Genomic DNA, 72089 nt, shown 5'->3' with positions numbered 1-72089 from the left:
TGCGATGGTGTACGATGTTACATCGCACCCGACGTTTGCCATGGCCTATACCCCTAAATGGCACCAGAGATGACATTTAGGGTGTCCCCCCCCCACTCTCTACGCCCACCCCCACTATCCACGCCATCCCGAAGCGTGGCGAGCGGCGGCGGAACGCGTCCTCCGACTTTTTTCATACCCCCACTATCCACGTCGGCGTGGAGTTGAGAATAGAATAGTGTGGCGAGCGCAGCGAGCCACCGAGCCCGAAGCGTGGCGAGCGGACGCGGATACCTTCACAGGTCTCTGCGTCCCCTCGCGGTCTTCACAGGTATCCGCGTCCCCTCGCGGGGCTCGCTGCGCTCGCCACGCTTCGGGCTCGGTGGCTCGCTGCGCTCGCCACACTATTCTATTCTCAACTCCACGCCGACGTGGATAGTGGGGGTATGAAAAAAGTCGGAGGACGCGTTCCGCCGCCCCTCGCGGGGCTCGCTGCGCTCGCCACGCTTCGGGATGGCGTGGATAGTGGGGGTGGGCGTAGAGAGTGGGGGGGGGACACCCTAAATGTCATCTCTGGTGCCAATTAGGGGTATAGGCCATGGCAAACGTCGGGTGCGATGTAACATCGTACACCATCGCATCTTGTGGCATACAATGCCATGAGACGCGACGAGACGATTGTATGTAATGTATTACATGGGAACACCCATTTAATACATTACAAACATAGCATACGATCATCTCGTCGCGTCTCATGGCATTGTATGCCACAAGATGCGATGGTGTACGATGTCACATCGCACCCGACGTTTGCCATGGCCTATACCCCTAATTGGCACCAGAGATGACATTTAGGGTATCCCCCCCCCCACTCTCTACGCCCACCCCCACTATCCACGCCATCCCGAAGCGTGGCGAGCGCAGCGAGCCCCGCGAGGGGCGGCGGAACGCGTCCTCCGACTTTTTTCATACCCCCACTATCCACGTCGGCGTGGAGTTGAGAATAGAATAGTGTGGCGAGCGCAGCGAGCCACCGAGCCCGAAGCGTGGCGAGCGCAGCGAGCCCCGCGAGGGGACGCGGATACCTGTGAAGCCCGCGCGCAGAGACCTGTGAAGGTATCCGCGTCCCCTCGCGGGGCTCGCTGCGCTCGCCACGCTTCGGGCTCGGTGGCTCGCTGCGCTCGCCACACTATTCTATTCTCAACTCCACGCCGACGTGGATAGTGGGGGTATGAAAAAAGTCGGAGGACGCGTTCCGCTGCGCTCGCCACGCTTAGGGATGGCGTGGATAGTGGGGGTGGGCGTAGAGAGTGGGGGGGACACCCTAAATGTCATCTCTGGTGCCAATTAGGGGTATAGGCCATGGCAAACGTCGGGTGCGATGTGACATCGTACACCATCGCATCTTGTGGCATACAATGCCATGAGACGCGACGAGATGATTGTATGTAATGTATTACATGGGAACACCCATTTAGTACATTACAAACATAGCATACGATCATCTCGTCTCGTATGGCACGCGACGCGACGCGACGTCCGGCCCCCCAGCATGCAAAGGCGCCAAATGAAATCAACAGCAGCCATTTTCTGGACATAACGCACGCTGGTCACTGGGCTCCCTGCACCTGCTAAAAAAAGTAAGTGGAGCCCAGTCCACAATATGAAGGGGAGGGGGGGCAAGGGGGGGGCGCGAGAGGGGGGGCGAGGGGGGGCCGCGAGGGGGGGGGGCGAGGGGGGGGGGGGCGCGAGGGGGGGGGGTGAGAGGGGATCATGTGCAGGTGGGGTGGGGGGATCAAGTGCAGGGTGGTGGTTTTGTAACCAGGTGTTTCATGTGCAGTGTGTGCTTAATGATGATTGTGTGCAGTGTATGCTTAATGATGATTGTGTGCAGTGTGTGCTTAATGATGATTGTGTGCAGTGTGTGCTTAATGATGATTGTGTGCAGTGTGTGCTTAATGATGATTGTGTGCAGTGTGTGCTTAATGATGATTGTGTGCAGTGTGTGCTTAATGATGATTGTGTGCAGTGTGTGCTTAATGATGATTGTGTGCAGAGTGTGTTTAATGGTGAGGAAGTGCAGGGGAGCTGTTTATGTCAAGGGAGATATGTGCAGAGTGTGTATAATGGTCAGAATGTGTAGGGGTGCTATTGATGTGCTGTGATGTGTTGTTATTAAGGTACAATGTGAAATGCACCCCCACACTATAAACGTGAACCCAAAGCGTGGCGAGGGGCGGCGTTACACGTCCTCCGGCCTTTTCATACCCCCACTATCCACGTCTGCGTGGAGTTGAGAATAGAAAGTTTGGCGAGCCACCGACCCCGAAGCGTGGAGAGCGCAGCAGATACCTGTGAAGCCTGCGAGGGGACTCCGATACCTGTGAAGGTATCCGCGTCCCCTCGCGGGGCTCGCTACGCTCGCCACGCTTCGAACTCGGTGGCTCGCTGCGCTCGCCACACTATTCTATTCTCAACTCCACGCCGACGTGGATAGTAGGGGTATAAAAAAGTCGGAGGATGCGTAACGCCGCCCCTCGCGGGCTCACTGCGCTCGCCACGCTTCGGGCTCACATTTATAGTGGGGGGGTGGTGTGGGGTATTGTATGCCATATACAATGTCATACAATTGTAAAATTGTATGATATTGTACAGTATCGCGCGATATCACATCGCATGCCTTAGGGTATGCGATGCGATGGGCGCCGCCAAAATACACAAGTACCGACTTTAATGTCTACTTTATATTGTGTTTGCTGTGTTATGTTATTTATAAGGTGTGTACACACGGTGGCAGTTAACAATTTGTGCACATTGGTGGAACATTTGGGTCGCAAGGCCTAAAAATAAAATGTGAAGTGCATGTGACAAGGCTTCCGATGTTGACTATATTGCCAACATCGGAAGCCATATCTCACCGTCTGGGCACACCATTATTGTACTGTTGTAGCAGACTGCAGTTTTATGCTACGGTCAGTAATGTGGTATTTTACTTTTAAATTAGGCGAGTTGTAAGATTTTCATTGCAGTTTAAAAGTGAAGGTTGCTGTTTTATGATCTTATTATTTTACTGCTGTAGCATACTGTGTTGTCATGGTGTTATTGCGGATTGCTGTGCATGTTTTTAATAGGATAGTACCTACAAGTACATAATTTTATTTTACTGGTGGAGTAGCATGTGGTTCAATGTAATTAACATCTGCGGTAGATTTTCAAAAATGTACTAACATATTAATATGAATTTTTTTGTTTTTCACTTTTGTTTTGTAGACGCTGTTATCAGGTTGAAAATCCCCATTTTCTGCTAATTTTCCCCTTTCCAGAGATTTGGTAATTTTTATTAAATTCTGTTTACACTTGTATTTGGAATATTAACCATTGCAGTTCATGGTATTTGACATAATACATAGCCTTCAATGATGTTGTTTTCTTTCTATTTTTTAGCCATGTCACGGGCGCTGGACAACCGCTTCTGGGGTCAATTTATTGACATGTACAAGGAGAACCGCTGCTTGTGGAAGAGAAATCACAAGGAATACCGTAACCCAGAGAAACGTAATCAGGCATACCAGAAAATGGCTGATTTCAGTAGGAAGTTTCACCGTGCTGCAGACTCTACCTGGGTTCGGAAGAAGATTGCAAATCTGTGAACCGTGCTGGTAAAGGAGCACAAACGGGTCTTGGGTTCAGGATGTTCAGGAGCCGAGACTGATGACCAATACAGACCGAAATTGTGGTACTACGAGCGAATGAAATTTATCGTCGAGCAAGAATCAGGGAGAAGAACAGAGGGAAGTTCAACGGAGGAAGGCTCTCAGCACTCACAATCTGAGAGTGCTGACGTTGTAAGTTTTGGATATGAAATGTATTGTATGTAACCAAGTCTAACATTGATAGACATTATAATTAATTTTTTTTTTTTTTTTTTTTTAGGGATTTTCCCCTGAGCCGGAAGAAGAAGCTTGTCAACAGGCGGAAGCAGTGCCCTGTCCTGAGGCACCGGCACCGACAACATCTGGTGCTCCGCCAAGGAGGCTGAGGAGGAGACCTGTCTCCCAGCCGACCAGATCTCTTCAGATGAGCCAGGGGTATTGCTGTCCGTACGCGGCGGAGGCACTCAGGAATCCTCCTGATTATTTCTCTCAATTTGGAACCCACATTGGCGGGAAGATGCGGAACATGGCTCCCGACCAGTTCTGCTTCTTCAAGCGTGTGGTGCATCTTGGTATGTTACGCGCATCACAAGGAAACTTGACTGCTGCGAGTACCATACTGGAAGCACCATCATCCCCCACACAATTACCCCCACTGCCCAACTACCCACAACACCCCCATATGCACTCTGCGCCGGTTAACCCGCCGCCTCACCCTACTTTTTATGCGCCGGGCCCCCCTGCAGGACCCCCTGCAGCCACCACCTCTCATGATCCCTCGTCGTTACCTGGTGTCATGTACACATCTTTGATGTGTACACAGTCCCCGGCACCAGATAACAATAGTTCCTGGTAAATTGACACTGAATTTGTTATCATTATTGTTAAGTACTGACAGCAATGCCCTTGTTCTTCTCCCTGAATTGTTCGACGATAAAGTTTGATGCTCGTTGGTATCACAATTTCGGTTTGTTATGGTCACAGTCTGGGACTTCTGAACATTCTGATGCCCGGACTTGTTGTGCTCCTTTGACCACCACTGTTTAGCAGATTTGCAACTTCTTCCGAAACCAGGTGAAGTTTGCAGCACGTTGACGCCCTACTATATCAGCCAATCCTGGTATGCCTGATTGAGATGCCGCTGGTTACGGTATTCCCTTCCACAAAGGCAGCTGTTCTCCTTGTACATTTCAATGATTGATCCCAGGTCCCCCCCTAAAGTTTAAAACATCCCCTTTTCCCAAAAAAAAAAGAAAAAAAAAACTTAAATAAAAAAATTAAGTTATATTTTAAAAAAAACGAGTCGTGTGTACTTATTGTAGAATTGTAGTGTTATTAATTGTTGGTTGTAAGAATTGATGTCTCTAATTTTATTATTTATTCCCTCAGGTACTATGGGTAAGAGAGGGGTGGAAGAACAGATCCTCCAATGTACAAGCACCCATCACGACCAGATGCTGCGGTGTCATTGTAGAAGCACCCATCACAGCATATGTGATGGGTGCTTCCACAAGTTGTAATCACAGCATATGTAATGGATGCTTCCACAAGTTTTCAGCTGTTTGCACATCTGTTTGGGTGCAGCACTCGCCACACTTTGGGTGCTGCACACAAAACTGAAATGATAGGGTGTCATTGTGCAAGCACCCATCACAGTAATTGCAATGTGTGCTTGTACAATTCCACACTTTGGGTGCTGCACACAAAACTGAAATGATAGGGTGTCATTGTGCAAGCACCCATCACAGTAATTGCAATGTGTGCTTGTACAATTCATTAGTTTGCACATCTGTTTGCGTAGCCACTGTTTGCGTACAGCACTCGGCACACTTTGGCCGCTGCACGCAAAAACACCCCACACTTTCAGGCACAGTTTGGGCCATACTCACACTTTTCAAAAGAAATGGGTACTTGTGTATTTTGGCGACACCCATCGCATCGCATACCATAACGCATGCGATGATATGCGATGCGATTTTGTTGCATAGTGTGCAATGGCATACAATGCGATGCGATTAAACATTGTATAAGCACCCTAATGGGTGCTTATACAATGTTAAGCACCCTAATGGGTGCTTACAATGTTAAATGCACCACCACTATAAACGTGAACCCGAAGCGCAGCGAGGCCGCGAGGGGCGGCGGTACGCGTCCTACGACCTTTTCATACCCCTACTATCCACGTCGGCGTGGAGTTGAGAATAGATTAGTGTGGCGAGCCCGAAGCGTGACGAGCGGACGTGGATACCTTCACAGGTATCCGAGTCCCCTGGCGGGCTTCACAGGTGTCCGCATGGCGAGGGGACGCGGGCACCTGTCAGGCCCACCAGAGGACGCGGATACCTGTGAAGGTATCCGCGTCCCCTCGCGGGGCTCGCTGCGCTCGCCACGCTTCGGGCGCGGTGGCTCGCTGCGCTCGCCACACTAATCTATTCTCAACTCCACGCCGACGTGGATAGTAGGGGTATGAAAAGGTCGTAGGACGCGTACCGCCGCCCCTCGCGGGCTCGCTGCGCTCGCCACGATTCGGGTTCACGTTTATAGTGGGGGGGTGGCGTGGGGGTGCATTTAACATTCGGGTTCACGTTTATAGTGGGGGGGTGGCGTGGGGGTGCATTCATCGCATACCATAACGCATGCGATGATATGCAATGCGATTTTGTTGCATAGTGTGCAATGGCATACAATGCGATGCGATTAAACATTGTATAAGCACCCTAATGGGTGCTTATACAATGTTAAGCACCCTAATGGGTGCTTACAATGTTAAATGCACCACCACTATAAACGTGAACCCGAAGCGCAGCGAGGCCGCAAAGGGCGGCGGTACGCAACCTACGACCTTTTCATACCCCTACTATCCACGTCGGCATGGAGTTGAGAATAGATTAGTGTGGCGAGCCCAAAGCGTGACGAGCGGACGCGGATACCTTCACAGGTATCCAAGTCCCCTGGCGGGCTTCACAGGTGTCCGCATGGCGAGGGGACGCGGGCACCTGTCAGGCCCACCAGAGGACGCGGATACCTGTGAAGGTATCCGCGTCCCCTCGCGGGGCTCGCTGCGCTCGCCACGCTTCGGGCTCGGTGGCTCGCTGCGCTCGCCACACTAATCTATTCTCAACTCCACGCCGACGTGGATAGTAGGGGTATGAAAAGGTCGTAGGACGCGTACCGCCGCCCCTCGCGGGCTCGCTGCGCTCGCCACGCTTCGGGTTCACGTTTATAGTGGGGGGGTGGCATGGGGGTGCATTTAACATTCGGGTTCACGTTTATAGTGGGGGGGTGGCGTGGGGGTGCATTTAACATTGTAAGCACCCATTAGGGTGCTCAAAAAGCACAAATTTGATGGGTGCTTGTACAATTTTTGCTCGCATCGCATACCGTATACAATGCTGTACAATGCGACGCGATTTGTAATATGCGACGCGATGTTTCGTCGCGTCGCATTGTACACATCGTACACCATTGTATACGGTATGCGATGCGATGTGATTTTCGTACGCAGAATAGCCCTGTACTCAAATAGCGTACTGGGCGCCGCCAAAATACACAAGTACCAATTATTGTAACATTGATCATGCTGTGGGGCAACAGGTCCCAGCAGGCCCTTTAATGTCCCGCATGCTGGGACTTGGGGTTCTCAATATCACTGCATTCAGGGGAGGCTTGCTGGGACTTTTTGTTCCACAGCACAACCCACTGTTAAATTTTAATTTATTTTTTACCACAAAATTATCAGCCTGGTGTCCACAGCCACGGGGTGCCAGACACAGCCCCCGAAGGTTTAAGCCTGTGGCGGCCCCTTTATTGGGAGGGACCCCACTCCCCCAGGTACCTTGTCCAGGCTAATTTTTTTGCTGTCTAAAAAAATTGCACCCTTTTACAATTCACCCTAAATGTACAGTATAACACCCCCATAATCTCTCCCACTGCTTTTCGTGGTTCTCAACCTCGGTCCTCAAGGACCCCCAACAGTGCACGTTTTCCAGGTCATCTGGCAGGTGAACAGGTGCACTCATTAGTCACTGACACTGTGACACATTTAAAAAAAATCACAGGTAGAGCTAATTATTTCACCTTGATTGTGTGTGGAGACCTGGAAAACGTGCAGTGTTGGGGATCCTTGAGGACTGAGGTTGAGAACCACTGCTTTACACAACTGTTCACAACTGTTGATTTCTTGAATTTGCTATTTGCAACAGTTCCCACGCCAATGTTTTTATTTTTTATCTTTTCATTAGATACTAGTTACCGACCCGTCAAAATGCTGAAAAAATTAACTGAAAAACAGTAAGGCCAGTAAAAAAAATGAATCCCGCCTTTTATTATATTGCATGGTCTTGGAATAGTTCGCCCCCAGCCACTAGAGTTCACAATTGTATCTAGAATCTAAAAGACACTTCTAGCATTTCTCTGGTGTCTCAGTCACATTGATTATTAAATTCACTTTTGTTGTTTTTCAACTCTATATCTAAATAGTTTATTTTCCTCTAGTTCTTTTGCATGCACTATTACAACTCACTTGAGAGACTTACAATACCAAACAGGATTATTGGACAACTCCCAAGGCGCTGGGTGTGGTTGGATTCACTTTCTTTCTGGAATAATGGCCCCAAAAAAGAAAGAAAGAACGAATAATAGTGCAATACTGTGAACACTCGGGATCATTCTATTATATTCTGGGTAAAGATATAATTCGTACCAAAATTGAATGTCTACTGTGTGAAAGCATAAGTGTTTTAACTGAGGGACATATTCTGTCACCAATGGATTCCACTGTGGAATCCATTGTGATGGAATATGTCCCTCAGTTAAAATGCTCATGTCTGCTTTCACACAGTAGACATTCAATTTTGGTACGAATTATATATTTTCCCAGAATATAATAGAAGGATCCCGAGTTTCACAGTATTGCACTATTATTCTTTCTTTCTGTTTTGGGTGCCAATATTCCGGAAAGAAAAAGAATCCAACCACATCCAATATTAATTTTAACATACATACCACAGTAGTTTACCATTTGATTTTGTTCTGCTAATCTGAATGCTCTGATGCAATGAATAACATTAGTATGTAACAGGCAGAGTTACATAGAAACATATTCATTATAATTGTTTATCCTCTTCTATTGTGAAAACTTTATGAAATTGGCTTTTGGACTGTAGATTAAATGTGTTGATAGAAAAAAACTGTTAACTTAAATACAAATCTGCACATTTTTTATTTTCTTATCATTCATCCGTTCTGTAACAATCAATGTACAGTACATATGTTTCTGAACCAAAAACTAAAGTGAAGCTAAAGGCATGGCTTAGTACAAGGAGCACAGTGTGAATTTTATTGCAGCTGTTCTCAAGAGATTAGGACTAGGTGACTAATGCCAACTTGTTTACAACATTGGCAGGAGAGCAAATTCATGTTCCTATTTGGCTAGAAAATAAAGGCAAGGATCCAATCAGAAATATTTAAATATCAGCCAGAACATTTGCGAACAAGATGCAGTGCTCAGTGGAGACATTTAAATGTGTAAACTAGGCATAAGTAAACAGATTGAGTGATAGAGGGAGGATTGATCTACACAGATGGGTGGCTATTGCCATATATTGTCAAACTGAAGAATGAAAACATAGGAGCACAATCATAAAATGATCTCTCTCTCTCACTCTCTCTCTTTCTATCTCGCTCTCTCTCTTTCTCAATCAGATTATATATACATACCTATAAATACATACACACAGTACAGACATACAAACATACAAACACACAGACACACATAGCACTGTACATACCCTTGTAACCTCAAGCACAGAACAACTATAGACTATTTTTGACACCCCAATTACATTCAAATGCTCAGTCCCAGTGCACTGTTTCCATTTACCTGACCAGACACTCTGCAGTCCTCCTTCAATGAGTTGAACCCTGGGTGAATTATGTGATATCTTAATAAGAAATGCAGCCAGTAATTGATCAATGGATTGCTAAGAAAGCACAGATTCATGCTGTGACTGATTTCTTCCCTTCCGAGTCATTCTGTTGATTGGTTATGGAATGCCAGAACCTGCAAACTGATTGGATTGTGGCCGGTTATATCTGTACTGGTGTATATAAATATATATACACACATTATTAATATATTGACCCATTCCAATTTGGCTTCTGTTACTCTCCACTACTCTGAAACTGCCCTCACAAAAGTATGCAATGACATCCATGCAGCCAAATCTAAGGGCCACTACTCTCTGCTTATTTTTCTTGACCTCTCTGCTGCTTTTAACACTCCTTCTCCAAATCTTTCACTCACTTGGTCTGCGAGATACTGCTCTCTCCTGGCTGTCCTCCTACCTCTCTGATAATTTTTTCTCTGTCTCCTCCAATGACACTTCCTCCCCTCCACGTCCATGATGATCTGCTAACGATCTGCATCCGATCCGATCCCAATCCGATCTGAGTCTGTATCCAGTTGAATAGATCTTTTACAGATCCTACCTGCAGCAGGTAGGATCTGTAAAATGACCAAACGACACTGGGGACGTGCATTGTATTGGAATCGGATTGGAATCGGATCTAAACATGCAAAAACATGCCCAATCTGCATACAATCTACATCCAATTGGTCGGAATTGGATGCAGATTGATGGGATTGAGCCCTAATTGTTCTGGTGTGTACCCTAAATTAAAATGAGCAAAGAGTTAAATTAAGCAGTAGTGGTCCTTGAAGGTCATTGCAGAATTTTGTGAGGGTAATTTCAATGGAGAGGACAGAACCCATACTGAAGTGGGTCAAGCAAGGATTGAGAGCATAGTAAGGCAGTAAGGCAGTTGCAGATAATATGTTCAATGAATTTGTAGAAAATGGAATAGAGTTTGAGATTAACTACAGATAATGTAGGGGAAAAAGCATTAAGGATATATGATGGTCAGCTTTCATTATTAAGCCTATATATACACACATCAATTAGATTAATTCCTGTAAACAGCCAATAAATCGCTAGGACAGATTAAATTTAAACTTAAATTATAATCATCAATTTTTGTCTTTTAGTGTAGACACCCAGCAAATATATAAAAAAATCACAATAAAAAATTCACTAAAGCATAGAATGCATCTTTATTGAGCAACTTTGAGATTGGGGTATTAAGAGTGCACCCCACCCGAGTTTCTTTTCCTTTTTGTTTTCCTTGATAATGTAGGGGATGCAGCTGCTATGGGGCCCTGCTGCTCTGGGGGCCAATCTGCCCAATAAGCAACCTTACTGCACTTTTTAGGGCATGTTTTTAATTGTATTTTATTCACAATCCACCCCATGGATTTCAGCAACTCCTGGTAGTGTGGGTAGGAGGAGGAGGGAGAGCTTCCCTGACAGCATTACTTTCATTGTGCCCAGAGCCCAGTGGGTAGATTCATGAGATGATGATGGTGTCATCATGTTATGAGTTCAGTAAGCTCTGCAGTGCCGTGTGCATGGAAGTGGCACAGTGAGCTTTTTTGTCTGCTGCTCACAGTGCACACCTCTCCCCAGCTCAGCCTGCTGGGGCTAGGTTATTACCAAGGCCATCCTGCTCGTCACTCAAAGGAAGAAAGATGCATGTTTTGGCCTGGTGTGGATACTGCTGACCCAGCACTGCCCCCATGTAATGCAGGGACACAGTACCTGCTGCTCCCAGACCCAGTCAATGAAAAGAAGACCCTTCTTCCTTGGTGGGTGCACTGGCATGGCTAACAAACAGATTGGTAAATGCATACAAAAATACAGTTATAGACAGTGATTCACCTCTTTCCTATCCCCACGATCATGTCCCTGGCCTCTCTTTCCTATCCCCTTTCTCTTATTTCTGACCCTTCTGTCCTGTTTTTGCCCCTGTCCTGTTACTGACCCCTTTGTCCTGTTCATGTCCCTGTCCCCTCTCTCCTGTCCCTGATCCCTACTTTCCTGTAACATCTGTCTTGTCCTTTTGTCCCTCTGTCCAATCAGCACTGTGTGCAGTCTGTGCGTAGCCCTCTCTTGCACATCACATCCCCTTAATTAAAGGCTGTCTCCTATCTTAATCATCCATTTTTTAAATGCTATATACATGCTTTAAAAATGCTTCCAGTGGAAATCAGATGCTCACTTGGACTTTACGATATAAATAAAATCTCCATTATTCATGATAGTCCCTCCACGAGATCTGGAATCTTAGCAGCTGTAATATGAGAAGTGGATAACTGACTATCCTTTTGAAAATAAAGAGAACCTCTCAGTGCAAACAGTCTGCATACTCCAGGGCACAGATTGGGTCTCAGAATGCAATCATGGCTACTTTGGGAGCAGCACTGCCTGATAAGGTGTCCACACAGTAATAGAGCCTCCAAATGCAGTGAAAATCCCGCTTTGAATTATGAAAGTGCCAAATAAATGCAAGTTCCAAGCCTTCTTCGTCCTCTCCATCCAAGGTCCATCCAAGAGGCTTGGGACTCCAGTGGTGGCAGTCATGGGGGATACAATGCACTACTCTTAAAGCACTCAACTGTTTAATGTTCACCCAGATATCACTCAAAATATTTTTTTTGAGGGGAGAAATGTACTTTATATATATACTTTATATTATGAGCTAATATAATAAGCCATAAGTTTGTAAAAATGATGGTCTTTGTTTGACTTTGCTGCTCTATATAACATGGCTATATTAACTCGTTGAGTGCCAAGGGAATTTATCTAGGTGTGAAAATTGGCAAGAAAACCTTTTTATTTACCCTTTGAGTGCCAACGTTGCTGTGAGCGATGCTCAAAATATCCACTGAAAATACCAACAGCACTCACAGCGACTGTTCTTTTTTTGGGTGCAGTATTTAACTAAACTTCAATTAATTAAATTGCCTGTATTTGTATTTATGTATACTAAAAGAATAGTCGTGGGGATATTTTGAGTATTGCTCACAGCAACGTTGCACTGAAAGGGTTAAAAGCAAAACTAATCTGGGATTTCCTTTTAAAATATTGCTAATTTAAATATAGCAGCAAAACTGATGAAAAACTGTCACTTTATCAAAGTTGTAGCCTTTTATGTTTCCCGGAAATGTGTTTTATTGCTGTAAAATAATCTTTTTGTATTAAAGGGCATTACCTGAAATATGTTATGCTTCTCTATCAATATAAATCACTTTCTCTTATGTCAAAGAGTTGTCTATTAACAATAGAACATATTCAAGAAAATTAGCTAGTATGAAAACATCATTATATCATGTTAGTTTTGTTGAGCATAAAATGATTTCTGGCAAACTTATTTTAGGTAAAACACTATGTGCAAATGAAAATGTAATCAACACATTTAATGAATGTTATGCAAGTGTGAACATAGACACGATTCAACTGGTTCAACATCAGGGAAAAAAGACTCATAAAGGAAACAAATGTTTTAAAATGCACCAATTATTCCAGTTATATATTATTTACCAATTAAAACCATGAAATGTATCATTCGAAACAAGAAAGATGTTAAAAAAAATTAAAATATTACTGCAAAAATAATGAAATTCTTTAATTGTTTAAGTTACAATTGTTTAAGTTACAATATACTAATGATTTAGCAGATAATCAATACTAAAAATATTTCAACATGATGATTTATATACATTTATACTGTAGTTATAATATGGTATACTGTTTGAATATTTAAATTTAAAGTATGGACAATTTTATGAAATGTGTAGAAACAATAAGCATAACTTACAGCTATTATCAGTGGCGGCCCCATGCATAATATTCCGTCAAGATCCCAGAGAGGCTGAATTTACCATATGTAACAGAATGTGAGTACGTGCTAACATCCCTGAATCTGGAGTCAACCATTAAAGTGTCTGTTTGTGTTGTAGTGGTGAGGAAGGTCATGGTGATTGAAGGGCTAAAAATGAAAATATATTAGGTGGACTGATTACGATCTGGTAAGTCCATTTAGCCCCATTTCCTGGTGCTGCGCCCCAACTTCAGGGCAAAAAAAAATAAACAATCTATTTCACTGTAACAAAGTTAGAAATGTCACTTTTGTTCCCTTTCATTTTTGCTTTACAACAGTTACAGTTTCCATGTATTTGAGGGATTGTTTGGAAGGCATTACCCAGTGTATGGGTTGAAGGGGAAAATGTATCAAAACTCAAAAGATATAATGTACCAAGTAGGTAACAATGTAATTTTTAAATAATGCTGTTAAAATGCCAATAAGAATCTGATCGATACCATAACTTACCGAAATCCTGTACATGCATCTAAAAAAGTGTCTCCACCCAAGCAATTGGTTATGATAGTAATCTGGGCTTGCTTGGGAATCCCTACTTTTAGTTGTTTACTTATTTCAACTATAGGTATATTGCTTACAAAGTAGTAAGTAAGAGTAATTGTATACCCAATAACAAAGTATTTTATTAGAGATTATCTTTATTATTCAGGTTTCCTTCTCATAAAATTTAGATGAAGATGATCAACTTTTGATAAGGAAAGTACATACATTTTAATAATAATAATAATAATAATAATAATAATAATAATAATAATAATATATGTGTGTCAAATTGTAAGCATTTAACCTTTTGAATTTCTACTTTAACGCAGATTGGGTTTTAATATGTATTACTCTATAATGAATGTGTATCTGCTGCTTTCAACGCTAACTTAAACTCTTTAGCACAAAAAATAATATGTAAATATAACATTTGGTACTTATTTCCTAACACGGCGCCCAAGATCTAGATTGTATGTGTCGGGACAATATCGCAAGCATTGCATGCATCTTATGTGTTTGTGCATGGTCGAGATCGACGAGATATACAATCTATACAATTGAAAAGATTTTTAATTGTATATACAATATCGCATCTTATGGATCTCATCTTATGGATCTCATGGATCATATGTATCCATAAGATGCATAAGATCCATGAGATCCATAAGATAAAAGATCCATCAACACCAACCCGAAGCGTGGCGAGCGCAGTGAGCCCGCGAGGGGCGGTGGTACGCGTCTTCCGACCTTTTCATACCCCCGCTATCCACGTCGGCGTGGAGTTACCTTTACATAGTGTGGTGAGCGCAGCGAGCCACCGAGCCCGAAGCGTAGCGAGCGCAGCGAGCCCTGCGAGGGGCCGCGCATTACTTCACAGGTATTACTCGTCCGCTCGCCATGCTTCGGGTTGGTGTTGATGGATCTCGCCACACTATATAAAATCAACTCCACACCGATGTGGATAGTGGGGGTATGAAAAGGTCGGAGGACGCGTGCCGCCGCCCCTCGCGGGCTCGCTGCGCTCACCACGCTTCGGGTTGGTGTTGATGGATCTTTTATCTTATGGATCTCATGGATCTTATGCATCTTATGGATGCATAAGATCCATGAGATCCATAAGATGCGATATTGTACATACAATTAAAAATCGTTTCAATTGTATAGATTGTATGCCTTAATTAAGGCATACAATCTTATGCGATGGGCGCCGTGCTAGGAAATAAGTACCTAACATTTAAGTCTCTAGCCACTGAAGTACTATTGGTGTATAAATTGAGGCCCTTATACTGTATAAGATCTGGAACATAAATCACTTGTTGTCCTCTAGTGTAAACTATATTTCTTTCTATAACTACTTTAGAAATGACACATTTATATATTAACAAACTGTTTACATGTATTAATTATAAACATCATTGGTCAGTTTGCTTGTCGGTCTGTTTATGCCTTCAGACACCCCTGCACCAATTGGGATTATACCAATACGAGGTGGTCCAGTTAGTACTGGCCCCATTTTTAGGGGTTACGGGTCTCAGTCAAATCCTGTCAGTTTATTATGGGCCTTCCACAGTAGGATTTAGTAAAATCTTCAGAGTGTTTGCATTGGATCCAAGAAGACATGCTAGGAGGATGGCGAGTGCAGCAAGCCATGTGAGAGGACAAGGTGCAATGTTTCAGTGCCCATGTCGACTGTGTCAACATGTTGGCTCTAAAAAACAGTGAAAAACCATATTAACTATTAAAGTGAACTATTAAAATGACTCTCCAGTGTCAAACTGAGGAGAAAAAAAACACTGTTCAGCTGAAGAAGATGCAGCAGGAATGAAGTCAGAGGAGCAGAGCCAGGAGGACTAGGATGGTTTTGAATTCCTTTTGTCAGTTGTTATTTATTACTGACTATATTATTGAATGCTAGTAAAATGGTTTAAACATCTTGTATAAGGTGGCAGAGAGTTTTATTGGCATCTCAGGGGTGGACAAGTTGCAAATATAATCAATTTATAATGTGGTTAACATATTTTAATGATTCGCTAAAGACCAATACATGTCAAATTACAATTTTGGTCCAGCACACACAAGCCAGTCCAACACCATATATTCTGTTTTGTTTATCACAGTTTGGCCAACTACTCTACTATTAGATCATGAAATGACAAAGTAATTCTCAGAAATGAATTTGCCGTAGCTCTCAGTCCATGAGTATTTAAAGAAGTTGCATAAGCTCAAAACTCTACTTGTAGAATTTAAAATTTGAAATGTTTTTACAAAGTACTGTAGCAAATTTTCTGTGAAATACATTGAATTGAGTGTCAAAATGGCTAGATATAGCTGGGGCCTTATCCAGTAATGATGGCTTCTTTTAGAATTCACATTGTATCAAAGTTTAGGTAAAATATTATAGTAAATACATTTACAGTATCTATTAAATAGTGAGATTGTTTGTCTAAAAATAGTTGTTTTAATACATTTAAGTATACAGTACAACACAAATTATAATTGTTTAATCCTAAATAAACATGTTATTGTCCTATCTCTCCCCTTTCGTCCTCCATATCTACTGTATTTCTCTATGTTTTTTTTATAAATCTAAGGAAATCTTATCCAATATTTCCTATTTTTACAAATATGATATGAAGAATTTTGTTTTGTTATTTTGTTGTTCTTATTTTTGCCTCTGACTGCATCTTCTACAGTTTTATTATACATATGGTCATTTTGTTTTAATCATTAACTTGTCTTTATAAATATATTTTTGTTAAAGTTTCAAAATACAGTAACATGTTTCGTATCTAATGAACATCTGGATAATCCCACCACATGCAATTGTTAAAATTAAGTATACATTTAGAAATGTATGATTACTACTACTACTACTACTACTACTACTCTACTTCTACTGCAGAGGAGAGATTGTCAGCAGTCTAATGGGAACAGCGAAACAGGTGTCAAGTGCTTAAGTCATGAAGAAGGAAAATGAGAATGATGTCTAAAGGTGCGTACACACGGGGCAATATGATCGCTGGCAATATATTGCTAGCAATATATTGCTCAGCAATCATATTGCCCCGTGTCCCGTTTTCATCTGCGACCAGAGATGGTCGCAGATGAAAATTTAAGCACTGCTGGGTGAAGAGGCAGGGGATGTCGCTGGTCGGAGAAGCATGTTCCTCCGACCAGCGACCATTCAGGGGCTGAAAACGGGAGCGCGCACCCGGCGATTTATCGCTGGTGCACACTCCAATTACTGGCAATATGGTCGCTCAGCGACCATATTCCCAGCGATTTCAGCCCCTATCGCCCCCGTGTGTACACAGCATTACAAATGCAATTTGTTTAGGCACTTTGCATATAGCAAAGGCGCAGCTCGCAGGTTATGTGGCACATTAATGGGATTTTATAAAATAGCACTATAAAAGCTCTAATAGTTATTACAGACTTCTACTAAATAAACTTAACATTAAACATTGGTCTTACTGAACCCACAGTACAGTTGTATCTGCCAAAACAAAATGATGAAGAAGAACTCATTCAAATACTGCAAACCATATGTCAACTGAACTGCAATTCTTTACTGCTGGAATCTCTACTGAAAAAACACACCATTTCAAATACAACAGATAAAGGGAAGGAGGAAGAGTGATGATTAGAAAATAAGAGGCCCATGTGGAGCAAACACAGATTTAAATAAATGTCCTAAGCTCAACCCAAACATCTCTTCTTTAAGCCTTTATTGACTCTGTAGAACACTGGTTCCTAAATGTGGCACTCAGGGCACCCCAACAGTACAAGGTTTAGGGGTATTCCTTCTTTTGCACAGATGGTATAATCAAACTGGCTGTGGTTCCATTTAAATCACATGGATATCCTTTAAACCTGGACTGTTGGGATGGCTTGAGGACGGCAGGGAACCCTAACAATTTTAACCTCAAAACCTGCATAACAATGACTCAAAAGTTACAACTGGCACAACAACGAACTGCCTTAAAACAACCTTATATTATCACTTTGGAGAAACATGTTAATCAGAGTATGTCACATGCTAGTGAAGAGCCAAATTATATGATCAATGAGAGGACTGCCACTGTAAGGTCATGAGAAAAGATGTGCACTATGATATAAGGAAGGAGCAAGTGTATGAAAATAGAGGTGCTCTTCTTACTTTGGATGAGAGAGACACATTTCTCAGACCAGTGGTACAACAGTCCTAGATCATGCTTGTCTCCTTTTGGGTGACTCTCCAGCCTGGTGTGTATAATATTTTTTACTGCTATAAAAAATTTGTTCTCAGAACCAAACACAGAGTGCAAAAATGTTCCCAATTATCCCAGAGCTCCACACATTAGGGCCCCCACACACAGTCAGCTTGAAATGGACCCCAGCGATGGCACTACCAATTATTTGCCTCATCCTACCTTCTGCTTAGTATGCTCCAGATTTGCCTAGCCGCCTGCACTGTGCAATATCACCATTGTCAGGCACAGGGCAGGGGGTCAACCGGACCAAGTGCCAGGGGAGGAGGATGCTGATGGAGCTCATTCAGCAAGTAAGCAGACAGAAAACTGGCCATAGCCACTGCCAGTCTTCTCCCACTCCTGCCCTCTTCTCGTCCATCTCCAATGTGGTGAAATAGAGCATGGCTGCCCTCAGTGAACAAATGTCCACAGCGGCCAGAGGGGTGTCCGGGGCATCATCCTGGGAGGACATGGTGCTGATGGGGATTGATGAGTTGACTGGGGTGACAGAGCTCTGTATTGCATAATGGGACATTGTGGCATATTTTATTTTATTTATTTATTAACAGTTTCTAATATAGCACAGCATATTCTGCTGTGCTTTGCAATAGGAGACAATGATAAAACAAACAGACAGTCAAAGGTATGAGGGCCTTGCTCGCAAGCTTACAATCTATATAGAGGAAATATGGAGGTGCAGCGAGCCACCGAGCCCGAAGCGTGGCGAGCGTATGCGGATTACTGCGCTCGCCACACTATATAAAATCAACTCCATGCATAGTGGATAGAGGGGTTATGAACAGGTAAAAAAATCGCATTGGATCGCATTGATAAATCCGGCCAATATTGCATCCGATATATCAGCCGATATTGCATCCGATATATCAGGCGCCGTGAAACTACACAAGTACCTATCATATTAGCCAAGCTTTAGTCCAAAGGTTAACCTCACCAGATAAGCAAAATGTATTTACTGTACAAATACAGTGTGAATGGCATTCAATGGAAATAAGATGACTTAGTAAACCCAAACACTGCATTACAAAAAAATTCCAGTAGTTGACCATTTTGACCATATAACTTATTTTTCTAGCAATCTTACTGCATTTTATGGTTATCTGCTTTATTATAAATCCTTACATTACAATAATGCATTATAAAATAGTTCTTGTTGTCCTGCATGCAAATGTATTTGATCCGAATTGTTTCATATTATCTCTTATAATTGTTTATGGACCAAAAATAAAATCTCACTGCATTAGCTCTTTTCATGGATACTTTAATTAATGGTTTATATCACACATTTAATCAACAGTCAGAGATTCTTGTAATACATATTCATCACTCAACTCACAGTAATTAAATCTCACAATTATTGGTATTTTGTAAGACTAAATCATTTTTAATTATAGGCTAATGGGGTACTGAAATGGATCTCAAACTGTATTTGTTAAATTGTAATATGAAAAAAAGACAAAAATAAGAATGGTGGTATTTAGTAGAAATATAAATACATTGTTCATTTTCAGTAGGAAATCATTGCAGAAGCTATGGAATGGCATCTGCATCAAAACAATAGAACATTATTTCTACTTATAGCCAATCGTTCACACATTTTCAAGTGAAAGTATATGCAAATATATAAACCTTTTGACCACAATTTCATAACGACTTTATGTAATCAACTAAAAGTAGATTGAATGCAATGTAATGCATTGTGCATGAGTTTCAGGATATGGGTAGATTCAACATGGTTTATGCCGTGAAATTATAGGCAAACATCAGTTTACCATTCCAAGTTGCAGTCCACATGGATGGTAAAAGAAATAAGAAAAAATATTGCCCAATAAAATGCTGCTGTTCTGCCTCCAAGCAACAGGACATGTCCCCACATCTGCAGAATGGGTCCTGCACATGCACAAAGTACCAGTATCTGAATAAGACAGCTGGTGCAATAGTTAGCATTACTTCCTTGCAGCACTGAGGTCATGAGATTGTTAGCCCCAACTGTGGGGAGTTTGTAAGCTTGTGAAGGGTTTCCTATGGGTACCTTGATTTCCTACCACAATCCAAAAAATGTACTTATAGATTAATTCAGTGGTGTAACAATAGCACCGCAGCCCCCGTGATTGCGGGGAGGCGCTGTGTAAGTGCGGGCACCGGGGGGATGCGGGGCTATTGTAATGCCTCCCCCATCCCCCACAGCTTTACCTGTATTCACTGCAGTGGTCCTGGCTCCCCTCATGGCTTCATTCTGATGCTATGGATACGGACCATCATAAAATGTCCGCTCCCATATAGCAGACAGTTCTCTGAAACTGTCAGCTGTATGGGGGAGGACATTTTGTGATGTCCGTTCTTCATAGCATCAGAATAAAGCCAGGAGGGGAGCTGGGACCACCGCAGCGAATACAGGTAACTCTGCGGGCGATGGGGGGGCAAGGGACATCCCGGAACCTGCCCACAGCACTGATACTACACCCGCATTACTGACAGGAAGCCCAGCTCCCGCCCGCAGCACTGACATCCTGCTCGGCTCCTACCCAAAGTGCTGACAGCCCAGCTCCTGTGAGTATGTAAGTATATATGTGGCAGGAGGCGGGGGGGCACCAGAAACTTTTGGCGGGGGGCAGGCCAGTATTTCAAGTCACGCCACTGGGTTAATTGGCTGCTGATATCTAATTCGATGTTTCTTTGGTAACACACTGGCATACAGGACCAATTGGCACCTCTAGCGAGCGGATGGCAGTAATCACTGCTTTGTAAAAGTAAACTTACCCCAGAATCTCCAGGTCCTCAATTATTTTGTGTAAAGAAAAAAAAGTGTGTCCTTTAGAAAAGCAGTGCAGTGGCACTACTGAAAGCATATTTACAGTGTGGCCATTATAGCTTTCAACATACATTGAAAAATACATCCATTTCCACATACATTGATCAGTGACTTCCTAACTAGTCCCGAATCCATTCCAAGAACAGGGAAGGCTCGCTTCCTTATACAACAGGTGAATGGTAATATTTTTCCTACCACTACAAGATGTATTTATGTACAGACAGGTAAAAAAATTATTTTGCAATATTTATGTTAAATATATACTCATAAGTCTCACTTACAGTAATTTCTTGATCATTTAAGAATACTTCCTACTATCAATAGAAATAATAAGATGTCACACGTGCTGCCTGGTTCTTTCTCTCTCTCTCTCTCTCTCTCTCTCTCTCTCTCTCTCTCTCTCTCTCTCTCTCTCTCTCTCTCTCCCTCTCTCTCCATGCCCTCTCATTTCAATATTTAATTTTTTTATTTTTCCTCCTCTCTTTCTTTAACACTATACCCACTCTTTTCTCCTAATTACATCTTTCTCTTCAACTTTATCTGGCAATTTATTGTCCCAGCACTTGCTGTTATCCTTTTTATTCTACTTAGCATTAAAATTTTATTTTCATGTTTAGTATTGTCCTTATACAGTAGATCTTCCTCACATTTTCTCCTCTTCTTTGTATTCATTATTGTCCACCTTTTTTGCTGTCTAGTTTTCTACTATAAACTTTTGGTTATGTATAATGTTGTGATATTATTTGTTGATTTTCAGGATATTGTCAATGTTATTATTATCAGGTACTACAGTAAGTAAGATAAATATTTGTAGATGCATACATTTATTTATTTATTTATTTACTTGCCGTTTCTTATATAGCGCAGAAGATTCCATTGTTCTGTAGATGAGATCAATGTTATGTCAGAACTCCATCGCAGGAACATAACAGACACAGGTAGGAGGGGTCATTGTTCAGATGAACTTCTAAATCAAATGTAGGCTTAAATTAATGGACTGATGTCTTTTTTCAACCTCATCAACTATGTCAGTGGTAGCCAACAGTTCACATTTTCCAGACCACCTAGCTGCTGCACAGGTGCACTCATTACTCACAAACACATTTTAAAAGATCCACAGGTGGAGCTAATTTACTTCACTTGTGATTCTGTGAGGAGATCTGGAAAACATTAAATGTTGGTAGCTCTTGAGGACTGGAGTTGGCTACCCCAGAACTATGTAAATCAAATGTGATTATATCATTTGTATCACTGTTCAGATTTATATATCAATATCATGTATGATACACATTCTTAACATTTATATCATACTATATTTATAAATCCACATTATATATGCAAGTCTCACCTTTATATACAATATAACATGACTTCTTGTTGCTCGAGGAAACTTATTGTTAAAAAATAATTTAGGTGATAAATGCAGCAAAAAATAAATGTTCTGAATGGTCTACGAATATTCTGATATCCAATTTCCCCATAATAGTCTAACACAATCAATTTTACCACTCATGGTAGTGGCTAAAGTTTATTCTTCTGGCTTACATGTAAAGTTGGTATTAATTCTTACATAAAGAACAGGAAACTTTCTGTTTCAGAGCATGATAAATGGTGCAACAGAACATTACAATACATTTTTGGAGAACTGTGGTGCACTCTTACACAGGAGATATCCAACATATCATCTGCATACTAAATTTACTATAAGAAATTAGTGGAAGTTAATGAGACATTAATATTAGGTAAGTTGGCTGCTACATATGTTAATTTTCTATTGCAGGAGATGACTATAAATTGTTCCCTTAAAGATCCAGAAGTATGTAATGCAAAATCTGCAGTTAAATTTACAGTATAGTAAACATATCCCATTACTATTTTTTCTACTTTAGAAAAACTATATTTTTTTCTATTTGAAAAATAAGTTAAAGCTACTTAAAAAATAAGGTATCAATTATAGAAGGTTACTTTAGCATTTTAAAAATGTTCTTGCCTACATGAGCCTCAAGCAAAAAATACATTATTCTTTGTATGCAAAATGTAAAAAATCTTGTTGGTGAGACTCAGCTTTAAAGAGGGGTTTCTGACTCATAATATTTCAAAAACACATTTCTGGAAACTTTGGTATATTAAATCTTACTATTATTGCAGTCTGGTGCAATCATTATTGAGTTGTCATCGTAGTTTATGTGAAATAAATCTAAACAAATACATGTAGTTCTAGTATAAAGGTCTTTATTAAATCCACTTTAAAATGTATATTACCTAAGCATGTAACAGTCTTTTAACTGTTTTTATTATAACATTACTAAAATGTCTACTGAGTATTCTGAAAGTTACAGTTTATATCATGTCTTTTACACACATTACAAGCTCCTTCATAATTAAAGTAAAAAAACACCGGAGTAGGTTTTAAACATTGTTTTTATTTTTTGGAATAAGATGTAAAATCTCATCGCAAACATTTAACACATTTTTGTTTCAGATCATTTAGATTAGATTGTAGCTAGAATCTATTAGCGGATATATGTATATTGTCTTATTTATTTTCAATTCTTTTTCTTCTATAGACACTATTTACTCTTTGTAAAGATGTCAATATTCACTACATTTGTTTTTTAAACTTCTAGCATGTCTTCTATTAGTGTTTTTGAAATTCAATGGATTTTTTTTGTAACATTTTGTAGATGATTAGAATATTGTTGAGCATTACAATTATAATTGAAAATTGTCTTTATTGAAAAATCTGTACACAATGTTTTATTTTAGTCTCGTATAAAGTGGTTTTCTCTAAACTTTTGTAAAGACAATAATGCAATACTAGTGGCATAGTTACTGTTGCCACTCTGTGAAAAATGTTTGGGTGAAAAAAGTCAAATTGACAAATTGAGTTTACTACGTTATGCTATCATATATACAGTATTTACTATATCCTTCATCAAAGAGTATTTTATAGATATTGTGATATGTACTAGCTAAGTGATAGTTACTGTAGAATCTGATTGTTTGCTATCGCTACCACTATTTTGAATTTTAAAATGTTCGTAAATCTACAACTTATTGTTTATGCAGTGACCACCATGTCAACTAATGCATGATGAATAATTTATCCTCACTTTAATGGTTTAATTGATTGTTACTTACAGTCTAGTCCATCTTGTCAATTATAACTAGAGATGTGCAGGGTCTGATTTACTCTAATTTACTCTGATTTCAAACCAGGATCTTATTGCCTATCCCAAATCACATGACAGTTGATATCCAATAAGATACTGCTTTGAAATCAGAGTAAATCAGAGTAAATCAGAGCCTGCACATCTTTAATTATAACCAGTAAGTTTTTTTCTACTTTCTGAGTATAATCAAGTAGTTGGGCCACTGTGGGTTTAGTCCTTGGGAAGACCATTGTGATAAATTGTCTTGTGTATTCAATATCTTCATATCACTTCAATACAAGCGTTAGCTTTTAAAGAAATTTGAAAGAGAAAAAGGTTTGTGTGAGAAGGTGATCATGTGTGGCAGGGATTTGTGTGAGAGGATAGTTGCATGAAAGTGGTCTTGTTTAGATTACCGATGTTTAAAGAAATAATGTTGATGAGTATTTTTAAATATTAGGATGAATAATTTGCATTAGATTAACTGGTGGATGCATGTGTGAGTGTAGTGACTTTCATAGATCTGGGAATGTTTAATTTAGTGTTAATATAGAAAGAACAGTTAGATTTCTTCAGCATTAGAATACAGTAGTTGTATTAGTGACAGATGTACGCTTGAATCAGGGACAGATGGATAAATGGTGTAGATTAGGTTTGTTATTAAAAGCAAAAAAAAAAAAAACGGATTAAAGGATAAAAGATGTGGTTGCATTTTGGCTATTTCAAAACTGGAGATGACAGATTCACAGCATATAGATGTGAAAAATAAAACCGCTTTATTACATTTTGAAGAATAAACAGGTACAGTATATTACATTAATCATCATGGGAGACAACAGGGCTGAAATAAGAAAGTGTGGGATCTGGACTTGGTAGGATGAACAGAATATGTTCCAGGGTTGGGGGATACTGTATGTAGGGGGACAGGATTATAGCATATGAGGATCTTGTGTGTCACAGTTTTTTCTGGCTTTTTTTTAGTTGGTGAGAGCAACAGCCTGTCTCCTGGGGAGCCAAAAGCTGCTGGGACTAGGTCCCATTGGCTTGCCGGAGAACTGGAATAATCTTCTGCACATGTATGGCACTGCCTCCTTCAAGTAGCAGGAAACCCTAGCCAAGCACCTTGCTGCTGGCACACACAGAGGAAAAGACTCCATGCAGCCAGGAAATCAGCAGTATTTGCTGGACAGGTCTGCAGCTAATGGGGTGAGATGGGGTGGAAGTATAGTAATTTGGTAGCTGAGCTGGAAAACTGGATTAAGGGGGCAGGGGCATCCATAAAGGGGGGTGTACTGTCATACTGTGCATGACCCCCTGTAATACTGTCACCTGTGCATAACTCACTGTCACCCTGAGTACATGACCCACTATCACCCCCATGTATGCTGCTCTGTCACCTTGTCTATGCAACAATGTCATCCTATCTCTGCCACTGTCAACACATTTATGCCTGCCCCTGTTTAAGTCTCCATGTCACCCCATGCATTTCTCTTTGTCACCCCATGTATGCGCCTCTCTTATCCTATGTACAGTATGTCCATATTTCACCTCTATGAAGCCTCTCCCTGTGTAAGCCTCTCTGTCATCCAGTGTATGCCACCCTGTATGTGATCCGATGCCATGCCCTTCAGTGAGACAATGCCTATTTTCTGGGAGCGTGCACATCTGTCATTAAGTACACTTTCTGGCAGTAATACATGGAAAAGTGGTATCAGTGCACATAATGACCCTTATACATCTACATGTGCTGTAGATTTCTTATTACCGTACCTTTAAGTCTAAAATTGTATTTAAACTACTTTATTGAAAACAGTGCCTTTACTAGAAACTCCTTATTAAGCTTCATGTACAGTACATAAAATTTAATTGAAGCATACTCTTTTAAAATTGAAGTAAATGTACAGTATAATGGGGCAGATGTATTAAACCTTAACAAGAGATGAAAGCAAGGATGATAAAGATAGGAAAAACTTCCATCAAATTAGGTCCTTACTGACTTTTTTCAAACACAGCCTGTAACATGACAGTAAGGAGGTGATTGGCTGGATGTTTATCTCTCTTTATCACCCTTGCATTTATCTCTTGTTAAGGCTTAATACATTTGCCCCATTGTATTCATTAGAAAAACAGTAGTTAATTACATAAAAAATAAAAAAATATCTGCTTAGAAATAATATTGCTTTACTATTGATTTATAATGTAGATGTAATATATTTCCCTACTTTTTCCTACGCCAGGCTGGGAAATTCCAAAAATGAAATCCAAGTGGTAAGTGCAGGGGGAGACATGACTAAAATCATAGAGATTCACTAGAAAAGTGGGTGAGATCTGCAAGTGCAAGTTAGTATGACTGAAATCACAGCAATTCACTAGCTTGACTAGAGACTTGATGACAGCCATCAGAATTTACAACAAGTGAAAAAAGCATTTATTGAAATGTTGTCTTCAGTCTGGAGAGTGGCCTCCTTCTGTACCCACGTATACCGTATATACTCGAGTATAAGTCGACCCGAATATAAGCCGAGGCACCTAATTTTACAACAAAAAAACTGGGAAAACTTATTGACTCAAGTGAGACCCTCACTCGAGTATAAGCCGAGGGGGGCTTTTTCAGCATAAAAAATGTTCTGAAAAAGTATGCTAATACTCGAGTATATATGGTATATTGGATATCCCTTTTAAACAAAAGGAAATTTTGAGTGTACACCCCAGCACTAATGGAAATGATTTGCGAATGTCGTCCGTCTCCCTGGATATATATATATATATATATATATATATATATATAGCTTGAAAACGGTTGATTAAAACCGAAACGTCGCTTGCAGACAGTTGTCTGTTGCTTCTCTTGTTGCTAAGACCGACGAGTGCCAGTGATTCCCCTTACCTATACCTATGTACGAAAGTACCACGCATGGCACCGGGGCCCTAATTTTCTGACTACACCACGCAGAGTGCCAGATTGACTTCGCTTTATTTATATATATATATATATATATATATAAATTGAACACGCTATACACGCCATAGCCATAGTATTTTATATCCAAATAAAAATTTTGTTAAGTGTGCTTTCTAGACATTTTCAATAAGATATCAGTGAAAGCAAGACTTCTTTTTACACAGATTACCGTACTTACATACATTTCTACTTTTTCTTTTTAAATTAAAATTTTGCAGAAGTTATTGTCTGTGGAATGACAATAGTAAAATAATCTGTTTTGTGGTATGGTTGAAAAAGAAAAATACCTTTGAGGATACAGTATTTAAAAAAATTGCATTTAAAATGTGAGAAATATTACAAAAAAGTAATGAATGTGATGAATACTTAATTCCAAGGTAAGAAAAATTGCTGTACTGTACTGTTAAACAATGTTAGATTACTTTGGGTTTATAATGTAAAAACAAAAACAGTAAAACTCAAGGTTAATGGATTGATTGCACATTCGCATGCCTTCACTGAAAATATTCAGTAAAGTTACAATGTTTTTTTAAAAAAAAAAACTTAGTGTTCACTTTATGTGTTTATTGTATGCTTTGACTTTCACAGTTCTTTCCTTTTTTATGATTCCTTACAGTGCAACTTCTAAGTAAAATACGAATACATTGAGTATCCTGGGCACGTTGCCATGACATTGAGCCAAGGGACCAATAAAAATCATTACCAATACATAAATTTTATCCATTTTGCTTTCCTGAACATGTGCAAATGCTCAAAAGGTTAAAGTACAGAAGTCTTCCTGTGGCATACCTCACAAAGTGTATTTTTTTTTTATCTGAAGTGGATTAAATGAATATATTATGCATATGTATATTTTTGTACTTTAAATAAATAAAAGCCTAAATATTTTAAAAACTACATTATCCATGTAAACAAAAGACAACATACTAAAGATGATATTTCATATGTGTAAGACTAATAAAGTGTATGTGTATGCACCTGAATTTGTGTGTCTGCACTTTGCTCAAAGCCATCTGCCCCCAGTGACAGCACCAGGCAGGGGGAAAGCTGCTCAGTGTGTATGCAATGAGTGGCTTTTCCCCCAGTGATAACAGCGGTGATCGCTCTACATACACGCTGGTCAAAATCCCCCAGTGTGTATGGACTGTAGGATTGAACATACACAGATAGCAATGCAATCACACACTTGCAAAATTACATATATTAAATTTAAAAAAAGGGAAGATTTTTTATTTTTTTTAAACTCTAGGATACAGACCTTTAGTTGCAGCAATATAGGCTTCGGGCTGGAAGTCCTGACTTTTAAGGAGGTGTAGGGTAGAAGACCAATGCAGAAACATAACCATAGAGATGTCATGAACGGGTGTGGTATATGGCCCTGACGTTGGGATCCCAACTGGCCAGACTCAGACAGTGGGGCGAGCGCAACAAAGGCACCATGCTGCGGGCACAGTGGCTCGCTATGCTCACCACCTATTCTATTCTCCCTCTATGGGGGTCGTGGAGATATTTGATAAAATATTCTAAAACCGGGTAATTCGTCAGAGGAGCGAAAAGTGATTTTCTCACAAGCGCCTTGTGTGGGGTGAGTAGAGCATCAGTCTATCATCCACTGCCAAAGGCATATTTTATCAAATCTGATGCTGCTCATTTGCACATTCTATTAGGATCCATAGAAGATCCCCTATTGTCGCTTCTATCGGAAGCTGGTATACATTGTATGCGTGTCCAGTATATAATCTACATATTGAATTGTTACCCCTGAAGAAGTCATTTTTGATGAAAACGCATTGGGTGTTTTTCTGTCATTTGAAACCAACAAGGGCGATGCTTCTGTCATATGAAATCGACAAATTTCAAGAAAATTTTAAACTATTGTTTTATACGACTATGTACAGTATTAAATTGTCAAACTGTAATATGTGTCTGTAATTATTACAGCAACTTTGGTGGTGAAGATCTATAGCAATGGCGCACTCTGTTTCTATTCTATTCATTCCTACTTTTTCCCCCACTAACAGGGGGGACAAATTGAGTTGCAGCCTAATCTTTTGTAATGACACCCAATGACACCTCCTGTTCTGGTGTGTCCTTTTTGGTAAAGTCTGGCATGGCTTTTCGATCTGGATTGCAAAATAACACCAAAACACACAAAGACATACTATATACAGAAGCTCAAAGTACATATTGATTTAGGAATGACACTTCAACACAGTGGGGCACATTCAACTCAGCCTGTGTGTGATCTGTGCATTCGTTCGGCATAATATACCGTATTTATCGGCGTATAACACGCACTTTTTTCCCCCTGAAAACAGGGGGAAAAGATGGGTGCGTGTTATACGCCGATATGCGTGCTATACGGCGGTAAATACACCCGACGGTACCTGTATTATATAATAGGTGCGCGCCAGTGGTGTCCAGGTGTGCACCACTGGCGCAGCACCTCTACCCCATACCTCCGATCAGCTCCAGCCCAGTCCCCCAGTCCCCCCCTGTCCCTGTGCTCCGGCGATCGGAGCTTCCCCGATCCCCCCGGCCCGCCTGTCACTTTACAGTGACGTCGGCGGCAGGCTCGGGTAATGTCGGCCAGGCTCGGGGGGACTCGGAAGCGCTCAGGCACCCGAGTCCTCCCGAGCCGCGAACATCCCCCAGCCTGCCGCCGACGTCACTGCTAAATGTGACAGGCGGCTAGGAAGGGGGAGAGAGGCAGCAGGTGCTGGTGCTGGCTGAAGACCACCGGGGGGCATATGGCAGTTGGCATCCACCTATGTACTGGTGTTGGGTCTTGTTGAGTTATGTCATCCTGCGATAGTCCTAGGACAGTGCAACTCACTCTGCACAGTCATAAAGCTAAGACCAAGCCAAAAGGAATCTTCAGGCTAGACATACATTATGCTCTTACAGGTAGAGAAAGATAATTGAGCAAGCTCAGTACCATGGGAGCGGAGGCGAGGGGGGGGCGGGCTGCTTCTAACCTTTGAGTTACCCTGAGTTACCCTGAGTTACCCTTAATTTGCTTCAAAGTTTTTATTTAGAAATTTAACTTTTTTTCCTGAGATTTCCCTTTTAAAATGAAGGTGCGTGTTATACGCCTGTGCGTGTTATACGCCGATAAATACGGTATACCATATTTTCGGTAAAAGTTTTAAAAAAAATGTGGGTGGTATGTAGCGTATATATAGGTGACCGCCTAGAAGGAAAGTTTGCTGCAAAAATGTCTGAATGAGATTCAGATGGAGGGACCTCAGACCCTAAGCTGATTCTAGCTAAAATTTTCTCCATGATGGATAACGTCCGCAAGTGGGCAGGCATGTGGAGGAGGAGAAGAGAGGAACAACCCCAAACCTCCCAGTCCGAGCAAGGGGCAAGTTCTCAGCCAGAACAGGGGCCAACCTCCCAGGCAGGACAAGATGTGCCATTACCTGAAACATCGGAGACCCAGCAGTTGCGTTCTGATGTGACTGCCTACCCCAGGACTGGGTTTGCATCATCAAGGTAGCATTGTAGGCAGGATCCAGACAAAAAAAACAAGAACCTTGCATTTCTAGATCATGAACTTAGATTTTGATACCCAGAGCACAGGAATGGATCGAGTTTTCCACTAGGAAGCTAACCCCCTCTGAAAAGTACAAGATTTGGGGAAATTAATAAGGTGGCACCACAACACAGGGAAGAATGTGTGCAAAAGGCAAGTGTGTGCTTTTAACTGATTTGTAGTTGTTTGTGTTACAAAAAAATATTATATACGTCTTTTAGGACAAATATGTGTTTGTTGATATGTCGTTAGTTCATTTAGCACATTTATAGAGAGGAGTGCTGTCCAGGTGGTGTGATTATGACACCTTGCACAATGGACAAGAATTCTATATGTCATAGGTTCCCAAACGTTGTCCTCAAGGCACCCCAATGTTCCAGGTATTAAGTATATCCATGCTTGGCCACAGGTGACTAAATTAGTAACTCAGTCAGTCTCATGTAAACATATGTGCTGAGCAATGGATATTCCTAAAACCTGGACCGTTGGTGTGCCTTGAGGACCACATTTCGGATCCTCTGATATATGTGATGGCTCAACCATAATTGTGTGTTCAAAAAAGATGCAGAAAAACTGTGGGTTTTGAGCATAACTTACAGAGGATGTTGGGAAATGTCAAAGTATAAAAAATGTTATGTGGGGCAGCTCACCTTACTGTAACATGTCCTAAACTGTGGCTGTTAAACATGTGGATGACGTTTCCCTTTAATGGGTTGCAATATGTGATAGTTTGAAGCTTTGTTATGGAGTCCACAATCCAGGAGCAGCAAACTTATATTGATTCATATCATAGCCACAATGCTAACGTTTCACTAGTAATGATGTGTGGTAGCTGAGACCGTTACATATGTAGTTGATTTTCATGTGTTATTTTTGTTTTTTTTTAAGGTGGCAGGACTTCCAGTGTTCCCTGAAGAGGAAGCTAACTGACCAGTGGAGGCATAGGGCCCACTGGAGGCATCAGGGTGGGCCCTATGCATCCCACCTTGAGCTGACCCCCTGGAGTGGCAGGTGCAAGACTGCATTGATGAGGTTGAGAGCAGGGGGGTAGTCAACATGGACAGTGAGCTCCCGGTGGAGGTGTTTGCTGCAGAGCTAGCAGGTAAATGTGAAAAGTGCCTTGTTCTTGTTCACATACATTGTATATTGATGTGATGGTGACAATGTTTTTCTTCATTTCCCAGCTGAGGAGGAGCTCCATTGGTGACCAGCAGCTTCCGATTCAGGGCCACAGGAACAACAGCGCCCCACAGAGCCCGAGGGGGCCATCAGTACCAAGCTGCTGTGGGACATTCGGCAGCAGGGGTGGAGCCCACAGAGCGCCTGGAGTGCCAAGTGGTGGTGCTGGATAAGATGGCTGCTGCGCTGACCACTCTGGCGCAACAGACCATCCACCAGAATGATTTTCTGGTGGCCCAAGCAGCAAATCCACCAGCTGCCTCACCCTGTGCTGCCAGAAGGGTCCCACCACCACCCCCTTTCTCAGCAGCTGTGCCCCCAAACCCCAAGGGCGGACGAGGGCGCAGACTGGCCACACCAACGTCCCCAACACCCAAGGCCAAAAAAGGCAGCAAAAAATAATGTGGTGACACCTTATAGACTTTGTCTGTGTTTTTGTCCTAAATCTGTCCTATGTTGTGGAGGACCACTTCATGTGGGCAAACTCTTTCTATTCCCGTGCAAAGGTACCAAAATTCTAAGTTCACACTCTGTAATGCAAGTTCTTGTTTTGATGTCGTGTATCCTGCCTAGCATAATTCTTTGATGATGCAGATCCTATGCTGGGGTGGACTTTCATTTCAGCACACAGCTGTTGTGTCTCAGATGTTTCAGTTAATGGCACATTTTGTTCTGTCTGGTTTTATTTTTATTTTGTATATTTTAAAAAAAAAATTCTTCTGTGAAGCATAACAGCAGTAAAAGCTAAAACAGAGATGTGCTGTCGCTGCACATGTGCATTGTGTAAGGTACGCATGCGAAGTGGCTAAAATCCACGGTCTGTCTGCACACGTATTGGACCAACTCAACCAGAATAACCCTCAGTATTTGGACTGACATTCCCACCAACTGGTTCCAGAGATATCACAAAACACATTGGCAGAAGCAAAGATGTTTTTTTTGTTTTCGTATGAGTTAATGAGCACAGAAGGCTGCACTTGGAAAGTGGACTAGTGGAGCAAAAAGCTGCACACTGGAAAAAAGCAGTGGACTTGAGGGTGGAGAATCAGGGAAGTCACAACAGACTGATAACAGCGCGACAAACAGTGACAGTGGACATAGGATTCAATTAGGTAAATCCAAAGAGCACTGTGAGTGCCAGGGGTGTGCTGTGCAGGGTGGACTGCTTGTGTAGGGGCACCAGCAAGGTACTCCTTCATCGCATGCCCCAGCTGTCCTGTTAATGCAGTGTTGGGGATGCTGGCTCCCACAGCTCCAATAGGACCACTAAGCCAACAATCCACAGTGATATGCAACCGGTTCTGCCAGAGAAAAGCTGCCAGAGAAGGTGGCCAAAATTCTTCTTGTATGAACCACTCACCAGAAGATAAACTCTGATTCTTCACATTAACTTTGCTCAACTATACCCCTTAACCTAGTCTTCTGGGGTCTTACATGATCACATATAAAAGCCATAGTTCAAGGGAAGTGGGCCCTCCACAATTATGTGAGGTAGAGGGGCCAAAAGAAAGGAGATAATAGACAAAATAGTCCCAGCCTATGTGCCTGGTTTATATATGTGGAGGATGGAGTTGCTTGCAAATGATCTGTACTATTTGATTCCTTTATGTATGTGGCATGGGACATGTGTGACCAGGGCTCATCCCAATTTAAATCTATGGTCAATTAAAGAAATATGATTAATATGCTATTAAACGAATTTTCAAAGAACTTTCTAGTTAATGAATAGTCTTCTATCCAATTATGAAGCTGTTTATAATTCCTAATAAAAACTACAATAAGAAATTATCTGTCAATGTAAACATACTATTGCAGATAAGAGAAACTAAAACTTATTTTAATAATTCTCTGCTTTCTGAATAACTGTATAACTATTACTGATGAGGGTATAAGATTGTGAGATTTAATCTTCAAAAACATTAAGAAGTGGACGGTCCAGTGAAAATCTAATCTATATTCCACTTAGAGTTGAATATTTCCATTTCCTTGTTTGCACAAAATGAAGATAAAATACATTTACTCATTTAAACTGTTACTTGTGAAATTCATTGCAGTTTGCAGTGTGCAAGTTATATCTATATGTCAGGTTAGTAAGGGAGCATCAGACTGCTTTCCAATATGTATTTTTTTATTGTAACTAAATTGATTTGGGCAGCCCAGACAGTGTAATGATGACCGATGGGGACTGGCGACAAGGCAGCAGGGACCGACGGGTGTGCTCCATCGGAACAGGGCACACAAGCATCTGCTGCACGCATGCCCCCTTTCCGACGGCTGGAAGGGGCTAGCGATTCTATTCCATTTATCCCACGCATCCACATTGCGATATGGATGGTGTGACTACTGCACTTGCATATGAGACAAAAAGTTATGCCCTCCTGTACTGTATCTAACATAAGCTAAAATATTGTAGTTTACTGAGCCTTGTGTTATAAATCCCCAAACCACTTCTGAATGCATCATATTGAATTTTACATGAAAAAAACATACAATACGGTAAATCTGGGGTCAGGGTACTTTTTTACCTTTTACCTCAAAATATATTTAGATATGCCAACGTTACCTTCTTTATTCGAAGTGAAGGAAATCATATCATTGTAATAGACACTGTACCCCCAGAAATTGATGATGCATCCTGCTACTACGGTACACAGCCTGGCAGACATTGATGATGATGATGATGATGATCATTACCATGTATGGTTGTGTGTGGTACAAATTTTGTACCACACACAGCCATACATGATAATAATCATCATTATCAATGGCTGCCAGGCTGTGTATGGTATAGCCATTTATAATGTGACATCCAGGCAACTATTAATGTCATTATTTCAAGATGATATAGGGCCTTATTCTGCTTGGTGCGGTCGGATCCGAATATGCGCACAGGACCGAGCGTCCTGAGCCCCGCCTTCCGTACGGACCGCTCACTGCATCTGAATGCGGTAAGCCACTGACTGCATGGAGCACTAGTGGATTTCTCATGTGTACACCTCCTCCATCTCTGGGAACCTCCCCCATCATTCGATGGCCGCAGACCATCGAATGCAGGACCGACTGGTGTCTCTCTCTCTCTCTCTCTCTCCTTCAACATAGACAGTTCCTTCTTTATTTAGTCCATCTCACCAAGATAAAGTGGGCCACTGTCATGCACTTTGCACTTTATCTTGGTGAGATGGACTAAATAAAGAAGGAACTGTCTATGTTTAAGAAGACCGGTGAGTGTCCTCATTTTTTGTGGCTATATTGGTGAACTGGGCCTGTCCAGGATTTCCTGAGGTGACACCCCAGCAGTCGACTGTGGTTGGAGGAGAGTGTGATCCCTACCTCTGGATATATATATATATATATATATATATATATATATATATATATATATATATATATCAATCAAAAGAGAAACAGAGTGCGCTCTTATTCCATAGCTCCAGAACCAAAAAAAAGGCATTTCGTTGGCACGACTTCCTCAGGGGTAAATTTCTAGGTGGTAAGGAGAGGCCATATTACAAACTTAATAAGCCGAATGGTTTGTTAAAATATTAAAATAGTATAGAAGTACATACCCGTGTGTTATTTGGGTCGTGAAAGGTATTCACCCCCGTGTATGCAACCTTCTTATTAAGTAAAACAGTGGGATCCCTTGGAGATCCTTAATATAAATGCATAACCGCATCTAAAATACAAATGATGAAGCACATAAGGAGGAGAGCAAGAAAAGATAGCTGCCATGAAATGGTAACGATTAGGATTGGGCACATACCAAATTTTGTAGGTTTCCATATACATGTGGTTCCTAGACAATAAGCATGTGGTTTCTAGATTTTCGAATAGACTCCTAAAAAGTCAATATGGACTAGTGAGTGGTCTAGGTTAATTGATGGAGACAGTTCTATAATGCTAGATTAGCTACATAACACTATAATGATAATAACGAAGGATTACATCCGTATGGTGTTACTGATAGTAACATCCAAAATCAATACAACATTTGTATACTTTAATCAATTATTTGTAGCACTATAGTGATAATACCAAAGGATTGCATAGATACATATGCATGTCCGGCTGTTTGACTGTACATTACCCCCAGGAATTTCATTTCTACCCAATTTGGGGGTAATTAATCCCTGTTCCCTGACCACTGCAGTAGATCAATAATATTTATACAGTTTTTAGGGATTATGCACTTATATAGGAAAACACAGGGGTACTGATACAGGGCAGTCTATGGGCATTGGTGGGTGATGGGAACACAATTAGAATATCTAAAACCTTGCACTAATTAATTGGCAGCTGGTCTCCTATGAAGGGTTAACGCCCAACCCAAGTTACATATGAACACGAAGAAATGTTATACATGACCAGCGCTCTATAGAAAATAACAACTTAATGTTATCTTAAGAAAATACAGAAGTCTCCTTTGATTCCCTTGCAGTGTTCCTCAATTGGCACTTAACTGCCAGATGGAAGTCAACTTACTGTACAATTAAGTTATGTTAAATTCAGGTGTGCACATAACAGTTTATTTAGGACTTCAGGTAACAGCATGAAATCAACTTACATCATATTTCTGCCTCGCATTCCCATCAAGGTTTCTTTTCCATGTAGGGATAACCAAGAAGCCAGGTAACAGATAAAAGTACAATTTATTCCAACACACAGGAATCCAGCATAAAACAAACAATTAAAGAATAAAATTCATGCGCTGTGAGCGGAGGAGATTCACATAGTTAGCGGCACAGCTCAGGCTGCTTCAGGCTGACTCCCGGTCAGACATGCTGCAGACAACGCCGGGTGGGGATAGAGTTACAGCGTCAGCTTGAATGTCAGTCTCCCTTCACTCTCAGGTGGCCCAGATCAATGCGTTTTGGATAATGGGTATATCATTTTTCAAGATGTGCCGCTTTGTCCATAAGCAGGCTCTTTTAAGTATAACCGGATTAGTCACATGATGTCCCGTCGGCCGATCTCATTAAAACTGTACCCGACTCCAATAGAGCAACTGTGCATTAACCCCCCTCTGCCTGCTTTAACATATAAACATATTCACAACAATTTGAAAACATTTTTAAACATTAAAAATTTGCAGCATTACACAATATAAAATTGGGTACTTGTTTCCTAGCACGGCGCCCATCGGGTTCCATCGCAATCCTTAAGTTAAAGTATGCGATGGGACCTGACCAACGTGGTTTCGGGCTTTTTTTTAACCTTTCCCGACAATCGGGTCCATCCTATGCCATTATAATGGCATACAATGCGACCGACGCGACTGGCGCGATTTAACATTGTATGCATTGTATTCAATTTTAAATTCCTATGTAAAATCAGGTCCATTGTATGCCATTATAATGGCATACAATGCGACCAATGCGATGGACCCCATTTTACATAGGGAACAATGTTAAATGGGCCACCATACCCAATTTTTGATTGTATACCCACCCTGATGGGTAATTTGTATGTGAAATGTTAACGCCACCCCACGATGAATGCCAACCCGAAGCATGGCGAGCGCAGCGGTACGCATTCTCCGACCTTTTCATACCCCCACTATCCACGTCGGCGTGGAGTTGATTTTATATAGTGTGGCGAGCCCAGTGAGCCACCGAGCCCGAAGCGTGGCGAGCACAGTGAGCCCCGCGTGGGGACGCGTAATACCTGTGAAGTAATGCGCGTCCCCTCGCCACGCTTCGGGCTCGGTGGCTCGCTGCACTCACCACACTATATAAAATCTACTCCACGCCAGCGTGGATAGTGGGGGTATAAAAAGGTCGGAGGATGGGTACCGCCACCCCTCGCACGCTTCGGGTTGGCATTCATCGTGGTGTGGCGTTAACAATAGGGGGGCATTTGACCCATCAGGGTGGTTATGCAATGAAAATTTGGGGTCTGGGGGGCATTTAACATTGGGTCTAATGTAAAATCGGGTCTCAGGGACCATTTTACATTGGTTCCAATGTAAAAATCGGGTCGATCATGTCGATCGCATCGCATGCGATTTAGTTGACCCGATTTTTTCAGACCCGATGGATATAATTAAAAACACTGGCGCCGTGCTAGGAAACAAGTACCTAAAATTGTTACATATTACACAATATAAAATTGTTACATATGGAAAATCAATTAATGCTATATCCCATACTCACATGAAGCCGGGCATTTAGATAAAAAAGAAGAATAAAGGGATAAAACAATTAGTGACAATTAGGGCCTTATTCTAGTTCACTCTTAGAGGCAAATTCCTTCTTAGCTGGACAAAACCGTGTGCTCTGCAGGGGGGCAGATGTAACAGGTGCAGATAGAATTAGATTTGGGTGAGTTCTTTAGTTTCTGTGCAGGGAAAATACTGGCTGCTTGATTTTTACACTGCAATATAGATCTCACTTTGAAGAAAACTCCACCCAAATCTAATTCTCTCTGCACATGTTACATCTGCCCCATCTGCAGTGCACATGTTTTTGTCCAGCTAAGAAGGAATTTGCCTCTAAGAGTGAACTAGAATAATGCCCTAAGTCCTTTAGGGACTAGTGTTTTCAAAGTAAATATTGTCTTAATTTCCATTTTGGCTAAACGTTCATCAAGGTTACTTTTTCTACAATCTGGTTTACATACCACAAAAAAGATTTTAACCCTTTTAAATCACAGTTTATTTTTGGGCATGCTCAGCCAGACGATCTTTCAGCTGTCTCCCAGTACATCCTACATACTGTTCTCCACAATGACACTCTAATAAATAAATCACATTCTTAGAGTTACATGTTATGAAGTCTCTGATGGTAAACGACTTATTATTTACGTTGGATTTATACTCTGTAATATTGGGAACAGTTTTACACGCCTTACATATTGGGCATATGGCGCAGCAGTAAAAATCCTTTGACAGTATTCTAGTGTTTCTCTCTGTACTGTTTGTGCACTCCTTACAAGAATATTACTCAGGTTATCTGCCCTGCGGTACACAAATTTAGGACGATGGCCCACAAAATCCTTTAGAAGTGCGTACACCCCAATGTTTACAAATAAGGTGCTCTAGTTATTTGTGCTGAGAGGTATATTTAGTAATCGAGTGTATCTCATTATTTTCTTTTTTTATGTTTTTCTCTTTAGTTGGATTAATCCCATCATAGTTTTTATTGTAAGCATCTTGTACCCATGCTTAATTGTAACCTTTTTGATAAAATTTTTCATTCATTTCACCTGCCTGGGTTTCCTAATCTTCGATATTGGTGCAATTTCTCCTCAACCTGCAAAACTGACTTGATGGTATACTCCTGATCCAATTGAAATGATGATTGTTTCACTACTCCAATATGAGCAGCAATCGGTAGGTTTGGAATAAGTTTTTGTACACACCTTCAAATTTTCAACAAAAATGGTCAGGTCAAGAAAATTAACAGAGGTGAGGCTAATGGTGCAAGTAAGCTCAATATTCTGATTACTATTGAGGTACATACAAAAATCATTGAGAGTCTCTTTACCTCCCCTCCAGAAGAAAAGGAGGTCATCTACATATCTGACCCACAGCACCAGGCTGGCACTCCAGGGGTGGTCAGACCATACTTGTTGATCCTTCCACCGAGCCATAAACAAATTGGCATAACTGGGTGCCAGCCTGCTGCTCATTGCTGTTCCTGCTGTCTGGAGGTAAAAGTCACCCTCATACCAAAAAAAAAATTGTTATTAAGAATCATGGCAATGCCCTCTAAAATAAACTCTCTTTCTTTTTCATTTATTTCTGCTTTACTTTCACCAATATGCAATATGGAAATTGCACCAATATCGAAGATTATGAAACTCAGGCAGGTGAAATGAAAGACCATTTTTTATCAAAAAGATTACAATCAAGCATGGGTACAAGATGCTTACAATAAAAACTATGATGGGATTAATCCAACTAAAGAGAAAAACATCAAAAAGATAATAATGAGATACGCTTCATTACTAAATATACCTCTCAGAACAAACAACTAGAGAACCTAAACATTGGGGTATACTCACCAATTATCCCCTTCTTAAGGATTTTGTGGGCCATCGTCCTAAATTTGTGTACCGCAGGGTGGATAACCTGAGTAATATTCTTGTAAGGAGCGCACAAACAGTACCTAAGAGGACCACTAGAATACTGTCAAAGGATTTTTACCACTGCGGCATATTCCCAATGTGTAAGGCATGTAAAACTGTTCCCAAAATTACAGAGTATAAATCCAACGTAAATAATGAGTCGTTTACCATCAGAGACTTCATAACATGTAACACTAATAATGTGATTTATTTATTAGTGTGTCATTGTGGAGAACAGTACGTAGGGCGTACTGGGAGACAGCTTAAAGATTGTCTGGCTGTGCATGCCCGAAATATTAAAAAGGGATATGAATTGCATAATGTCTCATTACATTTCAAAAATAAACATGACTGTGATTTAAAAGGGTTAAAATCTTTTTGTGGTATCAAAATTTGTAAACCAGATTGGAGAAAAAATAACCTTAATGAATGTTTAACCAAAATGGAAATTAAGCTGATATTTACTTTAAATACACTTGTCCCTAAAGGCCTTAATGTTGACTATAAATATAAATGGTTAATTAAATGGGTTATACGATGTTGTCATCCACATGTCACTAATTGTTTTATCCCTTTTTTTCCCTTTTTTATCTAAATGCCCGGCTTCATGTGAGTATGGGATATAGCATTAATTGATTTTCGATATGTAACAATTTTATATTATGTAATGCTGCTAATTTTTTATGATTAAAATGTTTTAAAATTGTTGCGAATACAGATGGAGCTGGCCTGTTCTTTGCTGGTGCTGCGCCAGCACCAGAATCTGGCGAAGAGGCGCCCCATCTGACTGAGACGCGCGTGTGTCTCACATGCAGGCACGTCTCAGTTTCCCATCAGCGGCGGGACAAGAACCCTACCATAATCTCATCTCACAGACCTCATTCATACTGCATGTAGAACTAGAACTGACCCTGAGGGACAGAGCTAGGGGGTGCTCACCAAGAGTGGAGTTTCCTGCAGCTGCTTTGTAAATGGGGTTAGTTGGTCATGTAAAAGAAAATGCAGAAAAGACAGATGAAGCAGCACACACATTTTGAGAATGAATGAAAAAAGTAGATTGGATGTTCTTCAACAAAAATTTCATAAAACATGATATCTGTTTAAAAGGTATGGTACATATAACATATATAAGAAAATAAAACAATTAATGGGCACCCCAATAGTTTTTCAATGGTACCGGAGAGTCCGTTCCTATTGCACCCCTGAGATGAGATGGCTTAAATAGAAATATTTACCACCCTTAATAGGATAAATGAGTCCTCCACTAATTCTCCATATGGTCGGTCCAAGTTGGCACAAGTGACTGATGTCTGCAGGGTATGATTCCGAATCCGATCCACAAATGTATTGGTGAAAGGACTTATACAGATCAGTATTTGCTGGTGAGAGTGAAGAGGGTATAAAGTTATCTTGTTAGGATAGATATATGGGTTCCAGGGGTTGGTTCAGACTATAATCCGGCATAGATGAACAATTTGGGGGGTATCCAAGCAGCTTTCTGACGCGTTTCGCCAATCTGGGTGGCTTTATCAAAGGTGGGTCTTCAGTACCATTGAAAAAGTATTGGGGTACCCATTAATTGTTTTATTTTCTTATATATGTTATGTGTACAATACCTTTTAAACAATTATCTTTTTTTCAAATTTTTGTTAAAAAACATTCAATCTACTTTTTTTATTCATTCTCAAAATTTGTGCGCTGCTTCATCTGTCTTTTCTGCCCAGGCATACTGAACCTTAGGCCCGGGAAATTGCAGTGTCTGCCCCGTTCACAAAGCTGCTCTGGTATGCACTGCCAACAAGTGTGAGGAATCTAAGAGCAGCTCTTATTGGCTGTTTAAAGAGCAGCTTTGATTGTCCATACGAGCACCACCATTCTTCCTCAGCTTGAGATCATGCACCTTGGAGTACTTCTTACGAAGTGCTTTAAGTTTGTTTACAACCTGTTGCTGGGTTTTATGAATGCCATGGGCAGACAGTATTTTTGATATCCATGACTATGCCAGTTAATTGCTTCTTTATTTCCTCCTCTCCTCTTACAACCAGCAGCTACAGCACCTCCTCATCCCTCCAGCTTGCCTTTTCACGTCCTGTGTTAAAAACCTGGGTCGCGCCTGTTCACACTGGTGGAGACCCGTGTAATTCCCAGGAAAAACCCTGCAAAAAACCTGTGTGCAATTACAGAGGCGTTAGACCCAGGAATTTCACTCACACCCATTCACACTGAAACACCACACTGGAAATCACTGCTTGCCCAGGCAAATACCCAGGTTTTTGCGGCAACGAGATCGGGGTATAAGATTATCCATTTATGGGGGTATTTGCCACTAACATATTTTTATGGCAGTTGTTTCAGTACTCTAACATACACCATCAACATATATTTAATGCACTGTAGTACAACTCAAAATCCAGCCTTGGGAACACAAGTACAGTATATGTTCAGTAGGAACTTTTGCATGTATGCAAAGGTTACAATTTTATGTTAACCAATATATTATACAATGATGTTTAATCTGGTATCCTTTATAATTAGTTTTACAGAAACTTGTTTTGATGCCAAGCAATAAATATATAAATGCCTTATTTAAATCTGCTTGAATTTTCAAAATGTAGCCTTGCTAAAATGTAGCATGCTGTTTTTCTGATTGTTAGGCAGATAGTAGTACTATTGATCCATCTACAAATCCTTTTTTATAAAACATAGATTTCCAATGACATATTCATTCCTGATTGTGTGGTACACTATTCTATTGTAGTCAGATATTGCCTCAACCATATACAGGCAGACACATGCAAGTAAAGCCATCACCATTGATATTTTTAGTACAGCAGTTCTAAGACTTTGCATGCAGCTTTAAAAGATATACAGTGTGCTATATACTGTATGTTTTTTTTCATTGATGGGTTAAATCTGACAAACTGAATTTGCGTGATCCGTTCGTCTTTCTATCTGGTCTCAATAAATTCTGCCTCTTCCCTGGCATCTCATTGTTTGAGATGTGTTTCACAGTAATATAAGCACAAGAATTAGTTAAAGTGCCAGAGGCAGAGCACTCAGCAGTGGGCGGCCGATCACGCCATTTTTCTAAAACAAACTAGCTCCATCTGTAGTTGTGAAAGCAGCAAGAAGCTTGAAGTACGTTTTTTTAAAGTATACACTGTACAGGAATATTTTCTATGAAGAGTTTGAGCTGTCTCACTTATCACTGCAGTCAATGATTTTCAGCATTGCATGATAGCTACTACCTGTGAGTGGTGCTTAGTCAGAAATTGTCACTTGTCCAGGGTTCAATGTATTTTTCAGCCACTGGGCACACTGACTTGCACCTGTCCTTCTTTCTTATTTATAAAGACCAATAAGTTGCCCCCTATATAAATAGAAAGAAGCCATTAGACAAGTCCACGTTGAGTATATTTCTGGGAAAGCAATTCATATGATTATGTTTTCTGTCTCCATTAGCAAATGTTAATTTCAGTTTCTAGTAAATGCAGGATCCATAGAAACAGACATTTAAATAGTTTATATATTACTAATATATATATTTTTGCATTGACTAGGTAATGAATTAATAAGGTAATTATGAATTTGAATCTAAATGAAAAATGTTAGATAAATCAGCAAATTATGATAATTTTGAATGAATAGTGTCATTTGCTACAGGGGTGTTGCAAATTACACTATTCGACAGTCTATAGGTCGTAGACCACGTTGATGGTAAATGAGGAAAAGGTTGAAAACAAAGACATTTTAAAAAGTGTGTTGATCATGTGTGTCAACCATTGTTACCTTAACCGATTGAACCTGTTGACGTTAATCGTTGTCTGCCTTTACATGTTGACCTTTTGGTTGTCAACCAGTTTTATCCTTCACCTAATGCAGGGATAGCCAACTCCAGTCCTCGAGAGCTACCAAAAGTTAACGTTTTCCTGATCTCCTCACAGAATCACAAGTGAAGTAATTAGCTCCACCTGAATCATTCATAATGTGTCAGTCAGTAATGAGTGCACCCGTGCCCCAACCAGTTGATCTAGAAAACGTAAACTGTTGGTAGCTCTCGAGGACTGGAGTTGGCTACCACTGATAGGGTGACCAACTCATCCCTTTAATCTGGGACACATATTAATTACACAGGTTCTGTGGCAGTTTAAAACCAGGTGAAATGGAGTCTTGAGGTGTGGCAGTTTAAAAGCAGGTGAAAGCCAGCCACAGAACCTGTGTAATTAATATGTGTCCCGGATTAAAGGGATGAGTTGGTCACCCTAACCACTGACCTAATGCATGTTATCCATATGGGGTCAACTTTTTGACTGTCTACTTATTTACTGACGGCCTACCATACACATCCCTGCTGCAGTTATACATATGACCTTAATTTCAGTCACCGCTGGTTTAGTATAAAAAAAATATACATAATACACACAGAACTTGTTACATTCAAAAATAACACAACATGAACAAGTGTTCATTTAGAAAGACATGGTTTGCATTGATTTGGAAAAGGCTAGAAACTGAAGTGGCCACATTAAAGTGGCTTTGATGCTGACTAACCCTTTGCAAAATTAATATACAGCAGAGCCATTTAACCAGGTCAAGCTAAAGAGACGTAAACTTGTTTCAGTTTGAAAGCTTTGGAAAGGTCATAGGATAATGCTGTATTATTACCACATTAAATTCCATTTTGTAAAAGGGAAGTAGATTAGGTCAGACCTCTAATCAGTGCTTATTAAGTAGTCTTTCTTCTTAAATGGCATAGCCCTTAGAAAAGGATAGCATGCTGCTAAAAGGGTCAAATTACATTTCTAGAACTGAAATGCAAATAAAATAATGCCATGCAATTTCTATAAAAGTGAAATACAAATCTAATATGAATGCTTCAAATACGCCTGATAATGTTGTTCATAACTCATCTATGGGTTTTTATTCTCTCTCGTCCTTCATAACTGAAATTTCAGAGCTGCTATCCACAAATCACATTTAAAATGAATAAAATATTACCTTCTTTCCTATAACTCCAAAAGGATTAACAATATGATTTCCAAAGCTACACACAATACAGTTATGGAAGGTAAAATGATTTAGTACTTCTATACATTTAGGGCAATTGCATACTAACTGCTATAAACTTTCTAGCAATGTTTGTATCTGCAAGATATTCTTCTCTTGATGTACTTATGCTGCTGTTTTTGTGTGTTCCATTTTCACATACGATATGCACAAAGACCTATGCATTTCTAGTTGGGTGTGGGTCATAGGGTCGACACTATGAATGTCGACATTAGGTCGACCACTAAAGGTCAACACATAAAATAGGTCAACATGGTCAAGGTTAAGAGGGTCAACACAGTCACAAACATTAGGTCAACAATGGGAACAGTGAAGGTCGACATTAGTTTTCTTCATGTTTTTTGTCCCAAATGTCAATGCAAGTCAACATGGACACCATATCAGTGTACCGCATCCCCTCGCATGGCTCATTGTGCTGACCATGCTTCGGGCAGGGTGCCTCATTGCGCTCAGCACACTATTATATTCTCCCTTCACATCCTAGTGGATTGTAGGGTATGAAATACCACCTGTATTGGAAAATAACTCATGTTGACCTTTTAACTGTTGAGTTTCCCATTGTTGACCTAATGCTTGTGTCTACCTTCCAACCTTAGTCATACCTATTTCATGTGTCCACCTAAGCCATGTCAACCTTTAGTGCTTGACCTAATGTATGTCAACCTTCATAGTATCGACCTAGCAACCGTATCCCTGCCTGACATTATTTACTTATTTTAAAGTATCATGTAATGATTTATGACACAATCTGACCATTAAGCAATGACTTACCATTTTCTGACATAAGTGAATTTACTAGTTTCTGGACTGCACTAGGGGGCCGATGCTGGTTCACTCGGAGTGAACCGAATTTGGTCCCTTTCCAGATGGTCGGGTTTGCGCCTGTGCATTTCTGTGCAGGTGCAAACCCCAACTGAGAATGGCCACTGCAATTTACTATGTCCCCGGGCCATTCCAAGTACTCTGGGCCTCCACATGGAAATCTTCTGAAATTTCCCTCTGAAAATGGCATAGGAGGCATCAAATGGTAGAGGTTATTTATTGTACTACTGTAATTATTGTACTACTGGACCCCTAGCATTTTTATACACCATTACCCAGAAGTGCTGGGATTACATGAACTTTGGCACTTGGTTGAACATGAAACCCCGGGCCACAAGCACGAAACCCCTGGCAGTGGGCAATAATCATGAAACCCCTGGTAACAAGAATGAAACACCTGTCATTAAGCATGTAGATAAAAATTAATGCATAGGGGGGCAGAATTATTTTCAAGGGGGGGGGGGAATGTAATCTATGACACTGGCACTAGATGAAACTAATTATGCAATGGTTTCTCAAGTTAAATACATTTACATGTACAATAAGAATAATATCTTCATATCAAAAGGGGGAGGGTTGTTGATATTGCTTTGATTGTATCAGGATTTGACAATATGATAATTAAAGTGTCTAACTGTTACACATTAAATCATCCATGAACAAGTTGTTAGTTTTATACATGGATATTGTGCAGTGGTGGTTTTTACCTATGGGCTGCAGGGCTGCAGCACCCAAAGGTAAAATCCGCCACTGTTCTCTGCCTAAGTGAAGCCAGATGCAGTCTGTGAGACTGCTCTGGCTTTACTGTGACTGGTAGTGACTTCATTTTGGAAGTCCGACTTGCCAGTCACTCAAGGCAGTCCCATTGGGACTGGGATTTGCGGCAGCAGCAGTGGGGACCATGAGCACAGCAATGGTGGCAGAAGAGGGGGGTGAACCCGGGGGGCCCACATGGTGGCAACCCCCCTCCTCCGCAGAGTTAAGAGCTGCAGCTGGATGTGTGGGTAAGTAGATACAGCTTATATATGCATAAAAGTCAATAAGCAGGCAATGGCACTATACTGTGTACTTGCTAGCAGCTGGGTGTGTGTTAATGGCAGCGCACTAAGGACCCAATTCAGACTTGCATGCAGGGCTGCAAATTTGCAGCCCTGACGATTGTAGGATAACCGTGCACATGCACAGGACACTGTGTGCATGTGCAATCTGTCTGTATGAACGGATGAAGCAAAGTCTTCACTGTCTGTACACAAGGTGATTGACACCCTGAAACCATTTGGGAAGTGGTAACCCAGCATTTTCTGGAGTGCACCAAAAAATGTAGGTGTTCCACGGCCATTTGGAGAGAGGGTCACTGACATCATCAGTGGCCTCCTTCTCCCCACAGCCTTCCCATTGCTGAGTAAGTCTAGATGTACTCGGCACTTGGGAACAGGGGGGAATCCATTAGATAGTGAGTGATTATGAATGGATTCCTCCCCCCATGTGCATGGTTACAAACATGGGGTTGGCCGCTGCTGAGCTACTCAGTCAGTGTGCGCTATTCGTGCTGTGTGGCGCAGGTGTATGACGTCAGGTGCCGCACGCGCTGGCCCGCCCCACATCCACGTATTACTCTGCAGATGGAAAACACTCTTCCCTCTGTCCTAGCATACTGTTTCCCAGGTAACAGGTCCGGCGATGAGGGTGCTGCAGCCGCAAATTAGAAAGTTAATATGGCAGCCCAGCAGCAGGACTTGGGCCCGTGGGTGCTCATCAATTTCTGTGGGTGCTATTAACAAGGAGTAAGCAAGTATACAGTACATCATTCTTGTCTGTTAGTAATTAGGTTCAGATTTCTATGAAGAAACTTTGAAAAATGTGTTGGCCTTATCAACTAGAAAGTACCTGCTGGGCTCATTCTGATATCACCGGCTGCTGGATGCTAATGTAAGCATTGGCAAAATATTGTAGTCATACAAGACAAAACCTAAAGCCTATGAGAGTTAATGTCCACATTGGTAAGAGTGCCACAATAGCATTAAAAATATATTCGTATTGTAAGAAAAATCTCCCGTAATATATTCCAATAAACCAAGGTTCATCATATTCCAAAGGGAGATTTTGCTATCCAAAAAAAATCCCATTGAAAATAATTTAAAAAGTCCATTTATATTAAGGTGCCAATACCTACGGAATGTATTCTGTGGTTTCTGTCTATCTTCTCTTTTAAATGGAGCATTAAGGCACCATTGTCTCAAGACTCAAAGATAAGAATCATTATCTGTGCCACACTACCCCACATACCATAAAGCCTCGTAGTGACTACAAGACAATACATAGAGCATTTCAATGACAATCATAGATCACAGAGATTGATTGACTGCAATGCAGAGAACATCAAAGTGACCCCAGAAAATACAGATAGCATAAGTGACCCCCATATAAACATGATAAGGGATAACTCCATCGTTACTGGATATCATCAGAGACTAATGTACAGTATTTACCTTTCATTCATCTCCGACATTCCTAGATTTTAAGGCACTACACCCAGCATGGGTCCATCTCCAGAAGAACACTTGTGAGAATATCATTAATAGTAAATCAAATTTAATATAACATGTATTAATAAAAATAATATTAAACTGGTTCATGTTGATCATATACAGTACTCTGAACTGTATATAAAATTGCATTGGACATACATCTGTTATATTTACTCTGACAGCAGATCTGTACGCACAATATGCATTTTATATTTCATCCATTTAGTTGTAATGCAGTGTGATCTGTGCAAGATCAAATTAGGTACATAATGGAATGTCTTTGTGCTAAAAGCACTTCAATTATCAATAGGCTTTTTAAAGTGTTTAAACCGTTTAACTACCATATTACACCCATACTTTGCAAATGAAGATCTTGCTTTAATTGCTCCAGTACAACTAGTCTATGCTCAGAAAATGCCCCAAAGTGCACCCGAGGCAAGATGACAATTTCCATTCACTTTACTAAACAATATTCCTTTTTAGATTTGCTCTATACAACATTTATACATGCATTTTGTTTTAATATTGCAGTGCCACGTTTTCTTTTTAGTACAGATGAGAATTTATGTAGGCATTGCCTTTATGCCTGTGTCTCCCCACTAGTGAAGGCAACCAGCTAAGTATACTTATGATATTACAGTGAGGAGTGCCGTTACATTGTTTGCGTTGTGATCTCCCAAATTTTGTGACCACTGTAAGGAGGCTAAATGAAACAGGCATGGCAAATCCATTCACATATTGCTTCTCAATATCTGCTAAAAGGATATTCTCTGTCTGCAGCCTGCTTGTGAGAATATTGTGATGCCTCAGCTGCTGACTGGATGGCTATTGTACCAGGAGAAAGGTTACTTACCATTGGATGTCTTCTCAGCACTGGCTCTTCCACCTCTTGCTGCCGTTAACTACATGTCCTTCCTGAAGAAGCAGGAAGAAAGCTCCGTCAGTTTGGCTTGCGCAGGACAGGAATCGGGAGAGAGGTTAGTACACAGGATAACAGCTAAATCCTCTTCACCAGAAGGACCTTGTCATCTCAGGCCTGGGAAACATCATCATCTATGGGGAATGGTAACCTGTTCAAAGCATGGCCTGCAAAGACAAGTTTGTACTGTTGAAGGGCAAACAACAAGAAACAAATTAGATTTGTACAAAAAAACAGAGCTGCACATCTGACAGCACAAGACATCATGTCCAAGTCCTTACAGTGAAGTGGAAATAGGCTCAAATGAGTACACATGGACTGGACAGCAGTCACAGTTGGGGGAGTGACTAGTAGCAAGGCTATTTTTGGTTACAGTAGCAGCCTAGTTGCTGATAAGAGGCAAAGCAGGAGCATTTGCTCCCCGATATCTTTATTTTAAGTACATAGAGCAACATGGCCATATGCAAGACCATAATAATATCTTATAAATTAAATAACACATGCACAATTGTTTGCTTTTATTTGCCAGCAAAATGTATATGGCTCATAGAGTAACACTGAAATCTAAAATGATCTTGAAGACTCACCTAAACACATTGCATATATAGTAATATGTTCTATTATAGCCTTCACCATTTTGAGAAATATTTTCAAACCTTTAGCAAAATGTTGATGAAGATGTGATCTTGATCAGAACAGGCAGCGATGTGTGTAAAGTGATGTATTGTAGCAATAACACAGTAGTGGAGAAAACAATGATGAGGCAAACTGTAATGGATTGTATATTTAGAAACATAATGGAGCAAGGTACAGTAGGTACTTTGTTTCTGAAATATAACATATTATTTAATTATGTGTAGTCAATTGTGCCCAATAAATTCAATTTTATATCAGTTTAAAACAAATTATCCTAAAGTTTATTTTATTTTCTGATTTTAAATTTGTGGCATCCACTAGTAGGAATGTGTGGACTTTTTTCTCCTCCCCCACTTCAGTCATATTCATTATTCTTACAATCTCTCACCAAACAGACATAGCACATTCACATCACATCTACAGTAATTCAATACAAAGTCAAGCAGCTACTTCTGTCATGTAAAATCCAGAAACAGACTTCCACTTCCGGGTTCATGCAGGCAGCAGCATGATACTGCTGCTCCGTTCCACATCCCACTCACCCGCACTCTAAAGACCCTCAGTGGCCCCTCACACATCGCCAACCCACCCCTTGTGATCCCAGGACCACAATGGAGCGTTTCCTGGCACCGGGGACTTCCTCAAAGCCGCAGAGAAACTAAAAATACTGAGCAGACCCCAATATGGCGCCGGACACAGACTCCTCACCTCTCTCCCCTGCCTCCAAAATCTGCAGCTCCTCAAGAAGACTCATACCTTCCCCAGGAATGCTGCAATCCTGACTCCCCTGCCTCCTATGGAGACATAGTAGAGGCTATAAAATCCACAATGTCCCCCCTGCTTTCTAAAGCAGTATCAGATATTACTCAGCAGATCCAGCAGCTCCAAGTCAGAGTAGCAGACACTGAAAACAGGCTGGGTTCCTTGCACCATGACATGTCTAATGCCCAAAGCAATATTATAAGACTACAGAAGGATAACTACCAGGTCTGGAATAAAATAGACGATATGGAAAATCGCACGAGAAGAAATAACAAGGGTGGTTGGATTGCCTGAAAGTCCTAAAGGGCCAGAACTGTCCTCAACCTCATTTGTATTCATCTCCCTTCCTTAACTACTGGTAATAACATAGGAGTGTAAAAATTTAGTGGTGGAGAGATGCATAGAGTGGGTCCCCCCTTAGGCCAAATGACTCACGTCCCAATGTTGTACTCTTTCGATGATTTAACTATTTACATAAAATTACTTTCTGGAAAGCATCCCTCAAAATACAAAACAATGACTTCACTACCCCTGAGGATGCCCAGGCCTTTCTGAGAGACAGATGCTGTGCAGCATCTGCAGACATCACTGACTCCCCCTACATGACTCATGCATGGAATACATAGTACCTCTTCATCACAGTTTTTTTTTTTTATCTCCCCCCACCTGTTAACATATCTTTTGTCATGAACGTTTACCTGTGCCTGCAAGTGACCTTTCCTGCAATCCTTTATGCTGCCCCACACTTTTGACTATATTGCACGAATGGGCGCAGACTGTTTTCATGCTCTATTCCTAGGTTATGATTGTTACATATAACGCCTTCAGAGGCTCATATATTTCTCTAAGATACTCTTAATATATGTATGAGGTTTTTCTAGATAAGGGATGTTGGAACACCTGTTGTGTCCCGAATATTTACACTAATCAAAATGTGTCATCCCAAGACACCCCTCGTTATTAGTTTTTTAGCTTTTATGTATGCGGAATGTCGTTTTCACCAACCGATGTGCAGTGTGTGGATCAAACTACTCTTTTATCTTGTCTTTGTCTTGTCTCGTATTTTTCCCCTCCCCCTTCTTCCCTCATGTTTCGTAGTGATAAGGACAAGAACCTCAAAAATAGACCAAAGCCATTGTTGAATCTAAACCTGCATCTTCTACATCTTCGACTACAATGACTAGCTTGCAAATTGGATCTATCAATGTGGGTGGTCTCCATTCTCCGGCCAAGCACCGCAAGGTACTTTTCTATGCCCAAAGACAAGCTATAGACATTTTATGCATACAGGAATCCCATCTCTTGCCCCCAGAGACTCTAAAGCATTAGATGCTAAAATGGAAGTTGGTCTCCTCTGCCCCATTTAACAGCAAAGCTAGAGAAATTGTAATCTCGGCATCCAAATCCCTGCCTATTAATATTTTATCTACACAAAGCGACCCTGATGGCAAATACCTATTAATACAACTAAAAATAGCAAACACAATTTATATCCTCTGCTCAATCTACACTTCTAATGTATATTCTAAAACTTTATATAAGAACATTATTAATCTCCACCTCCCACACTCCTTTCTACCTGTTATTTTATGTGGAGATTTCAGTCTCACTGCACATACCATAATGGAAAGGTCCAATCCTAACCCAACCCCTAGACACCTCCCCAGAGTTGGTATCCCTTTTCTCCTGAATTCTTTACAATTAGTAGATATCAGGCGTACCCTCCACCCCACGCAATGAGAATACACATGCCTTTTTAAGCTGCCCACCACACTCTCTCCCATATAGACTATATTTGCATTTCCCAATATCTACTTCCCCAGGTCTAAAGTGCAGAGATGAACCAAACCTTATCTCTGACCATGCTCTAACACACTATACAATTCAAATTTAAATCATGGAGTTTTCCTACACATCTAACTCATTCCCAACCCTTTCATAAACTAATTCTTGATTCTTGGAATGATTTTCATTCACACAATAAAAAACACCAAATAACCCCTCCCTATACTGGATGACAGCTAAATCAGTCTTAAGAGGCATTATCATGGCCCATGAGACTAAGCTTAAAAGACAACATTCTCATTCCGACTTACAACTTCAACCAAACCTGACAGACACTTACTTGACATATACACAACAGCCGAATCCTCAAATAAATCTGAATACCTTCAGGCAAAGACCCTTTTTAATAATCTACTCCACGATATGTCTGCAAAAATTCAGTTTAACTCTAACTATAAATTTCATAGATTCTGCAACAAAACAGGGAAACTACTTTCAAATATACTAAATTCATCACGTCCTCCCATGTCAATTAATCCCCTATCATTGCCTGATGGCTCCCTCACTACCTCCAATGCCCAAATATCACAGATAATGACGGAATTATATTCTGATATATACTCAACACCTTCAATGACACCCCCGAACCACCCAGACCCTACCAACCAGACAAACATAACACAATTACAACCCCCTTGGAATGAACTACCATTCCCCCAACTTTCCAGTGACATGGCGGAATCCTTAATCTCCCCTATTACTTTGGAAGAAGTGCTTAAAGTTATTAAAGCTTTAAAACCTACAAAAGCCCCTGGTCGTGATGGATTCTCAGGAGATTCCTATTGAATGTTCCCAGAAACAATAGCCCAGGTACTAGTCTCAGTTTTCAACTATATCCTAATCAAAAAATCCCTCCCTCCCCATTTTAACTCAGCAACAATAAAAGTTCTTCCTAAACCTGGAAGAGATCTTTCCAAGCCTGGCTCCTACCACCTTATTTTACTTCTAAATAACAATTATAAATTACTTACCAAAATCCTAGCAGTCCGTTTAAATCCTATTCTTCCTACAATTATCCATAAGGACCAGACAGGCTTGATAACAGGAAGACACTTAGTTCGGAATGTGAGAAAAGTCCTATCCACAACCCAAGCCTTCTTCACAGATATTAACTCCGCTTCCCCCAACATGATACTAGCAATAGACAAAGAAAAGGCCTTTGACCTAGTACTATGGCCCCATCTATATTCCTCCATGTACAAATTTGGTATCCCAACACCCTTCATCACCTTTCTACAAACCCTACACACTTCTTCCTCCTCTCAGATAGCATGCAATTGATTTCTTTCCCCTCCACTTCCCATACTGCTGGGTACCAGACAAGGATGCCCCCTATCCCCACTCCTATTCGCCATTGCCATTGAACCCCTCTCAATTGCCCTCCGAACTTCCACAGAATTTACAGGCCTGATGATCTGCGGAGAAGAGCTGAGAGTAGCTCTCTTCCTGGATGACATGCTGCTTTTTTTATTTCAAATCCCTTTTCCTCTATCCCAGCCATAATGGACATTATCCACACATTCAACCCTATCCCAGGATATACAATTAATATAAACAAATCTGAAATCCTCCCACTATCTCCTCTAGCACTGGATATTGCTTCTCACCCTACCCTTACCCAATTCAAAATCCAACAATCCCATATTAAATATCTAGGTATATCCATCACCCGAGACCCTCATAAACTTCTTGCAATGAACCGTAATCCTCTAATAACTAAAATGTCCTCCCAACTAGATTGTTGGAACAAACTCCCTTTATCTCTCCTGGGCAGGGTCTCAATAATAAAGAGTAGCATCTTCCCCAAAATGTTCTATATTCTTTAATCAACCCCCTTCATTATAACTAACTCTATTAATTGTACTTTAAATAAGCTGATGTATGTATTCATCTGGTGCGGAAAGAAACCCAGGATGTCACTAACCAAATGGTGGACTCAAAATCCCAAACTTTCAAATGTACTCATGGTCAGTTCATTATGAAATCATTTCTGACTGGTTTCATGAAACATCTTTGTACACCGACGCAAATCTAAACAGAGCTATTTTCTTTCCATTCTCCCTTAGTGCTCTACTCCATACCCCATTACGCCTCATTCCCATATACTAGATCATATATTATTTAGAATCACATATGATGCTTGGCTACAATTAAATAAGAAAACCAAAATAAACCACTCCAACTCTCCATACATTTCAATTTGGGGAAACCCAAACTTTCCTCCATCTCTCCATAACCCTTCCTTCCTGACCTGGAAACATAAAGGATTGGATCTTGCCTCCAAGTTATTCGACCTTGGAGGACTAATATTTACATTTGAAACTCTCAAAGCCAGATTTGACCTACCTAACTCCCACTTTTTTATGTATCTCCAAACTAAACATTTTATTACATCCCTGATTCCCCTTATCTTGTCTACCCTCTCACTAGACCCGCTTTCCCCTATCTTTTCAAATCCAGAACCCAGAACTATTAAACCTCCTATTTACATAACATCCTACTAGACCCAATAGTTTCCATGCCACAAACACATCTAATCTCTAAATTGGCAGATGATATCCCAGAAATCACCTCCGCAACAATGATATTAACTAATTACCACGTGATTATGAAGACCTTACATTCCACTTACCTACATTTTAAGACCATACATCATCTTTACTATGCTCCCGCTCAAACCAAACACATGACCCCTGAAGCTACTGGGGAATGCTGCAAGTGCAGGATGTCTAATGCAAGATTTTTTCACTGGGCATGCAACAAGATACTCAGATTCTGGCGCAAAGTTGTAAATATGGTAAACAGTATATTCTCTACGAAATTCCAACCTGACCCCCTAGCTTGTCTTTGTTTAAACTTCCAAAAATGGAATATCAACACCAGCCTTAAACATATTGTTCCACTACTCACTACATCTTGACTTTAGCGAAAAAAGTGATACTTTCACCCTCAGCCCCATCTGAATTCAACAACAAACTGTTTCAACTCTTACTATTTGATCAATGTACTGTGATGCTAGACAACAAAATCCCCACTTGCCATGGAACAGATGTTGACAAATGAATTGCACCAATAATTTATAAATGATCACTAGCCACACATAAACCTCACTTTTAGAAGCACATTTATCAAGAACACGAACTGCAACACTTAACCCTTTCAGGTCCAATTTCTAGTCAGGCTCAACAGCCCTAGCGCTAGTAGCGCATCCAATGGTGAGACAATTTGAAATAAGTACAGTAACATCATTCAACATTCAATGTAGACCATTTTTTTTATAATAAAAAAAAAATACAATTAATTTAAGCATTTAAGCATTTAAACCAGACTGTATGAATTGCAAAAAAAGAATTTGGACTGCAAAGGGTTAAAAGATAAATGGTTGGCAGAGATTTAAAATTTCTTGATCAGATAAAAGTAAACAAAATAAATGTATGATTTATGGCGGTTTGAATAGATGTGAAAATTAACAATATAATGTGTAAACACAGAGTTGACTAATATTTTTTAAGCTCTGTACACATGGGGTTATTCTAGCCAGAATTGGCAGGGATAGCATTGCTGAGCGACCATATCCCCATGTGAACGGGGCGACAGCCTTGCATTAGTTGTGCTCGCAGGCAGCTTCCCCTGGCAGTGTCTTGTTTTCATCAGCGACCATCGCTGGTTACTGATGAAAATAGGACACTCAGCAATTTGGTCACTGAGCGATATATCGCTCAGCTACACATCGCTTTACTCTGACATGTGGTCTGTACTCTTTTGTCCACTTTCTAATCAAAATAAAGATTTTTTTTTGCAAGCATTTATCATTCAACCACAATACTGCCAACTTCAAAGTCATCAATTAAGTTGATCCATTTTTCATATACAGTATGTAAGCGAGGGAAACTGCCAAATAATTAACATGTGAAAAATGCCTAAAATTAGTTTCCATTCTTTTACCCATATTGCTGATTAAAGGTCCATACACACTAGTAGATTATCTTTCCAACTTGGCTGGTTGGAATTAAAAAGCTGGTAATTTTTGGGAGCAAATGACAATTGACCATTTGCTCCTAAAAATGGAAAATAGATGTCCCATAGATCGCAAGCAAAATATCAAAACTCGGACAGATCAGGGAAATATCTGGCATTTCTGGCCCAGGCAGAACACCCTTCTAACATTATAAGTATGATTAACAATGAGATGGGGGAATTAGTAAACACCACCCCTCTGATAGGCGAAGCCTTTAAGAAATATTTCTCTCAGGTCTACTCTAGTCGGTTAAAATACAACTCTAAAGAAATAGCGGACTATATAAAAATATTGAAATTCCAATTTTAAGTTCAGCCGCTAATTTATAACTTGAGGCCCCTTTAAATATCGAAGAGTTAAGAAAAGCAATTAAAGAGTTACCTAGCGGGAAAGCCCCGGGACTAGATGGGATCCCAGCTGAGGTTTACAAAAAGTATACTGAAACCCTCGCTCCTCTCCTTTTTGAGACACTGGGCAACTGCTTTGTGGAGGGCGCCATTCCAGATTCAATGACCAAGGTGAAAATAGTTGTAATAATAAAGCAGGGTAAAAATGCACAGGAGCTGGACTCCTATAGACCTATATCTCTGATTTCCTCTGAAGCCAAGATCTTAGCTAAGATCCTGGCTGACAGATTGAATCGCCATATTTTAACCCCGGTCTACCCAGACAGATCGGCTTTATGCCTGGGAAGGCCACGTCTATAAATCTATGTCGGCTCTTCACCTATTCGCAGACAGTAAGGGTGGGAGAGAATAAACCAGCTGTGGTCTCGTTTTACGCAATTAAAGCATTCAACGCTGTAGAATGGCCCTATCTATGGGCAGTACTACAAGCCTTTGGGTTGGGCCCAAATTTCATCAAATGGGTCCAACTGTTATATACCAATCCCTCTGCCCGAATCTCAATAAACGGATGGACCTCTCCTGCATTCAGCCTCGCCAGGGGGACGAGGCAGGGGTATCCGCTCTCCCCGGTCCTGTTTGCCCTTGCAATCAAGCCGTTGGCCTGTCTATTAAGGCAACACCCAGAGGTCACAGGCCCTCCCTCAAAGTTTATACCAGTCACCCCCTACCATTGCAATGGGCTTTGACCTTTAAATATCTAGGTATTAATGTGTCCTGGGACCCGAAAGATTTTGTGCAATTGAATATTCAGCCCCTATTTGATTGGTTAGGAAAAAAAGTAAAATCATGGAAAAAACTCCCATTAATTGTGTCGGGTAGAATAAATTTGATCAAGATGGCGGTCCTCCCCAAATTTTTATATGTGGTCCAGCAATCACTGATTTTTCTTCCTCAATCATTATTCAGAAAACTGAACAGTATAATCTCCTCGTTCATCTGGAACGGTGCTCGCCCAAAAATTCAGCTGAACAACTTAATGAGGGAGAGGGACGAGGGGGGCCTAGGGTTACCAGATATAAGAAGATATTATATAGCTGCCCAGTTAACACAACTGAGTCCATGCTTTACATAAGAGGAACACAGCTGTGATATTGCCAATATGAAGGATATTTCCTCTACGTCATGTAATGGCTTGAGGCACCGGATTTTTCAGGGCAATAAATTACACTCAGATCCTCCATTGGTGGCCCAAGCCATAAAAATATGGCATGAAGCAAACCAAAGTATGGAAATAGATTTCCTGGACAAGGACCACTTAATGGAGGATCTGTTTACAGATAAGGAATTTATATATCCCTACAGATTAAAGAATTATGGTACAAACACAATGTGACCACCCTCTGTCAAATCTACAGTTCAATGGGGCTTAAATCTTTTTTACAGCTCAAGGCGGAGTTCAATCTTCCGCAGACACACTTTTTTCGCTACTTGCAGCTAAGAAGTATTTTAGAAAAATATTTCCCTAACACCCCTCCTTCTTTTGGGGAATCCCCGATCAAAATGATATTGAAATCAAGAAATAAGCAAAAACTAGTCTCAAGGTTATATAAAAACCTAGGCAAAAATAAATACAACAATGGGTTAAGGGGTTTGAAGGAAAAGTGGGAGGTTGACGTGGGTGCACTGAGTGAGGAAATTTGGATGGCGGCAAAGTCAGCCGTGACCAAAGCCAAAAACGCACTTTGCGTCCAACAGACGCAACTGTATATACTTCACAGATCATATTTACCTGCGACAACAGTATCAAAGTTTGCAGGAAGACCCTCGGCAACCTGCCCAAAGTGTGGTCTCTATCCTGGAACCTTTATACACCTTTTGTGGGAATGCCGGACGGTCGCAGACTTCTGGGATAGAGTAAAACAAACCATCATGGTAACAGGGTTTGCCAATGAGATTCTAACAGATAAGTGTTGTATGCTAGGCATCGTCGGAAACGGTATCTCGGGCTCTGAAAGAACATACTTAAACAGCCTCTGCTCTCTGGCGATAGTAATTGTTGGTAGAACATGGATGTCCAATAAAGCTCCAGATTTTAATGGCTGGAAGTCTTTAGTTAATTACATTATTAGATAAGAAAAATCTTTATATATTAGTAGAAATACTTTAAGTAAATTTGATCAGATATGGCACGACTGGATAAACTATTTTTTATCAGGATATCAATAACCAATAATCACTGTAATTATTAGATTTGCACTTAGATCACGTGATCAACATAATTGATATGATAATATAAGGCGTTAAGCATATACAATAATCGTGGTAGATAAATTGTCACCCTGTATAAGTACCATATATACTCGAGTATAAGCCTACTTTTCCAGAACATTTTTTATGCTGAAAAAGCCCCCCTCAGCTTATACTCGAGTGAGGGTCTCACTTGAGTCAATACGTTTTCCCAGTTTTGTTGTTGTAAAATGAGGTGCCTTGGCTTATATTCGGGTCGACTTATACTCGCGTATATACGGTATATTACGTAGTATCGATAAACACATTTATTATGTATTCTACCTTGCACTGTATGTAGCACTGCTGGCTCTTTGTAAATATTTTGTATATTTATTGTTATACACTCCTTTAGATGATGTAGGTCCACTATATGTAAAGATACTCGTGAATATGTGTTCAGCCTATATTTGGCAAATATAGGTATAAAGAATGGGCTAAATATCCATCACATCCCGACATCCCGAGACGCCTTGCCATCCACTCATCTAAGTTACTCAAACCAGGCTATACCCGGTGATTTATAATTAACACGGGCTAACTTGGTTGAAGAGCATTAGATAACAGCAAGCCAGGGTCACGACCTGTAAAAACCTATGTCGGTCCCCTCTTATACCCCATTCAACAATGCCGGTATTTGGAATTGGATATTGAATTAAGAGCCCGCTCTCATCATCTGGGCAATTGACAAGCGCAGTATTTTCAATATGTGTAATACGTTTGCAGTGATTTTTACTCTCTGTAATGTCTTTCTGTGTTTTGGTATATGGAAAATAAAAGAAGTAGTCTAAAAAAAATGGAAAATAGATGAAAATGGTCATTCTGACAAACTGTTTGAATCTATTTATACAAATGATTGCTTTCGTCAGGTAAAAACTTTTGGGAGCAAATGGTTGATTGTAATTTGTTACCAAAAATGTCCAGTTTTCATTCCAACCAGCCAAATTGGAAAAATAATCATCTAGTGTGTATGGGCCAGCACCCATAATCACATGTATATAGATACAGTAGCTAGGAAAGCTGACTAGGTCAGTGATATAGTGTTCGATATAGCATTTAGCTTAAAGCCCAGTTGCTATGTTAATGTTGTTTTAAATTATGAACAGCTTATTTGAGGGTATTGATTCCTATAAACTGTATCATTCAGGTTGGCCGATGAATTGTAGAAACATAGGGTGACATTTAATATGCGATTTTTAGTCATTTTCAAATTCGCCCATTATTGCACTTTTTAAAATCGCATTTTTTGCTGTGAATTCGCATATCTAAGGAGGTGCGTATTCCGGGTAAAAATGTGTGATAATGGGCGAATTTTAGTCATGAAAATGTGTGATTTTTAGGCATGAGAAAGTTGAGAATTTGAGGAAATGTGTGAATTTGTGTTATAAAAAAAGAAATGGACCCCTATGCTTTTTGTCCCCCGTATTTTTGGAACCAGGTCTGGCTCAACAAGCCCGGGCTGATTATGCTCAGGAGGGGGTACCTCACGCCATTTAAAAAAAAAACACTTTTACACATTTTTTTTTACACAGGACCATGCACAGATCCCAATGATCTGTGCAGGGTTTTGGCCAATTTGCCTGTCAGAACCTGGTTTACATACAGTATGTGCCAATTTTTTAGACACATTTTCCCGATTTTGCATATCATTAAATATGTGAATTGTATATTTTCAATGAGAAAACACGTTACACATTTTTTTACACAGGACCATGCACAGATCCCAATGATCTGTGCAGGGTTTTGGCCAATTCGCCTGTCAGATCCTGGTCTGCATGTGTGGAAATTTTTAGACACATTTTCCCGATTTTGCATCTCATTAAATATGCGAATTGTATATTTTCAATGGGAAAACATCTGGATGCGAGTTCTGGCGGGACTAAAAATTGCACTTTCAGAATGTGCGATTTCGCGGCAAAAAAAATCTTTTTGCCGTTTTTCGTATCTCATTAGATATGCAAATTCGGGAAAAAGTGCGATTTTGGCAGTTTTGGCCGGAAAAAAAAACGCAAAAATCATATTTTCGCATCCTATTAAATGTCACCCAAAGTGACTTAAAGCTGTTTTTGTATGAATGGTTTACTGTAAAATTTTTCCATTGGTCATAAAATACAAGATTATACTGTAGCTGTCAGTTTTGTAGGACATTCAGAGGATTGTAATTGTTATTGAATGCAACTGGTAACTCTTTCAAATGCTCCACATACCCTAATTTAATCTTGGAATATTCAGCTTTATTAAAGAAGAATGACTGTTTTACCTGAAATTAATGATAATACTGGTAGATTGTGTGTGATATTGTGCTTCTTCCATGATATTCCATAACTGAAGCATCTGCTACTTTACCAAGATAGCCACCATTTTGTGCATGTGCTGCCCAATCATACTTTTGTGTTTGCTGCGTGACAAATTTATAAGCAAAGCTGCAGAATATCTCAGTGTCAAAAATGCATATTGCAGCTGCATCCACAATGGACTAAATTAAGCTTACAGTTTAGAGAAGTAAGAGACAGTGTACAGTTACAATTAATATAGGTGACAGTCCGTATATAGATTATGTAGATAAAGCCATGAGAAATATAGGTTTAGGTAATGAGCAACATATTTATTCTATCTCACGTGGGAAAATGTTGTCAGGGAACTCCTGCACTATATCATGTGAGCACTTAGAGCCAATCTAATGGAGGAGCTTCAACAATAACAGCCTCTCTTATTCCCTTAGTGCACAGTGGTAATTGAGATGCCACCTGGACTTATCCTCCAGACAGTAAAGGCTCACAGAACAATGTTGATGTTGGTATCAGCAACATAATGCAAATGCAACAATGCAGAGTGACTATAAAATCAATGTAATACAAATGCAACAGTGCAAAGTTATGATATAAGCAATAGCAAGCCAAACACCACAAAGCAAGACATCAATGAAAGACACCAGGACTTAGCATTAGTAGGCCTAATCAGGAAATCTGGAAACACCAGGATTCAGAGAACAGGAGCAGTACAAGGACATCAACTATACCTGGACACAGCTGACCTTAATGATGATGATGATCACAAGGAACTCTCACCAGCATCAGTGAACAGGTGGGGAAGATATTTAATGGTAAGCAGCAGCACTAATGAGGCAGGTGATTACACATGACATGCAGTTGATACTGCTTAAGAGTATGTTGGAATCTCCTTAACTAAAAGACTGATGGACAAAATGTATTGCTGCTGCCTATTCCAGCCACCGAGTCCCCTGTTGCGTGCCTCTCAAAGTGCGCGCATCTCCCAGTGCATGCAGCAACCGGAGCCCACATCAGTGGCTTCTGATAAATGCCAGCACATGTCATGTGGTTGCTCTTCAGGCAACATATGATGCTAAGAGTGATATGAGAATAATTATTCTAAATTGAATACTTCATAATAATAAGTTGAATGAATACACAAATATGAGTGATTACACCAATAAGATAATATCCATACTTTGGCCAATAATGTCTGTAGGAGACCAAATTTCTAATTAGAAGACCACTATGGTGATGCTAAACAACCTAACGTCCGAATTGGATTTCCTAGTGGTAATGCTAGAAGCTAATACAGTACATCTATCTACAGATATCTTTAAGACAGTACTGCTTTACAGTAGTTCCAAGAATGTGTTTCAGTTGAAAAAACACAAATAAAATTCACGTACAGTACTAGTGCAATGTTTGTCATAAGGCCGGCCATAATGTACCTGAATACAAATGTGCTGTATGTGAATTCTACATAGAATAAAAAGTGTAACAGAAATAATGTCAGCAATAAGTGCGGAATCCAATTAGTCAGGTTGGTTAGAGGGAAAATCTGTAGATTTCATGCCCAGAGCTATTCAATAAATGAGCCTTTTCCCTGCATAGTGAACACTGGATTAACATATACAAATCCAATGATTCATCTTAAAATGAGGAATCAATGAGTTTCTCTGGCATTAAATCCAGACGGTGCCTTTTCTATTGCTCGAAAGCGGAAGGGAATGTCCACTTCTGTGGTTAATTGAATCTCTGGCTGCAGATAATCAGCTAGAAGATTAACCCCATGTCTGTTTAGATCCCCCTAAGTAAATAAAAAATGCAGAAAATATTGCTGGTATATTGACTCAGGACGGATAAGACACATGATGTGCGGTGAGGTACAGTAAATGGCTAGGGTGGCACTGGCTAGAATCAGTGCCAGATTTGAACACATATATATAAACCCAAGGGTTCATGTGGGCATTAAACAATAGTACAGTAATTATTTACTGCTGGAAATTTGGTGATTTGTTTTGATCAGAGATGTGCAGTTAGGGAAAGCAGGTTAATTGGAGCCTCATTTGTTATACTCCAGTATACTCCACAGTTTTTACAATAAAATTAATATTTATATTATCTATGTTTGTATTTTTCATATTATTTTTAGCATCAAAACTCTAGAGTATACTGGAGTAGACAGGAGAGGCTCTGTCTCACCTGGTCACACATCACTGTATAAGACATTTCAGATGCAATCAGGAGTGGTTCACTACATTAAGGGCCGATTCTAGTCCTCGCTGACCTGCCTATCCGCATGGCATTCGCACAGGAGTCGTGGGCTGTACTGGAGCGGGTGGGGTGGTGGCATCAATGGGCAATGGGAACGCTCAACATTTCATGGGCGATCCCACAAATGCTCATCATTCCCATGTAAATGCCAGCATGAGCCGGGGTGCAAGAGTGGGCGGCTGATGTCACATGATGCTAGCCGCCCGTCCTGTCTATGAGGTGGAAGCCTCCACTGACTTATATTGGTTAGGCTGGGAGAAATCATTTGATGTTTGCTGATCATTAAATTATTTCTCCAGCAGTGGGCACATGCGAGGGGATGTGTTTTCAAATCACATCTCCTCCCACAGTTGCAAAGGGATATGGGTGGGAGGTGGTTTGCTGGGGAGGCGAGACAGGTACTTTGGGACTTTGTAGCTCAATCCATGCTAAAATATGGCAGCCTACTTAAGTGCTTTTGGGCATAACTTGCATTTACAACAGTGTTTATAAAGAATACTGAGCCCACATTTGCTCTAAATGACATTTTTGGGGCATTTAAGTAGGAACTCCTAGTCATTATTTGTGAAAGACTGTCCTACGCATTTCTTGTTTCTTTTAAATTTGCATTTTATACACAATTTGGAATAATGAATTGTGGTGAGTAATGAAAAGGGTTGAGTCAAGAATTTTAACCAGGCAACATGTCTGCACATGCTGACACATGCTTACAAATATGCCTTTTGTAAAAGGCCATTTATGGTATCAAGCTTTTGTTTTATGTTTGGTGTTTTTACGAAAACAATTTAGTAGTGTTAAACTATGTGGAGTTTTTATCTGTATATTTGAAGTATTTGGAACAAAAGCAGAGGAAGTTCAGCGACCCCTTTTGATTCTTATGCTGTTGACCTGGCCTGATTAAGGCCTCCTAAAAGTATGGATAATTTACTATAGTGTCCCTTTGTTGTCCTCACAAAAAAAAGTTTGATTCTGCACCATGAGATATTCTTCGTTGTGTTTTTGAGGTTTGGCGCATTACAATATCTTCAGAGGAAGAGGATAGCTCTGGATTAAGACTCATTGAAATTTGAATTGTTATATACTCGTTGTCATATCCTAATAGGAAGTGCGGGTCCGTCATTATTTTCTTTGTAGGTGCAGCCTATGCACATTCTCTTGCCAAATTTCCATTTCCAAGCCATGCTGGCTAACTCTAGCCAGCATGAGAGAGTGGAAGATTAATGCTGTGAGCTTCCATTAGCTTGCTGCAGACACTTCTAATTGGCCACTACTTTGCGAGTCATGATGGGCTTACATCTGGTGCCAAACCTCAACTGCCACATTGTGATTGACAATTCCTGTATCCCGTTAGATTCTGACATGCCACCATTCCCCAGGGGGATGCCCCTGGGACAGTTCATTGGCAATTCCTTAAAATAATAAGTTGCAGTTGAGCTAATCTTTATATGACCTGAATTTTTCTTGTGTCAGTTAATGCATTTTTTTTGTTCATAAGATTTATTGCATTTCTAATTAAAACATAAAATATAAATTATACCTTTGATCTGCAATCCAATACAAATTTAATTGAGAAATGTTGGTGATGGTATTAAAAAGTATACTGCAAAAGTGTGTTAAAAACACTGTAGTGTACCCAGTTTACATTATGCCACACTGAAATCCCAGTTCACATATGGCACAGTGTCCCTCATGCAGGAGATGTAGATATTGGGCTGTATGTGGGTAACCTTTCTTTATTCCACTATTTTAAAATTATATGCATGAGAAAAGTATTAGCCCATGGAACAAAAACATCAAACATATGTCATTTCATAATGTGATCAAGCAACAATTGAGAATAATTTGCCTGCAGGGACTTGGCTTCTAAGTACATTTTTGGCTTCCTGTATCATTATAATGAGTTCCACTACTCAATCACCATTATATTGGCAGCATATTGTACCTAGTTTTTTTGGTTCTGTTTTTGCAAAAAAATTTTTTACCTGTATGCTGACTAGTTCTGATGTAAGGGATCACTGACCTGATCTTTTTCCTCAAGGTTTACAATTCTCTATAATGTTAAAGTATCTGGACCAATCTTTTGCCTGAATACTGATTTTTCTCTGAATTGCAGCCTATTCTGAATTTCATTGAGTTATTCAATGGATGCTAACAAATCTCAGGATTATCAACTGTACTAACTTGTACTTAGATGCTGACTACTTTTCATAATGGATTGTTAGGTGCTCTACATTTTTATTGATATGGAATTTTGGACCTTATTCTAATTGGTTCGGTCCTCCGTGCATGTGCAAATGCAGGGTGCGTGCACCCATGGTGAACATTCTGTTTGCCGGGTGCATGCATCCTATACAGCCGTTGGGGGTGGAGAAGGGCGGGGGCACCGGGCAGCCCTATTACCATATGGAAACAAGAGATGTGTGTGCGTGGTGTGCAGTCAGCAGCAGCTGGCACAGGGTTGTCAGACCCTTAGATTAAAGAAGATTAAAGAAAGAGTGTGCCAGTGCTGGCTGTACCAATAAATTGGACCAGATGGTTCTCAAAAAATATATAACAATTTAATAATTAAGAAAATTAAAACACAAATAAGTATAACAATTGATATGTGAATCATTAGACTAAAGTCCAATTTTGCACTATTAAAAACATATATCACCGGGATATTTTTGCTTGGGACTTATAAGTATTTTTCATGAATTACTTACAATTGGATTCATATTAACATCCTGGTTTGTCTAGTCCAGTGTTCCCTCTAAGCTGTGCGCGTGTGCGCGCGCACACAACTCGACAAGTGTGCGCACAGACATTACAACAGAGCGCACAAAGCAGCAGTGGTCCCTTTTTGCAGCTCTGGACTCAATTAATGTGTGTTTCACCCATTAACTACATTGTGTGCTGTGTTTTGAATGTTTAAATGTTTAATATCATTTTGAAGTGAAGTTAACAAATTCTGAACGTCATTTTCCAGTTATATATAAGTGACGCACAAAAATGTAAATTTCCTTCCAAAGTTGCACAGCCAAAATCTTTTGCCGCACACAGCCTTCGTAAAATTAGAGGGAACATTGGTCTAGTCGATGTTTTTGTTATCTAGACTGGGGTGACACAGCAGTCCTGGGTTTGCCCTATATGCAGTTATCCCAAAATAATATTGGTCCAGATTTTTTTGGTGAGGGGCGTCTGTGGGTGGATTTGGACAGGTCACCACAATTTCAGGGATGGTGTCAGCAAACTGGTTTCTGAAAATCTCAACGTGTTTCCCCGGAATATTGTACCTCCGGCTCCCTCGGGATCAACTTGCTCCTGAGGAAGCCGGAGGTACAATATTCCGGGGAAACGCGTTGAGATTTTCAGAAATCAGTTTGCTGACACCATCCCTGAAATTGTGGTGACCTGTTCATATTCACCCACAGACGCCCCTCACCAAAAACATCTGGACCAATCTGCTTTTGGGATAACTGCATGATCCCTAATTCATCCAGCAAATCAGAGGAGGACTGTTACAAGTGGCAACCTTGAGTCCTTGAAAATATAGGGCAATCCCAGGACTGCTGTGTTACCCCAGTCTGGATAACAAAAACATCAACCAGACCAACCAGGATGGTAATATGAATCCAATTGTCAATAATTTATGAAAAATACTTATAAATCCCAAGCAAAAATATCACAGTGATATATGTTTTTAATAGTGCAAAATTGGACTTTAGTCTAATGATCCACATATCAATTGTTATACTTATGTGTGTTTTAATTTTCTTAATTATTAAATTGTTATATATTTTTTGAGAACCGTCTGGTCCAATTTATTGGTACAGCCAGCGCTGGCACACTCTCTTTCTTTAATCTATTACCATATGGGAACACCCAGCAGAGATATCTTGGTGCAAAATGGTTGGTTCATTCAGACCCACCATGGGTTATGACGCTTGCAGTTAGCCTTTTGGGGGTCTCATATCCTCTGGTAGAGAAACATCTTCTATTCCATATGAATCCAGTTCTGAGTCGATTGGACCACCAAAACCAGATAAAGTATGCTTTAAGCATATTTTAATTTATCCATAGGGTTAAGCTATAGCAATGCTAGGTTAGCATGCTTTTACACCAACGCTACTGATTCTGTAACAAAAATGCTGTGGTTCTTGCTGCATGGAGTCGCACAAGGCTTTTATGGAAACATTTTTTTTGTGTGCCTAGTTTTATTAAATATAACTTTCATAAATTTTTTAATTTTAAAAAAATATGACAGTAATCGAATACAGGTTTCAAGTGTTTAGAGCGGAGCAGTTATCCACTAGACCGGTGATTTTCAACCTTTTTACCTTGCAGCACACTAAATAAGATTTTAAATTGCCAAGGCACACCATGAGATCCCCACAGGGCAAAACACATTGGCTCCCACAAAAAAAAAAAACTATTGGCCCCCATATAAAAAAAAAACAATCACAATCCCCACAGGTAAAAAAAAAAAATACATTAGCTCTTTACATGAAGAGATCAGTAAATAAGAGTTGAACTGGTGGTGGCTGTTAACTGGTTTGGATATCTCTAGATCTGGGGGCACACTTGAGAACAGCTCAAGGCACACTAGTGTGCCACGGCACACTGGTTGAAAAACACTGCACTAGACTATGCCACTTCATTCCAGAAACAGTGTCTCAGACACTCCCATTGTGGATTAGTATAGTACTATATTCAGCCCAGCACAACTCACGCCTCCCTTCCCCCTTCCCCCTTCCCTGGGAGACTTTTCATGGAGAATGCAATGGAAGAGGCTGATTCAGTCGATCTGGCTGGGGGAAGGCACTATAGTACTAAACATTACACAGCATGCTCTATGGTAGTTGTGCATGGAGTCACACTAAAAGGCCTTTATGAAAACAGTATTTTTGTGTGTGCCTGCCTAGTTTTATTAAATATTACTTTCATTAATTTAAATAAAAAAACAGTAACTTTTTTTACACTGTAATCAAACACGGTTTGCCAGTGTGTAGAGTGACACAGTTATCCACTAGCCTATGCCACCTGGTGATAGCAGCCAATGCTCTGGGTCTATGTATCTTATTGACTTTTTTGACTGGGTGGCTAAATTAATAGATCAAGGTGGGGCTGTAGATGTAGCTTATCTAGACTTTAGTAAGGCTTTTGACACTGTCCCACATCGCAGACTGTTAAATAAGTTTGGGATTGGATTCTAAGATAGTTGAATGGATAAGAGCGTGGTTGCAGTACAGAAAACAGAGAGTTGTAGTAAATGGAGTACAGTCAATAGAGGGAAAGGTTACAAGTGGGGTACCACAGGGATCTGTACTTGGACCAGTGCTTTTTAATATCTTTTTTGGTGATAATGCAAATGGAATTGAGGGTAAAATGTGCCATTTTGCAGATGACACAAATGCATGCAATAGGATAGACACACCAGGAGGGGTAAAACAAATGATTGATGATCTAGGTAGATTAGAGGAATGGTCAAGAGCATGGCAACTACAGTTTAATGCTAAAAAATGCAAAATCATGCACTTGGGTCTCAAAAATCCAAACACTAAATCTAGTATAAATGGCACTATAATGGAAACTACTGAGGAAGAGAGGGATCTAGGTGTCACTATTTCAGGGGACTTAAAGGCAGGTAGGCAATGTAACAAAGCAATGAAGAAGGCAAGTCAGATGCTTTGTTGCATAGGGAGAGGTATCAGCAGTAGAAAGAAAGAGGTAGTAATGCCACTGTATAGGTCATTGGTACGGGATGCAGTCAAAATCCCGACAGGGTCAAAATCCCGAATGGGTCAAAATACAGACAAGGACAAAATCCCGACATGGACAAAATCCCGACATTTAAAATCCTGACATGGACAAAATCCCGACATTTAAAATCCTGACAGGGTCAAAATCCCGACATTTAAAATCCCGACAGGGTCAAAATCCCGACATATAGAATGTACAAGTGAAACAGTCTACATGCCTTTCGGTCGACAGGTGCAAGGTCGACATGGGTGTTGTGACTGTCTTTTGAACCGACATGTGCCGACAGGCGGTATTTCATGCCCTACCATCCACTACGGCATGGTGGGAGAATAAAATAGTGTGCCAAGCGCAGCGAGGCACCGTGCCCGAAGCATCGCGAGTGAAGCGAGCGATGCGAGGGGCTGCGGTTCACTTGCAACTGTGTCCATGTCGACTGTGTCGACATTCGGGTAAAAAAACTGTGAAAAAACCCATGTCAACCTCGCACCTGTCGACCGAAAGGCATGTAGACTGTTTCACCTGTACATTCTATATGTCGCGATCTTGACCCTGACGGGATTTTAAATGTCGGGATTTTGACCCTGTCGGGATTGTGTCCATGTCGGTATTTTGACCCATTTGGGATTTTGACCCTGTCGGGATTTTGTCCGTCAGGATTTCATACCGAATCCATTGGTACAACCTCATCTAGGCCCTTATTCTGATCGGTGCGGCCCGATCAGAATATGCGGCCGCAACCGTGCAGGCGAATCCCCGCCTTCCATACGGATCGCCACCTGCCGTCCGTATGCGGATATGTGGCGATCCGCATGAAATTGGACGGGGATACGCCTCCTCCGTCTTGGGAGCAGCCCCTGCATTCGATGGTCGCCGAACATCGAATGCAGGGCCGCACGCTCCACCAGGTCCTGCAACACAAGACCACACGGACACTTGTCCGTGTGAAATCATGTATGGGGGCGGGCAGCTGACATCCGGCGATGTCAGATGCCCGCCCCGTACCCACGCGTCACGGCCTCATTACCATGCATACGCCCCGCGTTTGCATGGGAACGCCCATGAAACGCGGGGCGTATGCATAGGGTAATGAGGCTAAGTAGCCCCTCACGCCCCTCTACGCCCCCTGTGCGGCGTATAAAGAATCCGTGCGGCGAAATCGCCTGCACATGCGCAGAGTGACCTCTGCACATGCGCAGACGATCAACATCGGCGGTCTGTCCGCATGCGGGAATTTCCGCACCGATCAGAATAAGGGCCCTAGTGTACTGTGTCCATTTCTGGAGACCATATCTCCAGAAGGATATAAATACATTAGAGACTGTACAAAGAAGGGCAACTAAAATGGTGCATGGCCTACTGTACATCACAAAACATACCAGGAAAGACTAAAAGATCTTAATATGTATAGTTTGGAGCAGAGAATGGAAAGGAGGGACATTATTGAAACTTTCAAATATATCAAGAGTTTTAACAAGTTACAGGTGGGAGACATTCTTCACAGGAAGAGATGCAGCAGAACAAGAGGACATGCACTGAAACTAGAGGGAGGAAGATTCAGGGGAAATTTGAGGAAGAATTACATCACAGAGTAGTAGATAAGTGGAATAGTCTCCCATCAGAGGTGGTAGAGGCAAATACAGTAGTACAATTTAAACATACTTGGTATAGGTATATTGATATCCTTACAAAAAAATAAGGATCAAATATGGTTTGAGGTAACATGTTTAAAAAAGGGGCCAACTAGATGGGCCAAGTGGTTCTTATCTGCTGTCAAATTCTATGTTTCTATGATTCATGTTTTATCTTGTACAGTATGTTGAAAAAAGCAAAGTGTATTAAAAGTTTGACTTCAAATCGTGTGTCCCTAAATAAACCTTTATGGAAACATCTACCTCCGTTCATGAGTGAGTTGTGGTACGCACTATCTAGCTTTCCTTGGCAGGCCTAAAAAGATACCTTTGTATGAAAGATCTTCATCTATGTACTGTGAGTTGGGGTACTACTGCATTATAAAGATACTGTACCTTGATAGGTTTACTAAATCTACACTTGATGTGAGTCGGGTACACTGTCTTATCTTCCAAATTTATCCGGTGAAAGGGATTTCCACACCATTCCCAAATGCAGCAACACGGGTGGAAGGAGAGAGAAAATAGAATATATTTGGACATACTTCACCATGTGCAGTTATTATTTGCCTAGGGGACTAGGACACTACATGGCGCATTTGCTTGTATTGTGCAGTACAGTTGGAGCCACAGAGATGGTCACATGAATGAGGTGCACAAGTGACTCATACACACTGTATAGTAAGCACGCCCCACTCTTGGTAAATGGTGTGGTTACATTGATATATCAATCCTCTGCTAGATTGGTGGATCATTAGCCACCCAGTGGTGGCAATATGTATTGCCCGGATATTGTATGGCAAAAAAAAAAGTGGATCGCCAAAACCTTCACCATGGCAAGCTGGTGGAAACAATGAGAAGCGCTCCATCTGTATATTGGATACTGACTCAAGCTACTAAATTGAAGAAAAAGAGGTGTTTTCTGAGGGTAGTGTGTGGTTTTTGGAGGACCACTCACAGCCCACAGATTCTGGCGCTTAGTATTTAAGTATGATAAAAATAATAATAATTGGCATATATTGTACCACCGCTGCTGCAGATGAAAAAAATTAGTTAGCTTGTACTCATAATGGAGGAAGAAAAAACCTTG

The sequence above is a fragment of the Crinia signifera genome, chromosome 2 (assembly GCF_055691185.1).
Source record: "Crinia signifera chromosome 2, ASM5569118v1, whole genome shotgun sequence".
NCBI classification, from domain to species: Eukaryota; Metazoa; Chordata; class Amphibia; order Anura; family Myobatrachidae; genus Crinia; species Crinia signifera.
This window is presented reverse-complemented; position numbering follows the sequence as displayed.